We start from the raw sequence: 70639 nt of genomic DNA, 5'->3' as shown, positions 1-70639 counted from the left end.
ATTAAAGCAGGGGAAAGTGCTAAGAGATTAGCCCCGAGAAGGAAAGAAAATGAGGTGAACAACGTGAGCGTATACGATGAAAGTTATTCTAAGCCAGTCACCGTGAGCCAACTGAGGTCAGCGACTACCAGCCATCAGGGCTCCACCAGACAAGATTCCAACCCAAGGCCCAACACGAAAAGGGTCCAGTTTACGCCTATCCCAATGTCCTACATGGAATTGTATCAGAGCTTATTCGATGCCCATATGGTGTCACCTTTCTACTTGAAGCCTTTGCAACCCCTATTCCCAAAATGGTATGACACAAACGCCCAATGTGAGTACCACGCAGGAGTAACGGGGCACTCGATTGAGAACTGTACCGCGTTTAAAAAGTTAGTGGAAAAACTCATCGAAATGGGTGTCATAAAGTTTGGTGACTCACTAGGCCCCAATGTAGCAGGAAATCCGTTACCCGACCATGCTAATAAAGGGGCAAATACGATAGTCGAGAGTAGGAGCAAAAGAATCAAGGTCGACGTGGCAGAAGTAAAAACTCCATTGAGTTGGGTTTGGAAACAAATGGTCGATAGAGGATTGATTACACGACATTCAAGGGAAAAGCCCAGAGAGGTAGGAAAATATTGCCAGTTTCATGTCAATGAGGACCATGACATCCAAGAGTACAGCGAGTTCAGGTCTATAATGTAAAATCTGATGGACAATAAAGAGATGGAATTTTATGAAGAAATCAAAGAATCAGAAAAAGGAGAGGTTTACGCCTCAGAGGAAGAAATAACAGAAGGGGTCCAGAGAGTGAATCATCCTGTGGTGATAATTTCGCAATTGAGGAACAATGAAGCAAGAGTAGAAATGGCGCTAAGAGTCATAATCCAGAAGCCGGTATCCTTCCCATACAAGGATAGCAAAAAGGTCCCTTGGAATTACGACTGCAACGTGACAATCCCAAGGGAGGAAAGCTCGGCTAGTGCTTCACAGGAGAACCAAGATATAGGTTTTTATACACACAGTAGGAGATGTTATGATCCAGCGGGTACAAGAATCGAAATTGCCAAAGAAAAGACTCTAATAGTTGAGCAAAGGAAGGAGAAGACGGTCAGGTTCGAATCGCCAGTCAATGAGTCAGTAACAGAGAATGAAGCTAGGGAATTTCTAAAATTTTTAAAGCATAGTGAGTACAGTTTTGTTGAATAGCTACATAAGCAACCGGCTTGTATCTCAGTGCTAGCCTTACTTTTGATCTCGGAGACGCATCGGAACACGTTAATGAAAGTACTGAATGAGATTTATGTCGCGAATGACATCTCTGTCAACAAACTGGATCGTCTGGTCAACAACATCATCTCTGATAATTTTATTTCTTTAACGATGATGAAATACCACCGGGAGGTATGGGGTCCACAAAGGCTCTGCACATTACCACGCGTTGCAAGGGATACACATTGCCGGGGGTATTGATTGATAATGGATCGGCACTAAACGTCCTACCCCTATCCACACTGAATAGGTTGCCAGTGGATAATTCCCATATGAAGACATGCCAAAATATAGTGAGGGTGTTTGATGGCATCGAAAGGAAAGTAATGGGAAGGATCGAAATACCCCTTCTAATCGGGCCGAGCACGTACGAGGTAGATTTCCTAGTCATGGATATTAAGCCTTCGTATAATTGCCTATTGGGGAGACCATGGATACACTCAGCAGGGGCAGTCCCTTCATCACTACACCAAAAGTTGAAATTAGTAACCGAAGGTCGGTTGGTAACGATCAATGCTAAAGAGGACATCATCACAGCAGTAACCAGTGATGCCCCATATCTAGAGGAAAATGATGAAGTAATAGAATGCACTTTTCGGTCTTTAGAGTTTGTGAATGCGACATTCATTACCGAAGGAAATAGGATTCCAATGCCTAGGTTATCTGAGACTACAAGAATGGGACTACGGCTAACTGTTGGGAAAGGGGCCTTACCCGGAAGAGGACTCGGGAGATACCCTAGGGAAAGATTAATGCACCAATAATGAAAGACAAACAAAACCGTTTTGGGTTAGGATTTAAGCCATACACGAAACAAAGAAAGAAGGAACTGGAGAAGAAGTAAGAGAAAAGGAGAGCGCGATTAAGCGGAGGAGATATCAAATGGGAACCAATGATCTTTCCCCATATATCGAAGACTTTTGTGTTTGGAGGAGTCATTCACCCTGAGCCGGGGATGTCGGGAAAAGAAACCGTGGAAGGAATGTTGGAAAATTTAGACATCAATGCCACATACGAAGAAGGAACTAGAGTAGAGAATTTGTCGGGCATTCGTCCTCATGAGCCGGAAAGTGTTCTGAATAATTGGACTGCGGAAGAGATTCCTATAGTCTTTAGAACTAACACAGAGTAATGTTCAAAACACACTTATTACTCTAGGCCTAGGAGAAATAAGAGTCCCTTTTGTGAAATAGGCTTATGTTCAAAATCGTTATTTCAATGAAATGCATCCTTTTGTCTTATTCCGTGCAAATATTCTTTTATTCTTTCATTCATGATCATACCATACATATCATTGTTCTTAGATTCTCTTGTTCTTTGTATCTTCCTTCACACCTACAATAGGTCTCCAGATATCAATGATATGAGTGACGTTGCTACTAACTCAGAGTCTCCTTTTGAGCAGGATATGTGTTTAGAGGGATCTCAGGACTTTGAAGATGACAGAGACTGTAACTTATCCCCTGATTTGTTAACGATGGTAGAACAAGAAGAGAAACAGATTCTACCTCACAAAGAGTCAGTAGAAGTCGTGAACTTGGGAGATGAACTAGAAAAGAAAGAAGTAAAAATCAGAGCTTGCATTACCACAGAGACAAAGCGGGACCTTATTGAGTTACTTCAAGAGTTCAAGGATGTATTTGCATGGTCGTATCAAGATATGCCTGGGCTAAGTACTGACATTGTGGTACACAGGCTCCTCATCAAAGAAGAATGCAAGCTAGTTCAACAAAAGCTTAAAAGGATGAGGCCCGATGTTTTGTAGAGTATAAAAAGCCAAATCTAAAACCATGGTAGGATTCGATAACTTTTTCATCAATAGAAAAAAAAACAGATTCAAACACCAATAGAAGCATTCGATCATAACAAGAAATATTAAAACAAAGGAGTTAGATTCGGGTATAAGGTGTTATTTTCGATCTATTTTCATTTTTATTTACTTTTCGTAACTATTTATACATATAAAGATCCATTTATTGTTTTTACCGTCTATACATACATATATTAAAAATATATAAAAAATAAAAATATATACCTTTTTTGAATTTTCGACCACCGTGCACGGTGGCCGGCGATGGCGGCGGACGGAGCCAGAGCTTGGCTGGAGGGAGAGGGCCTTGAGAGAGAATAGAAAGTTTTTGAAGTTTTTTTTTAAAACAAATAAAGAATGAGTTTCTTTTAAAAAATTTTTGACTTATATAGCCCCCAAAAATGACGTCGTTTTGGGACTGGCCTTAAATGCCCAAAACGACGTCATTTTGACCTGGATCGAACAGACCCGACCCGCCTAGGATCCGCGTGTTTTTGAAAAAGGGGATATTTGCGCATTTAGCCCTTCCGCTTTTTTATTGTTTTGAAATTAGATTTTTTATTATTTATAATTTTACCCTGTAATTTATTTTGACCTTCAATTTGGTCCCTATTGGTGCTGCGCGTTTTGGGAGGATGGGATATTGCCCATTTTGGTCCTCCCTTGTTATCCGTGCGCCCAAATTGGTCCTTTTTCTTTGTATTTTATTCTAAATTCACTCCGAACTTTCATTTTAGACTCCATTTAGTCCCTTTTTTATTATTTTCAATATTTTAATCAAATTAATTAATTTAATATATTATTATTGCTTATTATTTTACCATTATTGTCTAATATATTATGATTATCACTATTATTATTACTTTACTATTATAATTTAATGTATTGTCGTTATTATTATTATTTTTTTATCATTATTATTATTATCTTAGTACTAAACTAATTAAGTTCATATTGTTATTATTATATTATATATTCTCTTTTTATGTTTATTTATTTATTTATTTATTATTAATTAATTTAGTATTATTAATTGTTATTTATTATTGTCCTTATTAACATGTCATCATTTTATTAATATATGATTATTACTATTGTTAATATATTATTATTCTCTACTTTGACTTGTTGTGTCATTATAATTGTTACTGTTATTATTCATGTATATTATTATTATTATTATTATTATTATTATTATTACTATTAACGCTCTTTAATTATTGTCACTATCATATCTTTTATTTAACATATTATTATTACTAACTTTTATTATCATTATTACTATCGTATTATTATTACTATCATATCTTCATCTATGTAGATTTTCTCGTTACTTACCTATTTATATTTTTATCTATTTATATTTTCATTGTTATTATATTTTAAGCATTATATCTATATCATCATTTTACTATTGTTATATTTTTCGTATTATTATTATTATCATTACTATTACTATCTTTTTTTCATAGTTTTATATAATCTTTATTTATTTACTACTAGTTCTTTTTAATTTCAAATATTTTTTTAGATTTTTTTTATTTTTTTCTTCTTTTTTATTATTTTAGGTTATTCATTTTTACTCATTTATTTTATCTTTTCCCTTATCATCATTATCGTTCACAGTCGTATTTATTTTGTTATGCTTGTCAATACCGAAATTTTTATTTGCTTATGCATTCTTTATTATCTTGTTTTATTACGAATTTATGCTTTACCTAACCCAAAATTAAATCTTTTATAAAGGCACTGTTTCGTGTTTAGAAATTTGAGAAAATCGTGCCCTAACTTACTGGGTTTCGATTTTTCTCGTTTAACCTAAATAACGACATTTTTTTCGCAACACGAGTTTTGAATAAAATACTTATTCTCGAAAATACGAGATGTTGTGTCCTAACTTACCGGATATGACATCTTGTTACCTTGAGATAAGATTTTTGCAAACAAAGGAAATATTCGATATTTGGAAGATCGAGAGATCGTGCCCTAACTTTTTGGGTTTCTATTTTCCTCGTTTACCCTAAATAATCGAATATCCTTTAAAAAAGGGTTAAAATACACAGATTTTAAATAAAAGACAAGCTCGTTCTCGAAAATTCAAGATGTTGTGTCCTAACTTACTGGATGTGACATTTATTATTTCGAGACAAGAAAGTCTTTAACATTCAAGTGTTTCTACAAAAAGAGGGATTGTATTTTAAAATCTTTCAAGTTTTCAAAATTTCTATACTAAGACACTAATTAATCAACTAGGTACCAATTTTTGGGCGTCACGAGGGTGCTAATCCTTCCTCGTACGTAACCGACTCCCGAACTCATTTTGTGATTTTCATAGACCAAAGAAAAAATTATCGTTTTAGTGAATCTTAACTTTTATTAAAATGATTAATTTAAGGTGACCCGATCACACCTCATCAAAAAGGATTGGTGACGACTCACTTGTTTTTCATTTCCAAAACTTAAGTCGATTCTCCTTTTTTTTTTAAAAATGGTTTCGACAGTGCGTTATCGAACTGGGTTACGATTTTTTTCCGTCGGACTGAATATTTGGACATCTTTTCGTAATTTTTGGCGTATGAGCTTTTGAAAGTCAAAAATCAATCGTGTTTTCAAGGGTATAAAGGATCGTGTCCAATCGTGCTAGATGTGATACTGTATACCTTTGAAACGAGAGAATTTTGATGACCAACTCGAACCACTCAAGTGTTTTAATAAGAACCATCTTCAATTTTTTTTCTAAAATCCTAGACATAAGGACAACACTTTATCAATCTGGTACCAATTTTGGGGCGTAGTGAGGGTGCTAACCCTTCCTCATACGTACCCTTTTTTTAAATTTACGTGGACCAAAGTTGATTTAAATGGAATAAAATGTTTTATTAGGTGATCCAATCACACCTAAACAAAAAGATTGGTGGCGACTCCACACGTTGTTTTAAAAGTTGATCTCTGTTTTTTCCCTAAAAAATGGTCTCGACAATAGTCACACAAGTCCAACCGCCCTTGCTAGAAAAAGAAACAACTATGTTATTCATTAATACCTTAAAGGCACCTTTTATTAACCATATGCTAAGGGGCGCAACTAAGAGCTTTTCGGACATAGTGATGTTTAGAGAGATGATAGAAAACGCGATAAGGTGTGGGAAGATAGACGTAGGGGAAAGCTCCAAAAGGTCTGCCCCAAGAAGGAAGGACAATGAGGTGAACAATGTAAGCACATACAACAAGGGTTATTCAAAACTCATTACTGTAAGCCAACCAAGGACGGTGACTACTAGCCAGCAAGGCCCTCCAAGACAAGAATCCAAGCCAAGGACAAATACAGAGAGGCTCCAGTTTACGCCTATCCCGATGTCTTATAAGGAGTTGTATCAGAGCTTATTCGATGCCCATGTGGTGTCACCTTTCTACTTGAAGCCTATATAACCTCCGTTCCCAAAATGGTACGACGCAAAAGCCCAATGTGAGTACCATGCGGGGATAACGAGGCATTCGATCGAGAACTGTACTGCGTTTAAAAAGTTGATAGAAAGATTTATCAATATGGGTATCGTAAAGTTCGATGACCCATCAGGACCCAACGTAGTAGGAAATCTGTTGCCTGATCATGCTAATAAAGGGATAAATACAATAGTCAAAAGCGGGAGCAAAAGAATCAAAGCCAATGTGGCAGAAGTAAAACCTCATTGAGTTGGGTTTGGAAACAAATGATCGATGGAGGTCTGATCACACAACATTCAGGAGAAAGTCTTAGAGAAGCGAAAAAATACTGTGAGTTTCATGCCGATGAAGGCCATGACATCCAAGGGTGTAATGAGTTTAGGTCCATAGTGTAAAATCTAATGGACAATAAAGAGATGGAATTTTATGAAGAAATCAAAGGATCAGAAGAAGGAAAGGTTTACACCTCAGAAGAGGGAACAACAGAAGGGGTCTAAAGAGTTAAGCACCCTGTGGTGATCATTTCGCGACCAATGAACAATGAAGCAAGAATACAAATGGTGCCAAGAGTCATAATTTAGAAACCCGTATCCTTTCTTTACAAGGATAGGAAAAGCGTTCCCTAGAACTATGACTACAACATGACAATCCCGAGGAAGGAGAATCCAGCTAGTGCTTCAGGGGAAATCCAAGATGTATGTTTCTATACACGCAGTGGGAGACATTATGATCCTGTAGGTATAAGAACTGAAATTGTTAAAGAAAATGCCCTAATAGTCGAGTAAATGAAGGAGAAGACAGTCAGGCTCGAATCGCCAGTTAACGAGCCAGTGACTGAAAAAGAGGCTAGAGAATTCTTGAAATTCTTAAAGCACAGTGAATACAGCGTTGTAGAACAACTACATAAGTAGTCGGCTCGTATCTCAGTACTAGCCTTACTTTTCAGCTTGGAGACACATTAGAGCGCGTTAATGAAAGTGTTAAACGAAACCTATGTCGCGGATGACATCTCTGTCAACAAGCTGGACCGTCTTATCAATAATATAAGCACCGACAATTTCATATTTTTCAACGACAACAAAATACTACCAGGGGGAATAGGATCCACCAAGGCTCTACATATCACCACTCGCTGTAAGGGATATACATTGCTGGGAGTATTGATTGATAATAGATCGGCACTAAACGTCCTACCTTTATCCACACTGAATAGGTTGCCAGTGGATAGTTCCTATATGAAGACATGCCAAAACGTAGTGAGGGCATTTGACGGCACCGAAAGGAAAGTAATGGAGAAGATTGAAATACCTCTTTTAATTGGTCCAAGCACGTACGAGGTGGATTTCTTAGTGATAGACATCAAGCCCTCTTACAATTGCTTATTGGGGAGGCCATGGATTCACTCAGCGGGGGCAGTGCTGTCATTATTACATCAAAAGCTCAAATTTATAACGGAATGTCGATTGGTAACCATAAATGCAGAAGAAGATATCATTGCATCCGTTACCAGTGATGCGCCATATGTGGGGACAGATGATGGAGCAATAGAATGTTCCTTTCAATTGTTAGAATTTGTAAATACGACCTTCATTGTCAAAGGAAATAAGGTCCTGACGCCTAGAATCTCCAAAACTACAAGGATGGGCCTACAACTGACGGTTGGGAAAAGAGCTTTGCCCGAGAGGGGGCTTGGAAGAAGCCTACAAGGAAGGATCGAGACACCCATGCTCATGGATAAACGGAACTATTTTGGCTTAGGATTCAAGCTAGATGCAAAGCAAAAGAAAAAGGAGCAAGAGAAAAAACAAGAAAGGAGAAAAGCGCGTTTAAGTGGGGAAGAGGTTAAATGGGAGCCAATAACCTTTCCTCACATATCCAGAACATTCGTGTTGGGAGGGACTATTTACTCCAAAGGAAGATCGACAAGGAAAGGGTCTACCGAAGAAATGTCAAAAAATTTAAGCATTAACGCCATATCCGAGGAAGAAACGAGAGAAGAGAATCAATTAGACATTTGCACGTACGTGCTTGGGAACATTTTGAACAATTGGACCGCGGAGGAGATCCCTGTAACTTTTAAAACTAATTCATAGTAATGTTCAAAACAATCTTATTTCTCTAAGCCTAGGGGCAATAAGAATCCTTTTTTGAAATAAGCTCTTGTCCGATATCATTATTTCAATAAAAATACATCTTTGCGTATCATCTTGAGCAAATATTCTTTTATTCTTTCTATTTCATTCCTAATCATACCACCAATAAATATTCTTAGATTCTTTTGTTCTTTGGACTTTTCTTCATCCCTATAACAGGTCTCCAGATATTAATGATATGAGTAACGCTGCTACTGACTCAGAGTCTCTTTTTGAGCAATATATGTGTACAGAGGATTCTCAGGATTTTGAAGATGACCAAAACTGTAACCTATCTCCCGATTTGTTAAGGATGGTAGGACAAGATGAGAAATAAATCCTACCTCACAAGGAGTCAGTGGAAATTATGAGTTTAAGAGAAGGAAAGAAGGTGAAGATTGGACCTTGTATCGCCGCAGAGACAAAGCGAGACCTCATTAAGTTACTACAAGAATTCAAGGATGTCTTCGCATGGTCATATCAAGACATGCTCGGGTTGAATACTGATATCGTGGTATACCGACTCCCTATAAAGGAAGATTGCAAACCTGTTTAACAGAAACTCTGAAGAATGAGACTCGATGTTTTATTGAAGATAAAAGAAGAAGTCAAGAAATAATTCGATGTCGGTCTATTACAAGTGGTCAAGTACTCAGAATGGGTAGCCAATATAGTCCTTGTTCCTAAAAAAGATGGGAAACTGCGAATGTGCGTGGACTACAGGGATTTAAACAAAGCCAGCCCGAAAGATAATTTCTCGTTGCCTCACATTGATACCTTAGTGGATAACACGACAAGTTATTCACTTTTCTCCTTCATGGACGGCTTCTCGGGGTACAACCAGATAAAGATGCATCCTGAAGACATGGAAAAGACCACGTTCATAACCATGTGAGGTACGTTTTGTTATAAGGTAATGTCATTCAGACTGAAAATGTAGGAGCAACGTATTAGAGAGCCATGGTAACTCTGTTCCATGATATGATGCACAAAGAAATCGAAGTTTATGTCGATAATATGATTGCAAAATCCAAAACAAAAGGGGAGTATGTGCAGGTCCTGAGGAAACTATTCTTAAGGTTAAGGAAGTTTTAACTAAAGCTCAATGCCACAAAATATACCTTCGGGGCTAGGTCAGGAAAGTTGTCAGGATTCGTAGTCAGTGAAAAGGGGGTTGAGACTGACTTAGATGAAGTCAAGGCCATACAAGAACTACTTCCACTACACACTCAAAAAGAAGTTCGAGGTTTCCTAGGAAGACTAAACTATATTGCCCGGTTCATTTCACAACTAACAAAGAAATGCGACACCATTTTTTGTCTCCATAGGAAACACAACCTAGGTGTATGGGATGAGAAGTGCCAGAGAACTTTTGATAAGGTCAAGCATTACTTGTCCAATGCCCCAGTGCTGATGCCACCTTGCCTAGATAAGCCACTGATACTATATTTGGCAGTGTTCAAAAACTCCATGGGATGTGAGCTAGGTCAACATGATGAGTTAGGAAGAAAAGAAAAAGCGATATACTATCTCAGTAAGAAATTCAATGAATGCGAGATAAGATATTCACCGATTGAGAAGTTGTGTTGTGCTTTGATTTGGACAACCCGAAGACTGAGATGATATGTGATATTTGTGATAGGTTTTAAATATTTATAATGAATCATTCTTGAAACTAACTATTATCACGATGAAAGCAAGTGTACCTAACGAACAGTAGTATAGCTTTAGAAGACCAAATTATCGAACCCAAAGGAACTAAAAGTACTAGTATTAACTTTCTTTTTATTATCTAGCCTAAAAAATAAAAGGGTTTTTGTATTATCTAACTAATTAATTTAACTAAGAAATTACAAAAAAGATATTTGGGGAAAATACTTTTTGGAAAATTTGATTGATTAAGACAATAGCTAAGGAAAAATCCACCTAGACTTCACTTGTTATTTGACTCTGAATCGGACGATTTATTTATTCAACTTGTTCCGTAGAGATCCCTAAGTTATATTATTATCTCTCTCGAGACTAACAACGTCTAACCCTAGATTGAATAATTGAAATCTCTTTCTAATTAATGTCCTATGGTTGCATTAACTTGATCTATGGATCCCTTTATTAGGTTTCACCCTAATCCGGCAAAATCTTGTCACCCTACCTCTAAGCGCGCAACCAACTCCGCTTAATTATGACAAATGTACTCTTAGACAGGGTTTATTCCTCCTCTGAATAAGAGCTTAACTTGAATCAATATCATGGAATATCAAAATAAGAATTAAGAACACATAATTAAGAACAAGTTAAATATTTATCATACAATTCAGATAATAATAACAAGATCTGTCTTAGGTTTCATTCCCCTTAGGTATTTAGGGGTTTTAGTTCATAACTAAAAAGGTAAACATCTCAGAAGAGTAATGAATACAAAACATAAAGGAAAACCCAAAACTCCTGAAGGGAAATTGAGGGGAGATATTCAGTCTTGATGATGAATCCGGCTTCTGAGATGGATCAATTAGCTTCCCTTGAGCAGTTTCTTGCTTCCTCCTCTGTGTCCCCCTCTTCTCCTCTTCTAGGGTGTATTTATAGGTTTTGGAATGCCTAAGAGCCCTCAAAAGTGGCCTTTTCCGAATAGGACTCTACTTGGGCTCAACAGGGACACGCCCGTGTGACACACCCGTGTACAATTACTTCAGGCTGTGGTCAAGCTTGTTAAATAGGCACGGGCGTGTGGTATACTCGTGTGAGTCGTGCTTCGATTCTGCTAAATTGACACGACCGTGTGGTCTGCCCGTGTGAGGAAGTCCAGGCCGTATTGATTTTGTACGTTGGCCCATTTTCTCTGTTTCTGACCCGTTTCTCGTTTCTTTCACTCTCCTATGCTCACCTAAGTATAAAACATGAAATTAAGGCATTAGGAGCATCGAATTCACCAAATCTAAATAAAAATCATCTATAAAATGTGCTAAGCATGGGATAGAAATATGTATAAATTACGGTTTATCAAATACCCCGACACTTAAGCATTTGCTTATCCTCAAGCAAAATCCTCAACTCACAATCAAAATAAATTCTTCTCAACTTATAATTTCTATCAATAACATCTTAAAATAATCCATAGGTAATCATACATTGAAAATTCAACTGAAAGAACATCAAAGTTTCAAACATTCCAAGTTGAGCATTTTATCATGAAAACATAGGTGTCTCCCCTCATCTAAGTAATTACCTTTGATTCAAAATATCACAAAGTTTCACATCCTCACTAAAGATTCACTCAAATCACTCGAGGTGTTTAAGGACAATAAATGAAGCAGTCAATAGTCAATAATGAAAAGTCATTACCATAGGCTTGCATGAAAATCAAATCTCCACCACTATAAATTGAAATGAACATCAATCAAAAGGTCTTTAAAGGGTTATAACGTGGCCCTAGTTAGGCGGTACGGTCACAAGCTGAAATAAAAGGTTAGAATCGAGATTGAATTGAAAAACTGTCTAACTAGAAAAAAGTAATTAAACATCAATTGCGTACAACAGAGCTTTTTCTCAGAATATGGAATTAAACTTCTTTAGCTCAGAAGATCACTACTACTAATATGTATACATGTATTTTTTTTAAGAACAAGTCAAATTACAAAATAGAATAAAAACATAGCTAAGCAACTATTCCAACTCAAATCTCGACAAAAATAGATCAAATTAATTTAGGGGATTTCAACAATAATGAGTTATGGGTTAATATTGAGGGTAAATTAATGAATGAGTTGTTAGGCTCAAGGGGGTTCACTAAGGGTTAATTGTGAAGGTAGGCTTTTATGGAGTGAGTGGGTTAAACCTAAGTGCATTTATCATTTTGACATATCAAATCAAATGGTGTGGTCTTGACATACATAATCAAGCAAATTTTAGAATAACAATTCAATATTGACGCTCTCAAAATGAAAGTGAGCATGAAAGAAATAATAGATGCTCTAAAGGCTCAAGATCTCACAAAAATTATGGCTTTTTGATGTTTAAACTTGTGAATTCCAACTCAAAATAATACCTAAACTTGGGGAAACAACCTAAAGGTTTTTAATTCTTTAAAAATCAACTTATCATGCTTGATTCCCTAATGTCTTAAAGTTTAAACAATCAATGCATAAATGCCTATGTTTTAATTCAAGATATATCAATAAACTTTATAGACTAATTGGAATTCATTCTAATAATGATATGAGAAGATCGCATGAGAGTAAAACAAAATTCAGGGATTTTTCTGATATAAATGTAAGTAACCCCCCCACACTTAAGATGTACATTGTCCTCAATGTACAAAGATAGATATATTGACCAATATAAATATAATTTCATAAGATAGGGAGAGAAGTGAAAGTTCCTAAGTTAAAAATGGATGACATTCCTGGATTAGAGAGAGCGGGTATTGGAAATAAAGCTGAAGGAAAAGCATGATTGTGAAGGATAAAAGGAGAATTGAGAGAATAATCTGATAGTAATCATAAAGATAAGCTGGGTTTAAAAACAAATGAGACTTCAAATAAATTAGTGAAAAAACAAAGGTAAAAGAAAATAAAATAAAAGAGATAATCTAATTTTAAAAATGGCACGGCCGTATGGCTGCCTGATTGTGTTGCACGACTGTATGCGATGTGGTTCGCTTCTCCCACGCTCGTGTACCCATGCGCACTCCAGTGTTATTTTGACAGTGTCGACCACGAGTGTGGGGCAGGGGTGTGTCACACGTCCGTGTTGTTTTGACAGTTTCGCCCACGGTTATGTCACATGGTTGTGGCAACTTATCCCAGCCCTGTGTTGGGAAAAAACTTTTGCCTTGTTTGCACATGGCCGTATCGCACGGTCGTGTCATTACCCATGGTATAGGCATGGCATAAGGCACGCCCGTGTGCCTGCCCGTGTGGTTTTGGAAAGCCTATGTCCAATGTTTTGGTTAGTATGTTAGATTTTAAAAACTAAAATTTAAAGAAAATAATATTGTTAGTGCTCGGGTTGCCTCCCGAGAAGCGCTTATTTATAGTCTAAGCTCAACTTACCTCTCTGGTTTGTGATCATGGTGGTTCAAGGAGTTTATACTCCTCATCCCTGCTATCAATCTCATCAACATAAAGCTTAAGTCGAGTACTGTTTACCCTGAACATGCTGAATTTGGGATGACTTACCTCGACTGTACCGTATGGAAAAATGCTAAGTACCGTAAGAGGAATTTCTTCATTTGATTCAGAAGTGGTAATGCGAGGATCTGCTGGATCTAGTAGTACCTTGTCTCCAACTTTAAGTTGATTTGGTGAGGTTTCGAGCATGTCATGGCGTGGTTTCGGTTTATCATGTTTTCTCGATTTAAATGTCAACTATTCATCTAACTTCTCGATTTGTAGCCTTCGTTCTTCATAGATAGATCCTTTGTTGTGGATTGAACATGGCTTATGTGTGTCATTCGAACTTTTTTCCTGTAAAATAGGTTGCACTGTATGATCAGTCTTAGTAGAACAATTTGTACAATCACCTTCAATTTTTGAAGTGTTGTTCGGGTTGCGAGCTTGAAGGGTGATTGTTTCGTCTCCTACACGAAGTGTGAGTTCACCTATGCCAACGTCAATAATTGTTTTAGCAGTTGCTAAAAAGGGTCTTCCCAAAATTAAGGGAAGTTACTATCCTCTTATATGTCTAAAACAACAAAATCAACTAAGAATATAAATTTGTCAATTTCAACGAGTACGTCTTCAACAATACCACTAGGAAATCTGACAGTTTTATCTGCTAATTGAATACTCATCCTAGTTTTTTTGGGTTTCCCTAGACCTAGTTGCTTAAACAATCTGTAAGGCATAACATTGATACTAGCCCCTAAATCAGCCAACGCATTATTAACATCTAAACTACCAATTAAACAAGGAATCGTAAAACTCCTTGGATCTTTTAGTTTTTTGGGTAGCTTGTTGTAACGCCCCAATTTTCGGGAATTCTGTGAATGTTGGCATAGGTTTAATTATGTTAGTGGGCCTCTAGAAGGCCCAATCTTAAGATAGAACCCGGCAATTTTAGTTAATTTTTTTGTTCCATAAGAAAAAGGGGGTGAAATTATGAAATAGGACCTATGTGAAAATGTTTGAAAATGCTATAGGCTAAATTGAAGTGGCCAAATAAATAGGAGTGCAAAATAGGAGGATTTGCATGACAAACCTCCCATTTTACATGAAGTGGCCAGCCATCATGTTGTTGTAGACAAAATGTGCACTTGATATCCATAATTTATGGTACAAATTGATATAAATTGATAATGGGTTAGGTAAATGTTCCATGATAATGGGTTAGGTAAATGTTTCATGATAATGGGTTAGGTAAATGTTCCATGATGGGAATTTCATGTCTTTTGTATTAAAGAATTAAATGGGTGAAATATGAAATTTTATTAAAAGAAAAAGGGGTGAAAAGAACAAAGTTTTGTCCATCTTTGTTCATCATAGCCTAAAGTTAGAGAAGAGAAAGGAGAGGAGAAAGCTCTTGAATGTTCGGTCACTTGGGGAAGAAAATTGAAGGTAAGTTCATGGTAGTTTGCTTCTATCCTGATGTTCATGAGTTCTTCTTGATTCTACCTTAACTCTTGAAGCATATTTTGGTTTTTGGTTGTGTTGTGAGCATTTGGTCATGAATTAAAATGAAGGAAATGGTTGTTGTTTCATGTTCTTTTGATAAAAAATGGAAGATAGGTGAAGTTGAGCCAAACAAATGAGCATGCATGTGCCTTAGATGCTAAGGGGAAAATTCGGCTAACATGTTGTGCTTTAAAATGATCAAATGGAGACTATACTTAAGTAAAATCATAGATATGTGATGATTGATTGGTGATATACATGTTTAAATAACATGCATGCAAGTTATGTGTGAAAGAGTGATTTGGTAATAAATCTGCTTGGGACAGCAGCAGTAACGTGACTTTGGAAAATCACCATAAATTGTGAGAGATGAGTTAGAAGGTGAATAAATTATGTAATTAAAGCTTAATGAGTCTAGTTTCAAATGGAATAAACGAGAACATATTTTGAATTCTGTACAATGAGAAATTTGATTCGTAATGAAGAGTGGTCAGATTAGTCAAACAGTGAAACATGGGAAACTTTGAGAAAAATCTGGTATTGATTGGCTAAACCACAAATTCTGAAAATTTTATGGATAGAAGATATATGAGTCTATTTTCAGAGAAAATTAATGGCACTTGATTTGGAGTTTTGTAGCTCTAGTTATAAATGATTTAGTGACTGTTGCTCAGGAAGACAACTTGCAGTGAAATTATGATTATGTGGTAAACATTGACAAAAATTTTTAATGAGTTGCTTATTGATTTCTTATAAGCTTACTATGATCTGTAGGTGTGGTTGGCCGAATATTGTAAGGGGTTAATACGTAGTTTGTATTTGAATAGTTAGATTAACGTGTTAGTAATCCAATTGTAGGCGGTTCGTGTGTGGATCTCGTCAGCATATCGTCGCAAACAGGTGTGTAACTAACACCCTCTTTCTTAGTCTAGATCGGCAAAAGTCGAAAAGCCGAAATGCCGAAAATCGGTATTTTGTAGATTTGCGAGTGTGCGAATGCTCGTGAGGTAAATCGATTAATATTTTTGGTAAGCTGCAATGTTTGGACTGCAAAGTGCATGATTTTTGTGCCCTCGATATTTTTGGGCTTAATGGGCCAAAATTGGAATGATGGGCCAATGGGCCCAAAGGTAAGAACCCTCGGTAGTGATTCTGTTAGTACGTGAAAGGTAGGAATATGCATGAAAAACCTTAAAATAGATAAATTACTGAAATACCTTTAAAAGTGAAAAATTTACAGTTTTACCCCTAGGAGATAAATTACCGAAATACCCATAGGGTTAAATTGACCTAAATGCATGTTTGACTGTTGTTATTTACTGCATGCCATGTTGTTATTATCTGATGCATGGGACTGGGATATTGATGGAGGAAGTACTGAAAGTGGCTTGTCCACGTACTGGAGGCTTTGCCTCAATTTACTGTTAACTGAGCAGCAACGCTGCAACTGTGGAGTGTTGGGCTGGGTGGGTTGAGCTATTCCCCACATGGAGTGTATGGCTGGTACGGGTGGAGTGTAGTGGTTGGTGGGTTGAGTAGTTTCCCCAAATGGGCTTGCATATGTTTACTGATGTTGCATGTATTTTGAAATGGGCCTATGGGCCATACTGTTATCTGAATAAGGGGCTAAGGCCCAGTTTATTGTAATCTGAAAAGGGCTCTGGCCCAGTACCACTGTTACCTGAATGGGCTTAGGCCAAATGGGCTTGAGCTGACTTGGGCTTTGAATGGGTTTTCCTTACACACTGAGTTTCCCCAAACTCACCCCTTCTTTAACCTTGCAGGTGAGTCTTGATGTGGGTGACTTGGAGCCGGAGGGGATTCAGAGTGGCCATGGTGAATACTTTTGGGTTTGAAAAAGAGACTGGTTTTCTTAAGTTATTTTTAATTGCTATTTAATTTTTGGGTTGTAATAGGGCCATTTTAACTTTATTTTCTTCTTTGATTTTTCTGGGATTATATTATTAAAAACAACTTTAAATTGATGAATGCTAATTCAAATGGGCTAGACTTAGGGTGTGATTTCAAAACGATACTTGTTTTTTTTAAAAATAACACGACGTCACGAATATTCGGTTTACCAAAGATAATCACTCAAAGAAATTTCAACTTGTTATAACCAAGTGTGGCAATGGATGTGGGCATGTCTAGAATTGGATCCAGTCGGAGAGCTTGGTACTTAAGCAGCCTTCATGGCTCACCTCCTCTATTATGGATACCTACCTGGTGCCCAGCTCCCATTCACTTGGTTAGTTTGACAAAAGTCGGCTTTTTTTTAAAACACTAAAAAGGGAACACGGGTTTTTGACTTCAAAGTGGCACGCTAGATTCGGCCTTAACGACTGGGCCGGGTTTGGGGTGTTACACTTATTCTGAAGAATGGCTGAGCAAATCGCGTTCAGCTCCACATGTGACGTTTCATCTAACTTTCGTTTATTTGCTAGAAGCTCCTTTAAAAATTTGACTGCGTTCGGTATCTGCGAAAGTGCTTCAATAAATGGTAAGTTAATATGTAATTTCTTTAAAAGTTTAAGGAATTTACCAAATTGTTCGTCTGAGCGGTCTTTCCTTGTCGCATTGGGGTATGGCACATGAGGTTTGTATTCTGTACTTACCGATTTCTGTTCGCTTTGGCCTACCTCATTCTTATCTTTGCTTACCACCGGTTCTGGCCTTGGTTTTGCAACTAACCTTTCCTCATCTTGAATGGAAATTGCGTTGAGTTGCTCCCTTGGGTTAGATTCAGTGTTGCTTGGCAGGCTACCTTGTGGTCGTTCGGAAATCAACTTGGTGAGCTATCCAATCTGAGTTTTGAGCCCCTGGATTGATGCTTGTTGATTTTTGAGTGCCGTCTCGATATTCTGAAAACGAATCTCTGACACTGAGAAGAATTTGGTTAGCATCTCCTCAAGGTTCAGTTTTTTCTCCTACTGGTACGGTGGTTGCTGAAAGCCTAGAGGGGGTGGTGGTTTCTAATTTCCTTGGCCTCTCCATGAAAAATTTGGGTGGTTCCTTTAACCTGCATTGTAAGTATTGCTATAAGGATTGTTTTGAGATCGAGGATTATTACCCATGTAATTTAACTGCTTCTCCATGTTGTGGCCATAAGGTGGGTATTCTGAATTGTTCGATCCACCTCCACTTGCTTCGCATTGCATTACTGGGTGAACCTGTGAAGAACTAAGAAAACCATTAAATTTCTTACTCAAGAGTTCTACCTGATTAGAGAGCATGGTGACCGAATCGACGTTATAAACACCGGCTATTTTCGTTGGCTATATCCTCATGACTTGCCACTGATAGTTATTTAGTGACATCTCTTCTATAAATTCATAGGCATCTTCAGGTGTTTTATTATTGATGGTTCCACCAGCAGCTGCGTTAACCATTTGTCGAGTTGAAGGATTCAGGCCATTATGAAAGGTTTGAACCTGTTGCTAGAGCGGTAACCCATGGTGAGGGCATCTTCGCAAAAGGTCTTTGTATCTTTCCCATGCATCGTAGAGTGTTTCTAAATCCATCTGCACAAAAAAAGAGATACCATTACGTAATTTAGTCATTTTAGTCAGCGAAAAATATTTTAGTAAAAACTTTTCGGTCATTTGTTCCCAAGTAGTAATTGACCCTCGTGGTAACGAGTTCAACCACTGTTTAGCTTTGTTCCTCAACGAAAAGGGAAACAACCGAAGACGTATGACATCATCAGAAACGCCATTGATTTTAAATGTATCGTAGAATTCCAGAAAATTTGCCAAATGAGCATTTGCATCCTCATCCTGCAAACCATCAAACTGAACAAATTGTTGTATCATTTGAATTGTATTAGGTTTCAATTCAAAATTATTTGCGGCAATAGTAGATCTAACTATGCTTGATTCAGTTCCTGTTAAAGAAGGTTTAGTATAATCATACATAGTGCGCGGAGCAGGATTCTGATTTACTGGATTAACAGCAATCGCAGGAGGTATCAGGTTTTCCTAATTTTCATCCATTTGCTTAGTTGTGGTTTGAATACCGTCCTCTTGCTCGTTCTCTGTGTATCTTAAGTTTCGACTTATTTCTTTTTGGTTTCTGCGAACTGTGCGATTGATCTCACTATCAAAAAGTAATGGTCCTGATGGGTTTCTTCTAGTCATAAACTATAAGAACCTGCCAGAAAAAGGGGAAAAAGAATTAGTAATAAAAATTAGAATAAAATTTAAATTGCAGTAAAAGTAAATGGCTAAAGTAATAAAAATCGAGTGTTCCTAATATCTTAGTTCCCCGGCAACAGCGCCAAAAACTTGATACGTGATATTCGTGACAGGTTTTAAATATTTATAATGAATCGTTCTTGAAACTAACTATTCTCACGATGAAGGCAAGTGTACCTATCGAATAGTAGTATAGCTTTAGCAAGACCGGATTATCGAACCCAAAGGAACTAAAAGTACTAGTATTAACTTTCTTTTTATTATCTAGCCTAAAAAATAAAAGGGTTTTTGTTTATCTAACTAATTAATTAAACTAAAAAATCACAGAAAAGAAATTTGGGGAAAATACTTTTTGGAAAATTTGATTGATTAAGACAATACCTAAGGAAAAATCCACCTAGACTTCACTTGTTATTTGACATTGAATCGGACGATTTATTCATTCAACTTGTTCCGTAGAGATCCCTAAGTTATATTATTATCTCTCTCGAGACTAACAATGTCTAACCCTAGATTGAATAATTGAAATCTCTTTCTAATTAACGCCCTAGGGTTGCATTAACTTGATCTATGGATCCCCTTATTAGGTTTCACCCTAATCCGGCAAAATCTTGTCACCTATCTCTAGGCGCGCAACCAACTCCGCTTAATTATGACAAATGTACTCTTAGACATGGTCTATTCTCCTTTGCATAAGAGCTTAACTTGAATCAATATCCTATAATATCAAAACAAGAATTAAGAACACATAATTAAGAACAAGTCAAATATTTATCATACAATTCAGATAATAATAACAAGATCTGTCTTAGGTTTCATTCCCTTTAGGTATTTAGGGGTTTTAGTTCATAACTAAAAAGGTAAACATCTCAAAAGAATAATGAATACAAAACATAAAGAAAAACCTAAAACTCCTGAAGGGAAATTGAGGGGAGATCTTTAGTCTTGATGATGAATCTGGCTTCTGAGATGGATCAATCGGCTCCCTTAAGCAGTTCCCTGATTCCTCCTCTGTGTCCCCCTCTTCTCCTCTTCTAGGGTGTATTTATAGGCTTTGGAATGCCTAAGAGCCCTCAAAAGTGACCTTTTCTGAATAAGACTCTGCTTGGGCTCGACAGGGACACGCCCGTGTGACACGCTTGTGTGCGATTACTTCAGGCTGTGGTCAAGCCTGTTAAATAGGCACGTGCGTGTGGTCTACCCATGTGAGTAGTGCTTCGATTTTGCCAAATTGACACGGTCGTGTGGTCTGCCCATGTGAGGAAGTCCAGGCCATGTTGATTTCGTATGTTGGCCCATTTTCTCTGTTTTTGGCCCGTTTCTCGTTCTTTTCATTCTCCTATGCTCACCTAAGTATGAAACATGAAATTAATGCATTAGGAGTATCGAATTCACCAAATCTAAGGAAAAATCATCCATAAAATGTGCTAAGCATGGTGTTGTAGGCCAATTTTGGCCCGTTTACAATCAAACCCGAGTGGCCCAATAACTCAATTTAACCCAAACTAAATTGAACCCAATACCCACCAAAACTAACAGCCCAAACAACAATAACCCAAACTTAAACCCTAACCCAACTAGCCCAAAAGAAAAAACACAAAACAAATCAGGAAAAAACCCTAACCGCCGCCTCTGTCCCATCATCTCTGTCAACCCCATACCAGCCTCTGCTCCACCGTTCAACCACCACCTGCATAGCAAGCAGAACACGCAACAGCAATAAAAAAAGAAAGGGAAATAGACAGTGTAACAAATGGGCTATAAAAGCCGAATGGAAACTATTGTAAAGGGGATTTTTCTTTTCTTTTATGAATACCAATAGATTAAAACATAAAACAGTAATTTCAGTGATACCAGATAGTGATTCTAGCAAAATCGTAGCATAAGAATCAAGCAACCAAAGATATCGAAGGCCTAAGGTGATCTTAGCCTTTTATTTTTATATTTTTTTTCAAGTCTATTCCTTTATACGTTCTATATACATATAGAATATAAATATAAAGAGAAAAACCTTTAAAAATATATATATAAAAGGAGAAAAAATATAAACTTTTTACCTTTTTTCGATTTCCGGCCACTGTGTACGGTGGCCGACGTAGCGGAGCCCACGGCAGACGGTGACCGGATCTTTGGCCGGAGCCCTTGCCGGCGTAGAGACCTCTGCAAAGAGGAAGAGAGGCTAGAAGTGTTTTTTTTTTAAAAGAAGAGGAGAAATGAAGTTAAAAAAAAAACTCAGCTTTTATAGAAACATAAAACAGCGTTGTTTTGGGCCTGAAGTTCAGACGCCAAAATGGCGTCGTTTCGCCTGGGATCCGCGCCTTAACCCGACCAGCTCCAAGGATCCGCGTGTTTTTTTAGTTTCTGGAATATTTATGCGCGCGGTCCTTCCATTTTTACTTTAATTTGCAATTAAATTCCTTTTAATTCCCAATTTTGGCCCAGCTGATTACTTCGGATTTCAATCTAGTCCCCTTTTTTTAACACGCGTTTTAGAGGGTGGGGGTTATTTCCCATTCTAGGCCCTCTATGTTTTTTGAGATTTTAAATCAGTCCCTTTCTTCTTTGTTTATTTGCAAATTGGCCCTGAACCTTCATTTTAATCTAATTTACTCCCTTTCGTTATTTTCAATATTATATATATTAAACTAACTAAACTAATATATTATTATTGCTATAATTATTCTACTATACCATCTAAATAAATTATTATTGTCACAGTTATTATTTATTTATTCATTATTATTATTATTATCATTGTTATTTACATGATTATTTTTTTTACCTTACCATTACTATTATTACTATCTTTACTTTTATCATTAACATTATTACTATTTATTATTATTATATACATATATATATTTTTTTACCATCGTTATTTGCATACATATATTATTATTTATATTATTATTACTATTTCTTTCATGTCTATTTTTTTATGATACTATTATTATAATCTTATTTTATTATTATCATTCTTATTAATACATTATTATTATTTTACCATATTATTATTTTATATATTCTTGCTGTTATTAACATACTATTATTATTATTATATTTATTAATAATATTATTAGTACTAGTATTGATTTTCACTTAATATTTATGTGTATATACATGTACGTATTTATGTATTGTATTAATAGTTTTTTTTTCATATTATTATCATTTCTAATATATATATCGTATATGTTTATATATATATCATGTATATTTTTTATTTTTTTATTTTTTAATATTATTAGTTATATATTTTTTATACTATTTCATGTATATATTTTTATATTATCCTTATTATTATTATTAATCTTAGTATATGTTTTATTATATATGTATATATCTTTAATATATATATAGGTATATATTTACGTAATATTGTTAATAGGTTTTTTTAACATTATTATTTCCAATATGTATATATTATGTAAATATTTTAATGTTATATTATATATGCATTTTTTATATATTACGTGTATATTCTTTTTAATATTGTATTTTTATATATCATGTATATATTTCGAATACTATATTATATTTTTACATATTATATAATGTATATATTTTTCATATATGTTATGCACATACATTTTTCAATATTTATTTATATATATATTATGTATATACTTTAACATTACTAGTTATATATATTTTTTATTTTATGTATATATTTCAAATACTATATATAGTATATTTCTAACACTATTACTATTTATATATATATTCATTGTTTTTTATTTCGTGTTTGATACTATTATTTCGTTTAATTTCGCATGCATTGTTATTGTTTTTAATATTATTGTCGTATTTATTATGTGTTTCGATGTATTTCTAACTCTTGTCTCCTGTCCATTTTATATCATTTTGTTATTCACTACTTTAAAGACTTTTTTATTCATGTTTTTTTACTAATTTCAATAAATAAGGCAATGAGCCGATTTAACATTAAGTCATTGATTTCATCACTATGTTAGGTGATATTCGTCGGCTCGCGTTAAAAATGGGACATCCTTATAAAAAATCGAAAACTAAAAAATTCTCATTTTTCAATCGGATCACGATTAAATGTCAAATTGAATTAGTATTTTTGAAATCAAGACAACACATGTTTAATAAAGGTACCAATTTTGGGCGTCGCGAGGGTGCTAATACCTTCCTCGCGTGTAACTGACTCCCGAACCCTATTTTTCATTTGCTTTTGACGTAGACCTAAACTTGGCCTTCTTTTTGTTTAAAAAATAAATTTTCTTTTAAAAAGAAAAAAAAAAGAAAAGAGGATTTGTTAGGTGTCTGATCACACCTAGGAAAAAAGATCGGTGGCGACTCCTTTTTTAATAAAATCAAAAGTCAGTTTTCAAATTTTCAATAAATCGCCTCAACTAACGACCAAAGCAAAAATCTTACGTCACTACACATGGGATAGAAATATGTATAAATTACGGTTTATCATGAGACAGTACATGCTGTACCACACAACTTGGCTTATCTCAAAACTAGACCCTTTGAAGTACATGATGGAGTCAAATGCTTTGAATGGAAGAATGGCTCGTTGGCAAATTTTACTTTCTGAGTTTGACATAGTCTATGTGAACCAGAAGGCTATAAAAGGGAGTATAATAGCAGATTTTTTGGCCAGTAGAGCTCTAGAAGATTATGAGCCTTTGAGCTTCGATTTCCCAAATGAAGATCTAATGTATGTTGCAACCACTGAAGAAGACTCTCAAGAAGGTCATCCTTGGAGACTGAATTTTGACGGAGCCTCAAATGCTGTGGGTAACGGAATCGGGGCAGTTCTAGTATCCCCAAACGGAGATCATTATCCATTTACTAGTAAATTGGATTTTGATTGTACAAATAACATGGCGGAGTACAAAGCATGTATCATGGGTATCCGTGCGACCATTGAATGCAAAATCAAGGTGCTAGAAGTATATGGTTAGTGATTTATCAGCTCAAAGACAAATGGGAGACAAGAGACCCTAAGTTGATCAATTACCGAAGGCTGGTGCTAGAGTTAATTGAGGAGTTTAACGGTATCACTTTTTCCTACCTCCAACGAGACGAAAACCAGATGGCTGATGCCTTGGCAACTTTAGCTTCTATGATCAAAGTGAATAAGCAAAAGGATGTGAAGCCTATCCAGATGAGTATCTATGAGACTCCGACTCATTGTTACAACATCGGAGAAGAAGAAGAAAATGACGATCACCCTTGGTATCAGGACATATTGCGATATGTGAGGAATTATGAATACCCAGACCAAGCAACAGAAAATGATAAAAGGACATTGAGAAGGATAGCCAATGATTATGTATTAGATGGAGAGATTCTATATAAAAGAAGGAAGGGTCAGGTGTTGCTAAGGTGTGTGGACGCTGTTGAGGTGAAGCAAATCTTGGAAGAGGTCCATGAGGGTGTTTGCGGAACATATGCTAATGGTTTCACAATAGCCAGACAAATCATGAGATTCAGATATTATTGGTCTACTATGGAAGGGGATTGCATCAGCTATGCCAAAAAGTGCTATAAATGCCAAATTTATGGAGATAAAATTCATTTACCTCCTTCACCTCTTCATGTCATGACTTCTCCATTGCCTTTCTCCATGTAGGGCATGGATGTCATTGGGCTGATCTTGCCGAAAGCATCTAATGGGCATCGATTCATCTTTGTGGTCATCGATTACTTCACTAAGTAGGTAGAGGCCACTTCTTACGCCAACGTCACAAAATTGGCAGTCAGCAAATTCTTAAAGAAAGAGATCATATGTTGATATGGGATGCCTGAGAGGATCATATCAGATAATGCATTAAACTTGAACAACAGCATGATAGCTGAGGTCTGTAGTCAATTCAAGATCGAACACCATAACTCGTCACCATATCGCCCAAAAATGAATGGTGTGGTGGAAGCGGCTAATAAGAACATCAAGAAGATCGTGGGAAAAATGATTGAGACTTATAAAGATTGGCATAACACTACAGCAAAGTTGACTTTTAGCGGCGTTTTTTTAGGCTTTTAGCGATGCTTTTAAGCGCCAATAAAATTACTCGCGGCGTTTTTGCAAGTGCCCAAAAAACGCCTTTATAGATGGCGCCGCTAAATTTTGTGGCGTTTATTTGAAAAAAACGCCGCTAAAGGTCATAAAAATTAAAAAAAATAAAATATTATAAAATATTGTAAAAGTCCTGCAAAATATAAAAAAATTAAAATTCATTATCAAAATATTGAGAAAAAGAATAATCTATGATATAAATACATCCCGCCAAACAAAATACCGCACTTATCATACTACACCAGAAATCTAACAAAATACAAATAGAACAAAATAAGGATGAATGAAAGACATTAATGATATATAAAATCATTGTTTCTAATGCATATGTAGAAATCAAGCCATGGTGTGCACCAAGGATCTGGCTCTCGTAATAGCACTAGGCCTTGATCAAAATGAAACAATGTACCATTTAGAATTATACTTTTGAATCATCTTTTGCATCAAGTGATTTATATGAATTATGATTACCACATCCACAATGTTTGGAATGGAAACGGATTCTAAACATATCAATGTTGGATAGGATTAGATGATACCTTCTCCAGAAAGCAAAGTGCAGATAGACCAGCCGTTTGATTGAAAGAGATGTCCACCGGTATGTCATTCACAGTGCATTTCACTATTTTAACCTGAAATCAAATTCCAAAATAACCGAAATGAGATCAAGATGATTTTAAGCTATATTTGCTGCTTACGTACATATACTAATATGCAATAAATACCATTTAACTGCACGGGAACAACGACAAAGATGCAACTGAAAATTTAATATCAGCATAATAGCACAAATAGAAGTTGTTGCCAAGTGTCCAACAGCATATGACTTATGTGGTTTTATTCAATATCAGTTAAGCGCCTAGTCGTTTGCTACCCTAATTTCTGTTATCTACATTACAGGAACGCCTTTTAAATTTTTACACGTGACAGAAAGTTATAAAGGGTGCTACCTTAATCAATTAGCATTGGGATGCAGTTTCGATGTTATGTCCAATAAAAGCGAAGTTAAGGAAAGAAATAAATCAGATGAAAAACACAATCCTTTAGATGTACTTGATGACAGCTGCCATTATCTAGTTCATACACATGAAACGATATCAAGCTCATAAATGGAATATACTACATAAGTTTTAGATCCAAGGCATGGGGTCATCTCTTACGTTAACTTGCTAACCTATGACGAGCAATCCTACATATCTCATTCTTAAATTTCTCATACCTCTGGGCATCTTTCAAACTTGGCAGCAACTAAACAGCCATGGGACAGAAAAGAAAAATGATAAGTGCCAAATTCAAGAAAGATGCAAAGTAACAAAGTGGAAGTTAACTATATCTTTAATTGAATCACAAGGTATCACAAAAAAAAAAAAAGAATAGAATCAATCAGAAAGAGTTATACCTGTGCACGAATATATTGAACATCCTGTACTAGAACCTCAGAGTTCTGCTGGTTATCTTGTAAGATATTGCAGATATATCTTGCCAAATTTTCCTCCATATTTTGATGACTAAGAGCACTGAGCATTTATATACTTTTAACACAATGGAAGGGAAGCAATTAGTGAGAGAGAGCAGTATCTGATACACTGTACTTGGTGAACCGACAAGTTTTAGGAATCCAAAAACAATGCAATAAAAAGAAAATATTCTCTTGAAAAAACAAACAAATGATAAATAAGTAAAATTTAAAACAACATAATTGTGATTGATGCACATCAAATCAGAAAAAAAAAAGAAAAAAGGGCGATAGATTTCGGAGTTAAAGTAAATTCATAATGGCCTGTGAAGTATGAAGAGACAAACATATATGTAGAAAGCTTAACCAGAGAGAGAAAGAGAAAGGTTTAACTTACAAAGAAGTAGTTGGGGTCCAAGAATGGGTGCTTGAAACTCCATAACAAGGTGAGATAGGTAAAGAAGAAGAAGAAGAAGAAGAAGAAGAAGAAGAAGACCTAATAAGCTGGTGACACCCACATATACACACCACCTCCTTTGCTTTTATCTAAGCAACTTTTCTCAGTTTTTTTTTCCTCTTTACTATTTCAAGTTTCCATCTTTAAAAGAAATAAAGAAAGAGAGAGAGAGGAACTTCAACAATCCCCCACCCTCTCTCTTGACTTTAATTATTTATTCTTCTTTTCATCCAAACTTTTTTTGCAGCTATCCCTCAATACAAGATTTTGCTTAAAAGAAACTCACTCCCCCTCACTTTTATTTATATATATATAAATAAAGCTTTATTGCACTCACTGCAATTACAGGCAGATGATTAATACTTCCTCAAAGCCATGATTAAGATCCCTGCCTTCAATCCCAAGACTTTCAGCAAAGGTCTGAGGAGAGAAATGATAACACCATGCTCTTTTAGCTGCCTCTCATCTCCACATGTTCAAAGCCCCTTTATATATATATCTATTGCTCCTATTGTTATCTTCTATTTATAAATTCAGCATTAATACAGTGTCCCAAAATATTATAATTTTCTACAAACATTTCCACTGGAATATATCATATATGCTTTCAAATCAATATCTCCATCAAGGTTTCACAAGCAGAGTATATAAATGCTCAGTGCTCCTGCATATGAAAACCCAGCAGAGTATATAAAAAGGAAAGTTACAAAGTATTGCAGATAGCAGCAGAGAAATGCATTCATTCATATTTCTATCAATCAACACTAAACAAATTTCAAAATTATCAATAGAAATTTAATAGCATTAGCTCTCTACCACAAAGCAATTGCATACCTTCACATAGATAAATTAAAAACCAACCCTCCAAAAATTATCATTGAACAGCTTCAGCAAGAACACCATGTATAAAACCTGCATGAGTAGGGATATAACAGGCCATCCAGACCATCGAAGGCAAAAAAGAAAAATGGAACCTATGATCAAGTTCATCAAAGAAAGGACAATAGTTGTAGAACATAAAGACTGCTAGAAGGCAGAGGTGGCTGTAAGAAAATGAGAATCAGTAACCAAAAAGGCAGAACAAAGAGGCCTACAGTAAGATCTAGCTTCCAACCCTAAATCTATGAACAATGGAAAAAAAAAAGAACATTACTTTCTTTCCTGAAAAATTAAAATCAGAGATCATGAGAAACTAAAATTAAGAAGAAAAAAGACCATAAAATATTCTTAGTCAGACAGCTTAGAATTAAATATATTAAATAGATATTGATCTTCCTTGTTTCTTTCAAATTCTTTTCTCTCATCCCTTAAACATACTCATCAATTATCCCAAAATTAAACGATAGAAAAAACCTAAAGCAGGAACCCTTAAGTTCCCGATCATGTAATGGAGCCTTCTTTCAGTGGACGGTTGCTTAAATTTCAAAAGAGATTCAAGCATCATTATAGACCAAAACAAGAACATTGACGAAGCAAACAAATAAATTTAAAAAAGAAGAAGAAATACTAACCTCAAGCGCTTTCGGACGGTGGAGCAAGAGCAATAGAGCAAGAGTTTTATTTTGGGGGAAAACTTGGGAAAAGGGCAAGCCACTGACTTTACGTATAGAAACACTTATGAATCTTAAGAAAATCTCATATAGAAACAGCTTAAAGGAATGAAATAGCAGAAATAACGTAACATAAATTCCTACAATGGAAATTGACAAACAGAAAAGAATGAAAAATAAAAGAAAAAGGAAAACATTTTGAATCGTTGTGTAGAGTTGGAGGAATGTCAAATTTTGGGAGATTAGAGGCGGGATCTGTAAAATCAATTGAAACGGTGCGTGGTGGGAACAATTGAAACGGTGAGTTTTGAATTAGTAATTCATCAACAGTTTATGTATTTTAGTTTCGAAAACTTTGAAAGGCCATAACTTTTCGCTCGGTTGTCTAATTGAGATAATTTTTTTTTTGATTTCGAATAAATTTTCGAGACCTACGCGTTGACAAACAGCCGAAGGCGGTTTGCCGCACTTTTTGTTGAAAAAGATTCTTTTTTGCCTCTAAATTTTGATATTTTCGGTTTAAAATTCAATTTTAAAACATTCAAATCATTATTTTCCTTATTTGAAGTAAACACCAGATTTTTTTTACAGAATTATTGTATTATTTTTTTAATTTGACACGTGTATGGAATAGGTCTAATAAATCATTAGAGCGTAACGTAATATAATTAAGATAATAATAATACTCCTATAATATAGCAATGAGTTAATTTAGCTTAGTTGGTTAAGTTTGCTTACTCTTTATCTTAGTACTTGGGTTCAAATCTCGTTATTAGCAATTTTGAATCTTTTTTGTACCCCTCCATACCTTGCTCTTTTTTGTACTTGCATTTATTATTTTTAATCAATTAACTCTTCAATATTACATTAATATATATTATTAGTACAATAATATAGACGGATTGACAATTTGAGCTACATATTACAGTAATACATTAACATTAATATACAGGCACATAATGCATTAATATATATTATTAGTACAATAGTATAGAAGAATTCACAATTGATATACGGGCACATACATAATTTGAGCTACAATATTATGAATATTAAATCGCTAAAGCTAAAATTTTAGAATTGTTGTATAAATTTTTAAAATTTAATAAGTGTAAAGGATAGGTGCAATAAATTATACATAATACAAGATTTGTGTTTTTAAGATATTATTAGAATAAAAAAAATATATCTTATACAAAAATAATGACGGTCCTAAAATATACAAAAATATTGCACACAATTCATTCCTTGTTTCACTGTAATAATCTTACAATGGTATTTCTATATATTCATTTTTTTTTTTTGCACTTCAATTTTGTTTTCCTCTATTGTTTCATGTTCACTTGAATGTGTACATTTGTCCACTTCTCAATTGTTTTGTACACTGAAAGTTTATCTATTATCTCTTAAATAATTTAAACTATAATCATAAGTTTAATATATTCAAATTAAGATTATCTCTTTTACAATTATATAAGAAATCATTTAATATATAAATTAAAAAATATTAATTAATCTAAAACCTAAACCTCTTAACCTCTATCCCATAAACACTAAACTCTAAACCCTTAACCTTAACCCCAAACCCTTGCACATTAAACTCCAACCCTAACCCCTAAACACTAAATCATAATCCCTAAACCCATAATTCATCATAAACCTTCAAATACTAGTTAACTCCTAAACCTTAAACCCTAAACCATATATCTTAAACCATAGTTAACTCATAAACCTTAAACCCTAAACCATATATCTTAAACCATAAACCATAAACTATAATAATAATTAATTCGATATTTTAAATTCAATACCATCTCTTTTACGATTATATAAGAAAATATTTAATATATTGTATAACCATAAATTTTAATAATTATTATTTTAGGGGTTATAGATTAGTATTTATGATTTTTTTGGGTTTAGGGGTTATATGACTTTTAGCGGCGTTTTTCCAAAAGCCCCGCTAATGCTCTGGTTTTTAGCGGCGTTTTTTACTAAAACGCCACTATTGCTCTGTTTTTAGTGGCGTTTTTGGTAAAATGCCGCTATTGCTCTATTTTTAGTGGCGTTTTTGGTAAAACGCCGCTATTGCTCTGTTTTTAGTGGCGTTTTTGGTAAAACGCCGCTATTGCTATGTGTTTTACAATTTTTGCGGCGTTTTTTGATAAAACGCCGCTAAAGCCCTATTTTCCTATAGTGTAAGAAATTACCATTCGCCCTCTACGCCTACCGAACGTCAGTTAAAACCTCTACCGGGGCAACACTTTTCTATTTGGTTTATGGAATGGAGGCGATTCTGCCTATTGAGGTTGAAATTCCCTCTCTATGAGTACTGTCAAAACTAAAGTTAGATGAAGCAGAATGGATCTAGTCTCGATACGATCAGCTAAACTTAATTGAAGAAAAGAGGTTGAAAGCTATTTGCCATGGTCAAATGTACCAAAAGCGAATGATGCGGGCTTATAACAAGAAGGTTCGACTTAGAGAATTCAATGAAGGAGACCTTGTTTTGAAAAAGATCTTCCCCATACAAAAAGACTTCAGACGAAAATGGATGCTAAATTGGGAGGGGCCTTATGTGGTGAAGAAGGCCTTCTCTGGAGGAGATCTGATCTTGACCGAAATGAATGGCAAAAGCCTACCTAATCCTGTGAATTCAGATTCGGTCAAGAGGTATTTTACCTAAAAAAAAAGGGAGAGGCCAAGGCGAAAACCCGCAAAAGCGCGCTTTGAGACCAAAGAGGTTTTGAGTTGAAAACCCAGGAATAGGCAATTCAAATTTTGACCAAAGATGGGGTATGCGGTAGTCTTGTCTTCTTTGAATTAACAAGAAGGAGGGACGTTACATCTTGGGGCATCGACAAAATACTTCTAGATCTTCTAGACACATAGCAAGTTTAAAAGGTTCTCGAGAGGTTTTGTGCAGAGAAGCTCATGCTGTGATATCTGGGGCACCTATTTTTATCTTATTCATTTTTTATTTTCGCTAAATGCGTTATCTTGATTAATTTATCATCATTTTGTACCTTAACAAATTTGCTATCATTTTGAGCTTTGCTCTTAATAAAATTTCGTCTTATCCATTGTCATAATCTTTTTCAAGCATTTTTCATTGAAATAACGATTAATGGACTAGTAATATTCAAACAAAAGGATTTTTGAATATTACTCTGAAAAGTTTTTTAAAATAGTACGGGGACCTAAAGTGGGACCGTTGGTGAAAACTATCCGAAGTCAAGGATTGGGATTATTTGAGAAAAGAATAGTTTAAATTGTGACTATTTCTTTAGGTTCTCTATCAAGAATACTAGCCGAACAAGAAAACAGGGTATTACGTCAGCGATGCAATCTTGATGAACAACAAACAACGACAACCCAAATATTAAAAAAGGGGATCATTCTCATGACATTCTGCATTCATGCAAATATCATATATACACATCTAGTTAGGAGCATTTGATTCGTTCTGATCGTGACATCCTAATCATTTGGCATAAACATCGGCCCATGAAATCAATTCTAAATGTCATGTTCCCCAGAGGACAGTAACAAGATCGATGAATCCATAAATCCCATACTCCTAAAGTTGCAGTGGGATGGCTTGAAGTGGTAATGATGAATCTTATCTCCTTGAAGTTGTAGTGGAGCAGATTGAATCCACTAAACCTTATCTCTCTGAAGTAGTAGTGGAGCATATTGAAGTTGAAGATCTTGTCTCCTTAAAGTTGCAGTGGAGTAGATCAAATATGACAAGTCTTATCTCCTTGAAGTTGCAATGGAGCAGACTGAAGATAGCAGATCTTATTTCACTGAAGTTGTAGGGGGAACAGATTGAAGCTATAATAACATATCTTATCTCTCTGAAGTTGCAGTAGAGTAGATCATAGCAAACTTTATCTCCCTGAAGTTGCAGTGGGGCCGACTGAAGATAACAAATCTTATTTCCCTGAAGTTGCAGTGGAATAGATTGAAGCTATAAATTACAGATCTTATCTCTATGAAGTTACAGTAGAGCAGATCATAGCAAACCTTATCTTCCTGAAGTAGTAGTGAAATAGACTGAAGATAGTGGATCTTATTTCCCTGAAGTTGCAGTGGAACAGGTCAAAGCTACAAGTTACAAGTCCTATACCTCTGAAGTTGTAGTAGGTCAGATCAAATATTGCAAATCTTATCTCACTGAAGTTACAGTGGGTTAGAATGAGGCTATTTGGAGAAAAATGAGCACCAAGAAGTCGAAACTCAGCAGGTTCAGGCAAAATTAGCTCTTTTATGGTCTTTTCTCTATTCCCGTTGCACGACAATGAGCAAATAGAGGCAGCTGTAATGGGCCTATTTTTCCCGAGGCTAAACCAATAACCCAAAAATAAAAATAAAACCATAACAAGTTAAGAGTTTGAGTCCAATTACAAAAAAAGCCCGAATGTAAAACATATCAGACCCAAATTTACAACCCAAATATAAAGCCCATATTTTGTAGGCCTAAAACTAAAAAAGCTTTCCCCAAAGAATAGCTCGAAACCTAAACTCATTCAATCAAAAGAAACCCTAGGAGCCGTTTCCCCCTTTCGTGCGCCTCGAGTGCACCGTACCCCCTCCATGTGCCCCCTCGGTGCATACATCGCCCGAGGGTCATTTCCTTTATCAACCTTACACCAAAGTGTCATGTTTTCGCCCTCGTTGACCTCCTCCCTGACCTGTAAACACGCAAAATAGATAATGTATTTGTAATATTCTCGGCTATAAAATAGCAAAAAACCAAAAATGTATTAGCCACACGATTTGAAGCAATCAAAAGCAGAAAGGTTGATATCGATTTTTTTTCTTCATTTTTCGTTTCATTTTTTTAGTTTATTTTTATTATTATGTTTTATTTACAAATCTATTTTAAAAGTGGGAACAACTAAACAAAAGAAAAGAGAAGAGGATCTCACCGGAATCATCCGTGGCTATGTCGCCGGAGGTCTCCTCTCCGTCGTCGGGATCGGATCGAATGGGGAAGGGAGAGACTCTTTTCTTTCGCGCTTTTTGGGTTGAGAAGGCATGGCTTTCGTGAGTGTCCTAAACAAGGGCTAGAAAGCCCGTCTCGCACCTCCCCAACCACCGCCCATGGTGGCGCCGTGATGACAGTGGCGATGATAGGTTTCAAAACCCTAGCCGAAAAGAGAAATGGGGAAAAGAGGGTGTTCTGATTTTTTTAAAAGAAAAGAAAAGGAAGCAGATGAAAAAAATAAAATTTTTAACTTAAAATAGTAAGGCAAAACGGTGTCGTTTTGCACCTAGGACATTAACGCTGAAACGGCGTCGTTTCTGGTACACCCGCGCGCGACCCGACCCGCTCCAAGGGGGATCTGCGTGTTTTTCCCTTTTGGGATATTTATCCCTTTGGTCCCTCTACCTTCACAGTGCGCTGCAATTCTCCCAGTACTTACCTTTTTTGTTTTTTTTTTAATTTCGGCCACATATCTGTGTACTGTAATGACCCAAAATTCACGGGCACTGGAAAAGTGAGTTATAGGGCTTCCGTGTTAGCGAAATAAGTTCGAAAATAATTATTAGAAATATCTATGAGTTTAGTAGCGTGTCTAATTAGGTTTTAATTAAGTGAATTTAGCTTAATTTATAGTAATTAGTAAAAAGAACTAAATTGAATAAGGGGTAAAAGTTTAATTCTAAAGTAATAGAAAATAAAAAGGATTAAAATGGTAATTAAACCATTTACAAAACATGAGGCGGTGTTAAAAAAATCTAAGATTTTATTATTATTATTATTAATTATTAGTATGGTTTTATATTAAATTATTATTATTAGTATTTTTAAATTAAGTTAAAGATATTTATTAATTAAATAATTAATTTATGAGATTTTTGTTTGACAAACAAATTGAATAATGACAATTGTAATAAAAATATTGGTACATTTGTAATAAATAGATATATGTACACTTGTAATAAAATAATTAATTTACTTAATATTAAAGTAAAAGATATTTGTTAATTAAATTATTAAATTTTTGTGCAAAAAATAATAAAATAAAATAAATGGTGACAAATGTATGGTATTGATGGTGTACACTTGTGCGTATATAATTAAATACTTAATAGATATTTAACATAAATATATTATAATATATGTTAATTAAATAAACAAAGTAAATAAAAGAATAAAAGAATGAAATAAAAAGAAACAAAGAAAAGAAAGAACAAAGACATTCGAAACAGAGCAGGAAGAAAAGGGGAAAGAAAAGAAAAAGGAAAAATTAAAAGTTTAAGGTTTAAAGCTTTGATTGGTAAGTCATTTAAGTCCTTTCTATTTAATTTTGATGTTTTAGAAGCTTTAAAACAAGATTTTGATGAAATTAAGTTGATTGTTCAAGAGTTCATGTGTTTTCAAGTAGGGTTCATGTTGGACAAATTATGGAATTAGGATTTTAATTGAATGAATTTTAAGCTAGAATTGATTAAAGGATTAAATTGTAAACAAGACTATAAGTTTTGTGTTGTAGGGAATAAATTGAAAGAAGTTTTAAATTAGGGTTTTGTTATGAACATTAGATAGTTAAGTAGAATATGGAAGGAAATTGAATAGAAATAAAATATGAATTGAGTTAGAAAAGTAAATGAGTTATTTAGGATTTAATTGGAATTATGGTATAAATTTGATAGAAATTCAGTTATTATTTTTAATTAATGCTGTAATTAATAGTGTAAATTATTATTATTTTTGTAGCTAGTAAAGAACCCGAGACATTAGCACAAAAAGGAAAGGAGAAAGTTATCGAGGAGTAATCGCGAAATTCGGGTTTGTATTACTATAATTCAAGTTATTTATTATTAAGTATTAATTTTAAATTTATTTATTTTATAGTAAGAAAATATTGAGGTAAGTAATTTTATTGAATTGAATTTAGAAAATTGAATTGAATGAGAAATACGTGTTAGTATTACTTTAATTTGAATTTAATTAATATTAGTATTAAATTGTATGAAATTAAATTGAATTGAGATTTATATGAGAATCGAATACCCTATTAACTAGTCGGGCTGAGTCGGATATAGTTGGCATGCCATAGGATTAGAAGTGTTCAGGGATGCTTCGACCTCGAGTAGATGAGACACTGGGTGTCACTATATTTCTTCGGATAGATTTGATGAGGTACTGGGTACCAACTTTACTTCGGCTAAGCCGATGAGACACTGGGTGTCAACTATTACTTCGAATTATTTGATAAGGCACTGGGTGCCATATTAGTGTGTTTGGCTGGATCCTTGTATCCGCCAAAGTCCGAGTTACGTTAATAGAATGAAAAATTGAAATGTGAATTCAAGGCATTGAAATGAGAAAAAGAAATTGAATTATGAATAGAAATTGGAATTGTGATAGAAAGAGAAAAGTATGAGCTAAATGTTCATAAGTGGTTTAAATTCAAGTTTGTGAAAAATACATTGATTGCCGAATAATTAAATTGAATTGTTATTATGAAATGATGAAAATAAAAATAAAAATAAAGTATGAATTAGTATTTAAGAAATTAATTGTTATGTATTTTAATATTTATGTTTTATTATTGATGATATATTTTGAATTATGGTAATACCACTGAGTATATCCATACTCAGCATACGGTTGTTTCCGTGCGTAGGTTAGTAGAAGTTAATTGTCTTGGCTCAGCATCCAGAACATTCCTAACTCCAACACAAACTTGGTGATGTATTTTTCTTTTGGAAAAAGGTGGCATGTACATAGGTGTTGTGTGATCATTAGAATATATATATTATTTTGGTTGTGAATGATGAATTATAAGGTTTAGATGCTTAAATGAAATGGTAAGAAAGGTATATGATATTTTGACACATGAACATTAAGTTGTTAAATGAATGAAGTTTTCAATCAATTTTGAATGATGCTATGATAGTTATTTAAGTTCAAATTATGTTAATAATATAAATATTAGTTAAGTGAATTTGAAAGAAATTGGTATTGGTTGTTTTTCTTTTGTTTGAAATTGCAGGGGATTTTAGGTAAAAATAAGCAGAAATATTGTCGAAATTTTTATAAAAAAAATTAAAATTAAAATTCAAAAAATTCAAAAAATTTTCCAGAATACTCGAACAAGTCCCGTTCTACTTTTAATACGTGTTTTGGGATTCGAGAGTCCAATATAGGAACTTAATTATTAAATTATACTATGAAAGGTACATTAATTGTAAATTATTCGTAAGTTGTCTAATATGTCCGGTAATACCTCGTAACCCCGTTTCGGCGACAGTTTGGAGTTAGGGGGTGTTACATGTACAATTCAATTTAGTCCTAGGCACGCTGAGCCCACAGGGAAAGGAAGCGTGTCCAAATGTTGGGCTATTTTCCAAATTGGTCCCCATTAATTTAAGCGTGCTTTATTTTGACCTTTGTAGCTTCTTTATTTATTTACGATTCATGTCTTCAAATTTTTATTCAATTTCAACCTAGTCCTAGCCCATTTAATTAATTTATTTATTTATTATCTCAACTTTTTAGGAACTGTTTCCTTATTATTTATTTTAAGTTTGTTTATCTTACATTATTTATATTGAACCATTTTATTATTAGCTATTTTAATCCTTTTTACGTCTTATGTACTTTAAGATATTACAGATTTTAAATATTTTACATATATTATTCATTTTAACTATTATACATATTACTTATTTTAAAATATTTTTATACGTTATTCATTTTAAACTATTATATATGTATTATCCATTTTAAATTTCTTTTCATACGTTATCTAGTTACACTATTTTATATGTAAACTTTTTAAAATTCTTTTATTATTTATCGGGAACCTTTTGTTATTATTAATTTTAAAATTTCATAAGCCATTTATTTTAAACTTTTATATGTATATTATTTATTTTGGATTTTTTTTATTTAAATTGTTTTTGTACATTATTTGTTTTAAATTTCTCTTTTACACATAGTTTATTTTAAGCTCTTATATATTCTGCTAAAGGGTCCTTTTTATTTTATTTTGTATATTATTTATTTTAATTTATTTAACATATTATTTATTTGAAATTTACTTTATATATTATTTTATTTCAAATTGTTTATATTTTGTTTATGTTAAATCTTTTTCACATGTCATTCATTTTGAACCATTCTTTGGTATTATGTATTTTGAATCTTAATTATTTCATTTGATATCTATTTTGAACTTTTATCCTATGTGCTTCAAGTCTCTTTTATATTATTTTACTTCATTTGTCTTTGATTATTGATTGGTATGAAAAATAATATACATTGTGAATACTGCTATTACATGTACTTGAACTTATTTATTGGCATTTTCATATTGTGACATTCATTAACATTGCAACTAATTTGTGTTGCGTCATTACATGCTCTATGTTATATTTTTTGTTTTATCTAGTTCAAATCATACCGTATATCACGCTCCAACGTATTTGCCTTGCTCGAAACAAAATGAACATTCATCATCAAGTGCTATACTTATTATCATTCAAAAAATAAAATTTCAAGACGAGGCAATATTTCGCACTTTGGGGATTCAAGAAATCGTACCCTAACTTATGGGGTTTCGATTTTCTTGTTAAACCTAAAAAGCCAAATATCCTTTTAGATTTCAAAATACACAAATTTTCGATAAAGATTAAAGGCGAGCTTGTTCACGAAGATTTAAACGTCGCATCCTAACTTACGGGATGTGGCACTATATTATCTCAGAACCAGTAAGCCTTTGATTCTCGTTTCAACGTAATTCAAGCGTTTTACAATTAGCATTCATAAAGAGGGATCGTATTTTAAAATTTATTTTAAAATCTTTTCAACTTTCGACATTAAGACGTTAATTAATCGATTAGGTACCAATTTTGGGCGTGACGAGGGTGCTAACCCTTCCTCGCACATAACCGACTCCCAAACTCGTCTTCTCAATTTTCGTAGACCAAAATAATTTGTTTTAATAAATCGAAATATTTTATTTAAAACGAGCAAATTTCTAGGTGATCCGATCACACCCAAATAAAAAGGATTGGTGGCGACTCCATTTTCGTTTTTTTTAAATAATAATCGACCCAATTTTTAAAAAAAAAATGGTTTCAAAAGTTGACTACGCCATTTATTTTAATTAAAATAGCCTTTGCAAGCCTTATATATTGGTGGAAAATGGGGACCAACTAACATTCTATGTTATTCTGTGTATCCAAGTCTGATATATGTTTAGTATATGTTTGGAATTTTGCTTTTTTATTAAACATATAGAAAACATATTCGTAAAAATAGTAATTAATATGAAAAATCAATTGTTTTCTTTTCTATGCTAGGTTGCTAGATTTTTTTTTATTTAGAAAAAGTCATATTGAAAAATAAAAATAAGAATAAAAAAGAGAGCACGTAAACTAAAGTCATTAGACTTACCCAATACTCCTAATCCTAACTCCCCACTTTATCTTCCAAAACAGGTAATTTCTCAGCATTAACAATATTAGCAATAACAAAAGAATAGACAGTACAATCCGTGTAATTTGCTCTCAACAAAGTTTTCCTTATCAAGACATAAACAATTTTATTAACGTTTCTACGAATCCAACATAACATAAAAGATTGAAAATCTGAGGCAATAGAAACATAGTCATTTATTAATGTTACAGGCCAATTTTAGCCTACCATTATACAAGGGGCCGTTTACAACAAAAACCCACCAGACCCATTACACTAAACCCACACATTAGAACCCAAACCCCATTTACATTAAATCAAACCCAAATACAACTAACCCTACCCAAACCTTAGCCCAACTACCCAAGACCCAACACAGCAGACCCAATCCCAGAAGCCCAAATCCCACCAAACCCTAGCCACCTATCCCCTTCCCACTTGCGACGAACTTACCCACCTACCCTCTGCGCCCCCTTGCCCCTGATTAACCGGCTACTTACCCTCTGACAGCACCACTCCCTGCACCACCGATCACCTCCACTGTTTGTGCCCATCTCCTGCAAATAGAATACAATAGAAGTAGTAATATTAAAAAATAAAGGTAGAAGGGTTATAAATACCCGAATGAAAAAATTGTAAGGGGTTCGGATTTTAAAATCAGAAAAAGAAGCATTCGACGGTTTCAAAAACACAAAAGAAATAAGAAAAATCATCAAAATCCAGAATCAAAATAGCAGTCCATTGAGCATTTAGATTCAATAACAACGTTCAAAGCAAACGAAATATCAAAGATCAACAAATCAGAAGCTAAAAAGACCAAAAGGTGATTTTTTTTTATATTTCTATTTCGTTTTAAAACCTATTTTAATCACCTATACATATTAAAATACAATAAAATAATAAGATAAACAAGCGAAAAAAAAATAAAAAATTTGAAATTTTACCTTTCTGGCCACCGTGTACGGTGGCCGGCGCCGGAGCCGGCGAAGGTCCGGTGACGGACCGGTGACTGGCCCCCTGGCCGGATTCCCTCCCTTCTTTCTCCCCTCTCTTTTTTTCTTTTTTTTTTCTCTTCTGCTGTAACAAATGATTTTTTTTAAAAAAATTAACTTTTATAGGGGACCAAAACGGTGCGTTTTGGTCCCCCCCATTAAATAAAAACGGCACCGTTTATGTCATTTATTTATCTTTATTTTATGTCAATTTGCTTTACGTTTAAACGAAAATCTTTTTCTAATTAATTTTCAATAAGCGAGGCAACGTACCGATTTAACATTTAAGTCATCGATTTCATCGCTATGTTGGGTGAATATCAATTGACTCGTGTTAAAACGGTATATCCTTCTCAAAAATCAAAAAATTGAAAATTCTCGTGTTTCAATCGGATCACGATTAAATCTTACATTGAACTCGTATTTTTGAAAATCAAGACAATACGTGTTTATAAGATACCAATTTTGGGCGTCGCGAGGGTGCTAATACCTTTCTCGCGCTTAACCGACTCCCGAACCCTAATTCTTCTCTGACTTTTAACGTAGACCTAAACTCGGCCTTCTTTTTGTTTTAAAAAAGGAATCTAATAGGTGTCCGATCACACCTAAGAAAAAGGATCGGTGGCGACTCCCTGTTTATTTTAAAATCAAATTTCAGTTTTCAAGTTTTCAATAGATCACCACAACTAGCGACCAAGCTAAAAATTTTTACATCGTTACAGCTGGCGACTCCGCTAGGGAACCGCATTTTTTAGAGTCGAGTCGAATTAAACGTGTGTTGTCAAAATTTTCAAAATTCCTTGTTCAAATTAATATTTAGTCGTGATCCTAAAATTGTGTTTTTGAAAAATCATGCATTTGCATCGTGTTGTATATATTCTTCTAACTTGTTTTGTCCGGTTGTTTTAAAGCTTTAAATTCTTATTGTTTTAGTTTTGGTTTAGTTTTTAAATAAAATGTAAAGATTTGTGAGTTTCTCCCCACACACCGTGCACGTGCATTCTTGCATAACATGAGCTCTATACCCGGGCTCCGTTCATTTAAGTGAAAGTAAACGCTATGCTTTCGTGAGTTAACTCGTCCCTCCGCACAGGCTAGTGACTACTTTCGGGTTACATATGACTTGTGCTTTCGTGAGTTAACTTGTCCCTCCGCATAGGCATAAGTAAATGTAATCCCTCGAATTGAACTCGTGAGCCTGTGATAGGCTATGACCGAGGTTTCGTACTAATCTTAGTAGATGACAGTATGGACAATTCGAGTACCTATCTAGAACCGAAACTGCATATAGTGAACCGTACGAGCCACCTAACTAGAGCCATGCCGAACCTCCGTCCATTAATGGTCACCAAAATAAGTACACGGGAGAAATGCCTCTTGTCTTTCATTTTCTTTACATTTACACTGTTTATGCAAAGAAACGGAATCGGGTAGCTTACTTTGTTTCTCAATTTATAATTGTTGTGGTTACTAACCAAGTTTGTTTGTTTTTATTCTTATTTTACATCATGCATTATAGGCATCATATTAGGAAGGTGTTGACTAGAGATATGGTTGCCAAAAAATGGGTTTCTAATGGAAGAGTTAATTATACAAACAACCGAGAAGAATGTCGTGGTTCGGGACTGGTCTCTAAAAACTCAGAAGGAAAAAGGGGAAAGTCTAGTGGAGGGATGTATTGCCAATCTGCCCGAGCACGTAACTGTGAATGTTCTCCAAAATAACCTTAAAAATTTGGTTCGGGTTTGGAATTAGTGGGACTCGGACACTAGGGGTATCTTCACCGAGAGATATGGAGACATAGCCAATTTGATTGCTGTCAACGTAGACGAACGATTGATCCAAGCCATGGTCAGATTTTGGGATCCGGCTTACCAATGTTTTACCTTTAATCGAGAAGATATGACTCCGACTATAGAAGAGTACGTTGCTTTGCTTCGTGTTGAAAATGCACAATTCTATAAAGTATATGTGAAGGAGCCTAAGCCGATGACCTTCAAAAAAAATTTAATGAGATTGACAGACATGACTGACGCATGGGCCAAAAAACAGATAAAGAAGAAGAATGAAACCATTTGCATCCTATGGTCTTCCCTACGAGATTTGGTTCTGAACCATCCCGACATGTTGAAAAGAGTAAATCTATTTGCTTTGGCCATTTACGGTTTGATCATCTTCCCAAAAGTCCTCAGACACATATAAGTTGCGGTGGTGGATTTCTTTGAAAAATTAAAATAAGGAATCAACCCTATCCCGACTATCCTAGCCGAGACCTTCAGACCCTTAAACAGTTGTAGGAAAATAGGGAAATGACGCTTTATCGGATGAGCACAGTTACTAAATGTTTGGATTTTGAGCCATTTCTGGAAAGTAGAGCGCACACCGTACCACATGTTTTCAAAAACTTTCACTCCATTGGAAGCCTATATTGAGAGAGAATGGCCAAAGGATGTCACTGAAGAACATTGGGTTTCAGTTTTTCAGAACCTTTGAGCTGAGGATATAACGTGGAGAGCACCGTGGATACGCCCTTCGGTTCTGCTATACAAGGTTGGAGATCAAGATTGGGTACCACTACTCGGGTTATGGGGAGGAGTTGGATATGCCCCGCTATTAGTCCAAAGGCAATTTTCTTCGCGACAATTCATACCCGCCAATGGAGGATTGGCACAATCAGAGTTCGCTTTCGCGGGTGAAGGGTATATGAAGAGGGTCCGAGACACTGCAAAGTCTTGGAAGAAAGTTCATCTCATGGAATTAGCCCTATATGCTGATTCCCTCACCCAAGATTACGGCATATGGAGAAAATAATAGTTGAATAGTCAGTAAATCTCGCCAACGAACTACACCTTCCAGAATCCTTTCTCGGAGGAAATGTCGTCTGAGCTAGAAATGACAAGACAAGAATTTGAACGAGAAAAGGCCAAGATGTCTCGGGACCTTAGTGCTCTTCAAGAGGAAAACTACCAATTGAAGATCGACGTTCAGATTGAAAGATCCAGAACTGAGGAAGTGCAAAAAGAAGTTGAAGTCGTGAGAAATGACTTAAGGGACCTCCATCTGGAAAATAAAAAGTTAAGAGGCACAATAAAAAAATAGTCGGCTGGGCAAGTCGTCGGTAGAATGGAAAGAAGAAATAAGCAACATTAAAGGCGGGATGGAATTTTGGAAAGGAAAAGCGAAGAAATAGGAGGAAAAGGCTGCGTGGGCTATGATAGAACTGAGGAAGAAGAACACCGAATATGAAGCTGTGTCTGCTGAAGTAATGACTAGTCGATCTAAACATCAAGAACTAAAAGAAAGGATAAGAGAGTTAGAAGATATGCTACAAGATCGTCAATAAGAGCTAGATACTCTCTTGAAGGCTTTGGAAGAAAAAGATAGTCAGTATGATAGAGACGCTCGTGCTTACGAAGAGGGCCTCTAAGAAAAAGAAATGCAACTTAGCTATTTGATCAATGAAGTTCGTGGGGTAGCCATACACGTGGTACAATTATCGGAATAAGCTGAAATTCTCATTTGCCAATTCCCTCCAAGTTGAAGATCAAACATATCAGAGTTCTTAGCACAAGTAAAGAAATATGGCGATATAGCTAGAAAGTTTGTGTAATAGCTGAATCGAAAATGGCAAAATGTTTTGTCATGAACTCTTTTGATGAATGAAATACCTAAATAGGGGCTATCTTGAAATCAACACCAATTTCTTGCATTTCTTTCATGACTAACATTCATTTGACATTTATGCATTCATTCATTCATTGCATATCCCATAATAGTTCGCTGAGGTTAAAACATACAATTCGCAGTTGTAATACCATGAGACTGGAACCACGTCATTCGTATAGAACGCGTCGACAAGCTAGGGCAATGGAGGCTGAATTCAATGAAAGAATTGAAAGGATGGAAAGAGTTCAGAGGGAATTACAAGAGCAGTTGGCCAAGTCGCAGCAAGACACAAGAGACTTAATGGTGAGATCTCGAGAAGAGTCGCTCGAACAAAGGGACCAAATGGCCAAGATGATGGAAATGATGTCAGCTTTAGTAAAAGGACAGGGATCTATGAACCCTGACATTGTGGAACCATAGTCAAGGGTTAATCACGATCAAGATCCACTCTATCCCTTAGGATTCACTCCACCTTACGCACATGTAATGCAAAGAGAACACCCTCAAGGAGAACCTACAAGCCTGGAGCAGTGACCTGTACCATCTGCTAATCTGGGGTAGAGAGTGTTCGTATCAAACCCGGGGGCTAGTCCTGCTGATCCACTCGTTCCAGATTTGGACGATCTAGCAGACATAGCCAAGTTGAAAACCGGTGATCACGAGGCTCAAGAGAAGTATAGGAGCTTAGAGGAAATACTTAAAGCAAAAGAGGGTACTGAAGCCTTCTCTGCATTGAGTGCCAAAGAGCTCAGTTTGGTGCCCGATCTGGTTTGGCCTTCGAAGTTCAAAGTGCCTGATTTTGAAAAGTATGATGGGACAAGATCTCCAAAAGCGCATCTTGTAATGTTTTGCCGGAAAATGACCGGTTATGTGAACGAAGATAAGCTACTCATACATTATTTTCAAGATAGTCTAGTAGGACCGGCTCTTCGGTGGTACAACCAGCTTAGTAGGGAAAATATCCGATCTTGGAAGGATTGGCATCAGCATTCTGTGAGCAATACAAGCATGTATCGGATATGGTGCCAGACTGGATGACTTTGCAAATGATGGAGAAAAAGCCGTCAGAAACTTTTAGACAATATGCGCAGAGATGGAGGGACGTCTCGGCCCAAGTGGAACCCCCACTAACAAAAACAGAGATAACCATTCTCTTCATCAACACTTTGAAAGTACCGTTTTATGACAAACTAGTGGGAAGTGCCACGAAGGACTTTGCGGATATTGTAATATCCGGTAAGCTTAAAAAGAATGCCGTCAAGAGCGGTAGAATGGAAGGTCAAGAAAGTTTAAGAAGGGTAGCGCCCATGAAGAAGAAAGAACCAGAAGCCTATATGGTGGGAATAGGAAGCCGTTATACCCCTAATCCATATCCAAACCAACCCCGACCTCGAAATTATCCTCCTCCAAATTTCTATTATCCTCCTCAAACCCCTTACTACCAAGTACCACCTTCTTCCTACCCTGTATACGTCATGAACAACCAAAGGCCCATCACTACATTCCCACAAAACACTCTACCCGCTCAAAACCAACCCAGAAATGAACCAAGACCAACAAGACCCAATCTCGAGAGACCGCAATTCACCTCTATTCCTGTGCCGTATGGGGAACTTTACCCAAAACTCTTGGAGAAGCAATTAATATCTCTCCATTACATGGCACCCCTAAAACCTCCATACCCGAAATGGTACGATCCAAATGCTAGTTGTGCATACCATGCCGGGAACCAGGGGCACTCTACGGAAAACTATCTGGCCTTCAAAAGGAGAGTTCAAAGACTCATCGATACGGGTATTCTGCGATTTGATGGCACTGGCGGTACGTCCGAGAACCCATTCCCAAACCACGCCGAAGGGAATGTGAGCACAGTGGAAGAGGAGGACAAACGACAAAGTAGAAGATGAGTTTCTGAAATAAGAACACCTCTGCAGAAAATCTGGGAGGTGCTAGTTGAAAAGAAGCTGCTCTGTCATCTTAATAGAGTATTCGAGGGAAGAAATACAAAAGATCAAAGTTTTTACGAATTCCATGGTATTGAGGGGCACGACATTCAATCCTGTAAAGAGTTCAGGAGATTACAGCAAAATATGATGTATAATAAGGAGATTCGGATTTTTTATAAAGGCGAAGAGGCCGACAGAGGAGAAATATGCGCCTCTGACCATCAATCGTTAGGTTTCCCGTATAGAGCCGACCGACCGTTAATAATTTATTATGACGCGAAGAAGGAGTCGGTGAAACCAAAAGTGATAATCGAGGTACCATCTCCTTTCCCCTACCAGGACAATAAAGCAGTACCATGGAAATATGACGTCAATATCGTTACACCTGAAGATGAAAAACCCAAAGCCATGACTGGAAGTGTTGGGGAAGTAGGTCATTTCACTCGTAGTGGGAGATGTTATTCGAAAGAGATTGAGCCGGCAAAGAAGAATAGCGACTTGAAACAGAAAGGAAAAGCACCAATGTATGTGACCAAAGATGAGCATGAAACTGTGCCTGAGCAAGAAGCTAAAAAGCTTGTGGACGAGGAGGAAGCACAAGAATTCTTAAAATTTATCAAACACAGTGAGTACAACGTGGTGGAATAATTGAGTAAGCAGCCATCACGAATCTCGGTATTATCTCTACTGATAAATTCAGAACCACACCGGAACACCTTATTAAAGGTGTTGAATTAGGCTTACGTGGCAAATAATATATCCGTTGAGAAGCTTGACAGATGGGTAAATAACCTAAACGCGGATAATTTCATTTCTTTTAGTAATGATGAAATACCACCCAATAGTAGGGGCTCCGTGAAAGCATTGCATATCACAACCCGCTGCAAGGGTTATATAATACCGAACGTACTCGTCGATAATGGATCGGCACTCAACGTCATGCCTTTGGCCACACTTTCCAAGATTCCAATGGATTTGTCCTATCTAAGGCCTTGCCATTCTACAGTAAGGGCATTCTATGGAACAAGACGAGAAGTTATGGGAAAAATCGAGATCCCTCTAGAGGTGGGTCCCTAGATATACGATGTTGAATTTCAAGTCATGGACATTACACCATCATACAATTGTCTCTTGGGAAGACCTTGGATCCATTCTGCTGGAGCAGTCCTATCATCCCTCCATCAAAAGGTGAAATTTATCATGGATGGCTGTTTGGTCACTGTCCAGGGAGAAGAAGACATTGTAGCATCTATTTCTGCCGACGTAATATACATTAAAGTGAGTAAAGATGCTATGGAATGTTCTTTCCGATCTCTTGAATTTGTCAATGCCACATTCGTCGCTGAGGGAAACAGAATTCCCGAGCCAAAACTATCGAGAAATACCAGGATGGGTGTCAAGTTGACTGTAGGAAAGGGAGCCCGAGCAAGGAAAGGTTTGGGAAGGTACCTGTAAAGAACAGCCAGGGCTCTAAAGCCAGTGCACCACAAGGCCCGATACAGTTTGGGGTTCCAGCTGGACATGCGTCAAAGAAGAAAACAATAGAAGAAGGATCAAGAAAGAAGGATCGCAAGAACCTTAGGCCGAGAATTGGAATGGGAGCCAATAACGTACCCTTCTTTGTCAAAAACATTTACATCTGCAGGGATGATATACCCCGGACAGGATAATACACAAAGCACACTGTTATTAATTGAAAGGGGGCTTCAGAATGTCAGTATAAATGTCATTGACAAAGGAAATGAGGCAAGTAAAGATGTTTCAACGATAAGCCTTTGTCCTCCTGGTTTCATGTTGAAACAATTGGACTGCCGATGACCTTCTTGTAGTTTATAAATCTTCAGAGTAATGCTCAAACATTAAACCCCTATTGTGTCCTTAGATATAATAGAATTATTTTGTAAGAGCTTGCATTCGCTCTTTATCATTTAAATGAATATTAATGAAGATGCATTTTGTCACGATCTTTCGCATGATCACTAATTTCATAATCATTTTCTCATTTCATAGCCTATCTGTACATTTGCCTCATACCATGCCATAACATTTCGTTTGTTGGTTCCAATACTGGGATGCCCCTCTATAGTTTCTTTTTCCATTCAACTTTCAGGTGCTCAGATATCAACAGCATGAACAAACCCGTTACGAGTCCTGAAATCGATTTTGAGAAGGCTATTTGTTTAGGAGAATTTGAAGTCGAAAAAAATGCCGAAGACTATGTCTCGTCTCCTGACTTGCTAAGATTGGTGGAGCAAGACGATAAATAGATTTTGCCTCATCAAGAATCTGTTGAAACAATAAATTTGGGAACTGAAGAAAAAAAGCAAGAAGTGAAAATTGGGACCTCTATTTCAGAGGACACTAGGCATAATTTGATTGCTTTGCTCCGCGAGTACAAAGATGTATTCGCATGGTCATATCAAGACATGCCAGGATTGGATGAAGATGTAGCAGTCCATAAACTCCTATTAAAGTCAGAATGCAAACCTATTCAACAAAAGCTAAGACGGATGAAACCTGAGATGTTGTTGAAAATAAACAATTTGATGCTGGCTTCCTACAAGCCTCCAAATATCCAGAATGGGTGGCTAACATAGTCCCGATACCAAAGAAAGATGGCAAAGTACGAATGTGCATGGATTATCGTGACCTGAACTGAGCAAGTCCTAAAGATAATTTTCCCTTGCCACACATTGACACGTTGGTGGATAACACAGCAAAACATTCATTGTTTTCTTTCATGGATAGATTCTCGGGGTATAATAAGATCAAGATGGCCCCTGAAGATATGGAGAAAACTACCTTCATAACAATATGGGGAACATTCTGCTACAAGGTAATGTCTTTCGGATTGAAGAATGCTGGGCAACATATCAGAGGGCTATGGTAACATTATTCCATGACATGATGCATAAAGAAATAGAGGTCTACGTCGACGATATGATTGCTAAGTCCCGAGGGGAAGAAGAGCATGTAGTGAACCTGAAGAAGTTGTTCGACAGACTGAGAAAGTTCCAGCTAAAGCTCAATTCAGCCAAATGTACGTTTGGGGTTACCTCGGGAAAGTTGCTAGGCTTCATTGTTAGTGAAAGAGGTATCGAGGTTGATCCAGATAAAATAAAAGCCATTCAAGAGTTACCACCCCCGCGCACGTAAAAGAAAGTCAGAGGATTTTTAGGGAGATTAAATTACATCGCCCGATTTATCGCTCAACTTACCAACCAATGCGACCCAATCTTTCGACTCATTTGAAAACATAATCCCGGAGAATAGAACGAGGAGTGCCAAGTGGCTTTTGACAAGATAAAACAATATTTGTCTAGTCCTCCAGTGCTAGTACCGCCAACTCCGGGAAGACCATTTATATTGTATTTGATGTGTTCGAAAATTCAATAGGTTGCGTACTGGGGCAACACGACTAGTCAGGAAAGAAAGAAAAGGAGATCTACTACCTTAGCAAAAAGTTCACTGAATATGAGGCAAAGTATTCGTCTATTGAAAAATACTGTTGCGCTCTGGTTCGGGTAGCTCAGAGACTCAGGTAATATATGTTGTATCACACGACATGGTTAATTTCAAAGCTGGACCCAATAAAGTACATGATGGAATCGCTTGCACTCTCAGAAAGAATGGCACGATGACAGATCTTACTATCGGAGTACGACATCGTCTATGTGAATCAAAAGTTGATAAAAGGAAGCGCAATAGCTGACTTCTTAGCAACTCGAACAATGGATGAATACGAGCCATTGAGATTTGATTTCCCTGATGAAGACTTGATGTGCATCATAGAAAAGGAACCCGAATCATAAAAAAAGAGAAGCTATGGAAGATGAGTTTTGATTGTGCATCGAACGCATTGGGGCATGGGATTGGAGCAGTCTTAGTATCGCCAGAAGGGAACCATTATCCACTCACTGCTAGGCTGAACTTCTTCTGTACCAATAACATAGTGGAATACGAGGCCTGCATCATGGGACTTCGTGCAGCTATTGAACGAAACGTCAAAACTTTAGAGGTATACGGAGACTCAGCGTTGGTGATATACCAAATCCGTAGAGATTGGGAAGTGAGAGATTTGAAACTGGTTAAATACAGTGATCTAGTGGCAGAGTTGATTAAAGAATTCAAAGAAATAACTTTTAATTACCTCTCACGAGAAGAAAACCAATTGGCTGATGCCCCGGCCACTTTGGCTTCAATGTTTAAAGCAAACAAAGAAACATAAATAATGCCTCTTCAAATGAGCATATACGAAGTCCCTGCACATTGTTTCAGCATTGAAAAAGAGCCAGATGGACGGTCATGGTTCCATGATGTCTTAGAATATATCAAGAATCAAAAGTATCCCGAACAAGTAAATGAGAACGACGAAAGAACAATCAGAAGAATGGCAGTGGGATTCATTCTTGATGGGGACATCCTGTACAAAAGAGGAAAGGATCAGGTGTTCTTAAGATGTATGGATGCTGTTGAAGCTAGAAAAATACTTGAAGATATCCATGAGGGAATTTGTGAGACACATGCCAATGGTTTCACTATGGCCAGGAAGATTATGAGACTCGATTACTACTGGCTGACGATGGAAAGTGACTACATTAGTTTAGCAAGAAAATGCCACAAATGCCAAATTTATGGTGATAAAATTCATGTAGCCCCTTTGCCCCTTCACGTCATGACTTCTCCGTGGCCTTTTTCTATGTGGGGCATGGATGTTATAGGGCTAATTTCCCCAAAAGCTTCTAATGGACACCGATTCATTTTTATGGTTATTGATTACTTCACAAAATGGATAGAAGCCGCTTCGTTTGCCAATGTGACAAAGACCGCAGTTTGTAGGTTTTTGAAAAAGGAAATCATTTGTCGATATGGTTTGCATGAAAGAATCATTTCAGATAACGCCATGAATCTGAACAACAAGATGATGAAGGAAATGTGTGAGCAATTTCAAATAAAGCATCATAACTCAGCACCCTATCGCCCGAAAATGAACGGAGCTGTTGAAGCGGCCAACAAGAATATTAAGAAGATTATTGGGAAAATGACCGAGACATATAAAGATTGACACGAAAAGCTACCATTTGCTTTGTATGCATATCGCATATCTATGCGAACATCTACGGGAGCAACTCCTTTCTCTCTGGTCTATGGAATGGAAGCTGTGCTACCTATCGAAGTCGAGATCCCCTCTCTATGAGTCTTAATGGAATCGAAAATAGAGGAAGCAGAATGGGTTCAAGCTCGATATGATCAGTTGAACCTCATCGAAGAAAAACGCTTAAAGGCAATCTGTCATGGACAGATGTACCAAAAGAGAATGATCGCGGCCCATGACAAGAAGGTACGTCCAAGAGAATTCCATGAAGGAGAACTCGTGCTTAGAAAGATTCTCCCAGTACAAAAAGACCTGGGAGGAAAATGGGCACCAAATTGGGAAGGACCATAGTCGTAAAGAAAGCATTCTCGGGCGGAGCTTTAATTCTCACTGAGATGGATGGGAAGGAGTTACCAAATCCAGTAAACTCAGATGCTGTGAAGAAATATTATGCTTGAGAAAAGAAAATCAAGATGAAAACCCGAAAAGGGCATCTAAAAAAATAAAAATAAATAAAAAAAAGATAATCAAGGTGAAAACCCGAAAAGGGCATCTTGATTAACACAAAAGATTAGGATGAAAACCCGAAAGGGCATTCTAATAAAGCAAGCATTGGCTTAAAAAGCAAGGCTTTTTTTTGAACGGTGGGTCACATAGCGAGACTACGACATTTGAAGTATTTCTGAAAGCTCGAAATCTTCTATATAAGAAGCCATGCTCGAAAAGATTCTTGATTGAGGAACGTGGAAGAGTTCATGTGTTGAATATCTAGAGTATTTGTATTTGTTGAAATGCGACCCCTTCTCTCTTTATGACACTTTTTACTATTCGTGGTTAACTTTCTTTGTTTGTTACCGTTGAAATAAATGAATGTGAGGTATCATTTTTGTCCCTACCTGACTATTTTCATGCATCTCATTATGTGGTTCATTTACATGATAAATAGTGAAATGACATACTCTAAACAAAAGAAATGTTAAGCATTACCCGGATGAAAATTTGATAAGTACAAGAGCCTTAGAGCAAGGACAAAGTTCAACCAGGGACAAAAAAGTGATATCTGAGAAACGTCGATTACTCGTGAAGCTCGAAGACGGGTACAAAGCCTGAAGAGAAAGTCAAGAGCTGAAGTCATAAATATAGATCATTACGAAAAATTGCGACGAAAAGGACATACGACAAACATGCTTAAGGCGCATTGCATAATCATGTAGGCATAAAGGCATTTAAGACAAACATGTGCATATCATGATAACATCATGCATGACATGTACAGGTACTTCAATAGAACAAGAGGATGTAATGATAGCTGTACTGAATCAAAGGAAAAGACACCTGAGTTCTACCAAATGACAGGTTTTGGTATTTTGATGTTGTTATTTCTGTTTGTCAAAAACCAACTCATATTGCGAGAGGTGAGTTGAGCCTCAGGGCACGCTGAGGTATTTTCAATTCCTGTTTCTTTAATTCTATTTTTCAAAAATCAACTCATATTGCGAGAGGTGAGTTGAGCCTCGGCTCATATACTAAGGTATTTTCAATTACTGTTTGTCAAAAACCAACTCATATTGCGAGAGGTGAGTTGAGCCTCAGGGCACGCTGAGGTATTTTCAATTCCTGTTTCTTTAATTCATGCTTTCAAAAATCAACTCATATTGCGAGAGGTGAGTTGAGTCTTGGGTCACATGCCGAGTTATTTTCAAAAATCTATTTTTTTCAAATTCTGTTTTTAATTTCTAGTTTTCAAAAGTCAACTCATATTGCGAGAGGTGAGTTGAGCCTCGGTTCGTATACTGAGGTATTTCCAATTTCTGTTCTTTCAATTTATATTTTCAACTCATATTGCGAGAGATGAGTTGAGCCTCAGGGCATGCTGAGGAAATTTCAATTTCTGTTTAATTTATACTTTTCATAAATCAACTCATATTGCAAGAGGTGAGTTGGGTCTCAGGACGTTGAGGTAATTTCAATTTCTATTTTTCAATTTATATTCTTCAAAAATCAACTCATATTGCGAGAGGTGAGTTGAGCCTCGGGTCACGTGACTAGGTATTTTCAAAATTTGCTTTTAAGTTCCAAAAACCAACTCATATTGCGAGAGGTGAGTTGCGCCTTGGCTTACGTGCTGAGCTATTTTCGTTTTGTTTTAATATCTGTTTTAAAGAGTCAATTCAGATTACAAGAAATGAGTTGAGCTCAGGATCACATGCTGAGTAAAGAATAAAGATTGGAGCTGATGAAAGACACCAAATTTGGCCTCCCTGAAGTTGCAATAGAGCAAGTCAAAATTGCAAGTTTTGTCTCCCCGAAGTTGCGGTGGAGCTGATCAAGGATATCAGATCTTGCCTTTTTGAAGTGGCAGAAGAGAAGACCAAAACCTTATCTCACTAAAGTAAGTGAAGCAGATCGAAGCTACAAGGCGTATATCAGAAGATGCAATGCATTGAACCAAAGCCACAAGATACGGTGGACTGAAAGGAGACTATCTGAACAAGAAGAGCACCAATGAAGACAAGACTCAGTAAGACTGGCCAAAATTGGCCTTTCTTTTTGTCTTTGCTCTATTCCCGTTACACGACAATGAGCAAAGAGGGGCAGCTGTTACAGGCCAATTTTAGCCTACCATTACAAAAGGGGCCGTTTACAACGAAAACCCACCAGACCCATTACATTAAACCCACACATTAGAACCCAAACCCCATTTACATTAAACCAAACCCAAATACAACTAACCCTACCCAAATCTTAGCCCAACTACCCAAGACCCAACACAGCAGACCCAATCCCAGAAGCCCAAATCCCACCAAACCCTAGCCACCTATCCCCTTCCCACTTGCGCCGAACCTACCCACCTACCCTCTGCTCCCCTTTGCCCCTGATTAACCGACCACTTACCCTCTGACAGCACCACTCCCTGCACCACCGGTCACCTCCACCGTTTGTGCCCATCTCCTGCAAACATAATACAATAGAAGTAGTAATATTAAAAAATAAATGTAGAAGGGTTATAAATACCCGGATGAAAAAATTGTAAGGGGTTCGGATTTTAAAATCAAAAAAAGAAGCATTCGACAGTTTCAAAAACACAAAAGAAATAAGAAAAATCATCAAAATCCAGAATCAAAATAGCAGTCCATTGAGCATTTAGATTCAATAACAACATTTAAAGCAAACGAAATATCAAAGATCAACAAATCAGAAGCTAAAAAGACCAAAAGGTGATTTTTTTTTATATTTCTATTTCGTTTTAAAACCTATTTTAATCACCTATACATATTAAAATACAATAAAATAATAAGATAAACAAGCGAAAAAAAAGAAAAAATTTGAAATTTTACCTTTCTGGCCATCGTGTACGGTGGCCGGCGCCGAAGCTGGCGAAGGTCCGGTGACGGACCGGTGACTGGCCCCCTGGCCGGATTCCCTCCCTTCTTTCTCCCCTCTCTTTTTTCTTTTTTTTCTCTTCTGCTGTAACAAATGATTTTTTTTTTAAAAATTAACTTTTATAGGGGACCCCCATTAAATAAAAACGGTGCCGTTTTGGTCCCTGGGTCGGGTCGACCCGACCCGCTCCAGGTCAAGATCCGCGTGTTTTTTAGCGGAAGGGAAATTTGCGCATTTGGCCCTTCCGCTTTTCTGAGAGTTCGCAATTAAGTTCCTATGATTTTGCAATTTGGCCACCTAATTCTCTGAGATTTTCAATTTAGCCCCGTACCAAGCGTTGCATTTTAATGACTGGGGATATTACTGTTTTGGTCCTCCCATGTTGCGTGCATATTGCAATCTGGTCCTCTCCTTCTTATTTTCTTTTCAAATCGGCCCCACAACTTTGTTTTTAGTTTAATTTTAATCCTTTTTTCGTTTATTTTCATTTTTTATTAAATATCCTTGTTATTTTTATATTATTGATATTATTATTATTATATATGTTAGTATGTACTCTTGTTATATGCGTATACATATATGTATTTGTATTTAGTTTTTTTATTTATTTTATTTTAATATTTTTAATGCTATACTTGCTTTTATATTTCAATATTATTATTATCGTTATTGTTACCAATATTTATATATGTTTTGTTATATACGTATATATTTTATATATTATGTATATTATTATTTTTATTATACATATTATGTATATATTAAATATCGTATTATTCATGTATTATATCATATATGCATATATCTTTAATATATATATATAAGTATATCTTTATGTAATATTAATATTATTATTAATATTAATATTAATATGTTTTTTAACATTGTAATTATATGTGTATATATTATGTAAATGTTTTAATATTATATTATATATACATTTTATATATATTATGAACATGTATTTTCAATATTATTAGTTAAATTTTTGTATATTTTACCCTATGTACATATTTCCATATTATCCCATGTATATATATTTTAAAAATTCTATTATATGTATATGTTTATTTTTTATCATATTGTATATATATTATTATTACATTTGTTTTATTCCTACTACATTTATCATTAATATTTGCACATATATTTTATGTAACTTCCCCCTACCCGAGACCGTCGCCGGAGTCGAGCAGGAGACATTACAAAACTTATCTTAGCACTTAAATAGTTTTCGTAGTAAACTATCGATCTACGTCACGGTCGCTAAAAAAATCATATCTCGAGTTACGAGACTCGAAATCTAATTCCGTAAATTTCCCCTGAAACTAGACTCATATATCTACTTACTAATTTTTTCCTAGAATTTTTGGTCAGGCCAATTAGTACAGTTTGTTAGAAAAAGTCTCCCCTATTTCAGGGTTCGGCTACTCTGACCCTTGTGCACTACGAATCAAATTTCTTCCTATACAGAAATCCAATGACTATTCCATTTGTTTCAATTAAAAATAGACTCAATAAGGAATCCATACAAATAAAGTTTGAGTCCTAATTCTTAATACACAATTTATGGTGAATTTCTAAATTCAAAACAGGGAATCCAGAAATTGTTCTAACCCTGTTTCACCAAAACGTAAATATCTCATAAAATACAACTCTTTTACCTATTTTATTTCTTCCATATAAAAATAGATTCATTAAGCTTCAACTATAAATTTTATTCACTATCTAATTCACTTTATACTATTTTTGGTATATTTTCAAAGTTGGACTACCGCTACTGTCCAAATCTGTTTTAGTATAAAATGTTGATAACTAAGTTTATAACATCTTCATTTCTTCTCTCTACAATATTTACCAACACTTCCTCTTATTACTCTTCACTAACATATCAAAACATACCATACTTAAGGTTTTGGTAACATTTACAAAACATACCAAAATATCACTTAACAACTTAGATACTTTCAAAATGACCAAAAGACATCCTAGGTACAATGCCATTTTCCAAAAAGATAGAAACTTCACCAATTTGAGTTTGGGGATCGGCTTGTATGCTGAGTCCTTATACTTTCGTACCTAGCCTGCGCACGGAAACAAACCGTACGCTGAGAATACTCTCAGTGGCATTTCTATAAACAATAGCTTAATCAACTTTAAAACATGGTAATTCAAACACATTGTAGCGACGTAAAAATTGGTTTCGGGGTCGCTAATTGTGGCGATCTAATGAAAAAGTTTGGAAACTGAAGTTCGATTTTGAAATAAAAGGGGAGTCGCCACCGATCCTTTTTATAGGTGTGATCGGACACCTTATAAATTTATTTTTGAAATGGAAAGAAATGAATTTAAGTCCACGTTAAAATCCAGAGAAAAAATAGGGTTCGGGAGTCAGTTACGCGCGAGGAAGGTATTAGCACCCTCGCGACGCCCAAAATTGGTATCTCATAAACACGTGATGTCTTGATTTTTAAAAATACGAGTTCAATATTAAAATTTAGTCGTGATCCAATTAAAAGAAGACGAGAGATTTTAGTTTATTCCGGTTTTTTGAGAAGGGTATATCGCTTTAACACGAGTCAATTGACGTTCATCCAACATAGCGATGAACTCGATGACTTAATGTTAAGTCGGTATATTGCCTAGATTGTTGAAATTAATTAGAAGGACATGGATAAGATTCTTGAAGTAATGCAAAGCAAAATTGAGATGAAATAAAAATAAATAAATGGAAAAATTAAAAATATGCTGAAGTAAATAACATATAGGGCAATAATGCAAAAATATTGAAAATATATAATATATATAACACGTAGATGATATATGCATATACATTAGAAATAACAACAATATAAAAGTGGACCTACTAACATACTACGTAGACATATACATTCATAGATATAAATAATAAGGATATTAGAAATACTAAGTATATAATGCTGGACTAAATACATAATATAAAAATTTGTAGAATGTAGTATTAAAATATGTGCACGATATATATACTTATTTAAAAATAATAATAAAACTGTTGATAATATTTCTCAAATATATATATATACTAAAAATATACGTAACGATATATAAAGTACAATATATTAAAAACGTATGTAAAGCATATAAAACGAAAATACATATGTTAAATAATATTAAAATATTTACATAATGCATACATATAGGGAACAAACAGCTAATAATACATGGATATGTACATAGGCATGTTAAATATATACATATAATCGATATAGAAATATTAGAATAAAGTAATTAAAAAGTAATGCTATGCACAAATAGATATATACATATATAACAAAATATATACTATGGTTAATGATAATAACAATGACGATATAAAGATGTATACATACAACAACACATTCACTACATTAACAATCATAATAGTAATGGCATTAAAATACGAAGAACAACAATGTAACACAAAAATACTATATATATAAATCTATACACATAAATAAAAATATACACTATTGTAATAAAGATAATAATAATATATTATTAAAATATATAAAAGCAAGCATAACATTTAAATGTTAAAATAAAGTAGCTAAAATACTAAACATAAATACATATATGTATATGCATATAATAAAAATATATAATAATATATAATAATAATAATAATAATAATAATAATAATAATATGAAAATACAAGAAAATTTAGATAAGAATTAAAGATAAATGAAAAAAGGACCAAAATTGGATTAAAATCGAAGTTTTGGGGTCAAATCTAAAATAAAAATAGCCACGGGGTCGTATTGCAACACGCGCGAAACATGGGGGACGGAATCAGTAATATTTCCATTCTATCAAAGCGCAACGCATCAACAGGGAGTAGATTGCAAGTCAGATTAAATTTTAGGGCCAGATTATAAACGAAAATAAACCTGATTTAAAACACTGAAAATGCGGAAGGATCTAATGCGCAAATATACCTTGAATTAAAAAACACGCGGATCTGACCTGGTGCCCGACCCGCGTCCAAAACGGCGTCGTTTTTAGTCTAAACAGAGGGGGTCCAAAACGGTGCGTTTTGGACCCCTATATAAGTCAAAAATTTTCTAAAAAAAATTCATTTTGTACCGTGGAGAGAAAAAAAAAGGAGAGAAGGGGAGAGGGAAGAAAGAAGAGAGGGGAGAAGAGGGAGCTCCGGCCACGGGCCGGTCACCGGTCCGGTCACCGGAGTCTCGTCGGCGCCGGCGCCGGCCACCGTGCACGGTGGCCGGAAATTCGAAAAGGTCAATTTTTTTCTTTTTTTTATTGTTTGTATTATATTATTATTTTTATATATTTTAGTATATATATATGGGAAAATAGAACAGAAGACAAAATAAGAATAGATTCACAATCACCTTAGGTTTCCGGTTCTGATTTTTGACTTGTTGATTCACTGATTTTGGGTGTTCGAATCTCTGCCTTTTGATGTTAAGATCGTAGTATTTCGGATATCAATTGTTTGCTTTTTTGTTAAGAAATCGAAAGAGAGAAGAAAAAAAAGGGTCCCATTTCAGTTTTTTTTCGGCTTTTATAGCCTATTTTGTTACATACTTTGTTATTATTTTTTCTATTCTTGCTTCTGCTTTGCTTGTCTGTTGTTTTTGCAGGGCATGGCCGGTGTTGGTGGTGGGAGTGTCAGACGGTATGGGCAGTGCCAGGTCTCGGGCAGAGGAGGAAGTGGTCTGGCAGCTCGCGTGAGGGCTGAGTGATCGCGCACATGGGGCAACGGCGAGTGGTTCGGCTGATTAGGGTTTTGGGGTTTTGGGCTATGAATGTAATGTATCTGGGTTTAATTTGTAATGGGTTCAGGTTAGTTGGGCTGACGGGTTATTGGGTTGTTTGGTTTAGTGGGTTGTTTGGTTTAGGGCCCAAAATTGGCCTGTACACACATTATTGCTATTATTCAATAGCAATCAGTACTTTAATAACCTTTACTTTATTTACCCTTATTAACATAACTCAGACACTGACGGATACACGGATCCAACCCACACTCCGGGATAAGCACATAGTGCTTCATCGGAATAAATCCGGAACTTTAACATTATAGTACACAAAGTACTTCATCGGAACAAATCCAAAACTTTAACAGTAGTCAACACATAGTGTCTCATCGACTCAATGTCGGAATATCCCAATACTTCCAATTCCTATGACATGTCAACTATATCCGACTAGCCCGACACTGTTAATAGGGTATTCAAAATCACATTCATTTCAATATGGTAAAAATACTTACCTCATTCACATTTTCATACAATATATATATCAAATATAGCAATAACGATTAAGCTCGGTTTATAGAAATACAAACCACTATTTATCGAATTTAATCGATATCTTTATTCACTTTCTCTTTTCCCTTCTTTGATGACGTATCCGGTGCTACGTTTGCTACTAACAATCATACAATTAAAAATCATCAATATATTAATTCATAAAACACATTTTCACTTTCTACCAAACTTTTACAAAAATTCCAATTTCGTCATTTTTCCATTACTAATCTTTTTTTCTTTATCTTAAGCTTCATATTCTCTTTTAATCAACTCATTAACAATTTCTAACTCATAAAATTCATTATAAAACATAAATTTTGAGCTCTATTCAACTTAGTCCCTATTTAAACCTAACTTAGAAATTCCTTTAACTAATCACTTCTAACTTCAATTTCTATCAATTTAACCTATAAAACCTCAATTTATTCAACTAAATCAATATCTAAAAATTCTCTATTTTTCTTCATTTTAACCTCATACATGTAGAACTTTGAATTAGACATCCATAAACATAAAAATCATAAGAAAATGAGCTAAAACAACTTACCAATCAAACTTTAGGGCCTTAATCCTCAAATTTCCCTTTTTTATTTCTTTCTTTCTTTCTTCTTTCTTTCACGTTTGCTCTCTGTTAGTCTTTCAATCTTCTTTTTCTATTTTATCAATTTTACTTATTATACTATTATTAACCTATAATAAATATAAAACTAACATGTGTAATAGCTATAACATAAAATATCTTATAGCTATTACACATATATACCAACTATTACACACGTTATTCAATATTAACACACACATGGCACTTAGGGTCTAATTACTAGATTAGTCCCTTTTACTTCTTTAATCTATAATTAAACTTTTATTCCTTATGCAATTTAGCCCTTTAAACTAAATTCAAGCTACTTCTCTTAATTCAACACTAAATAACCATTCAACTATAATTCATAAATATTTCTAATAAATATTCATGAATAAACTTCACGGAAACAGTACTCAAGACTCAATTTCCGATACCGTAACTTTCGGTTCATTACATTTTATTCTTGTACACATATTCTATATATATAGTTTTATTTTCATAAATCATTATATTCATTATTATACTTAATATCTCCACTTACTATTTTATTTCAATATTATTATATGTTATTTGGTATACATATATCTTTTATTGTTACTATTTTTGCTATTATTATTAGCATAGGTCTGTTATATATGTGTATTGTATATGTTCATTTTAAATATGTTATGTATGTATATATATATTATGTACCCATATTATTCCTATTTTATGTACATATTCTTAATGTCATTATTACGTATATACATTCATTGTTTCCATCTCATATTTAATTTTAGTATTATATTATATCTTTATTGTTTATAATATTATTGTCACACTTATATTTGTTTCAATGCACTTCTAGATCTGTCATTTATTTATCTTTATTTCATGTCAATTTGCTTTACGTTTAAACGAAAATATTTTTCTAATTATGTCGAAACCATTCTTTTAAAAACGGGGATCGACTTTGTTTGAAAGTGAAAATTAAAACGGGAGTCGCCACCAATCTTTTATCAGGTGTGATCGGATCACCTTTGTTTTAATAAATCAATTTTAGTTTACTAAAACAGGGCCTTTTGTCTACGAAACTTGAGATAATGAGTTCGGGAGTCGGTTATGTGCGAGGAAGGATTAGCACCCTCAACACGCCCAAAAAATTGGTACTGAATTGATTAGTTAGTGTCTTATGTCGAAAATTAAAAATCGGGAAGGGACTTGAAATACGATCTTTTCTATTAATACTGATTTTAAAATTCTTGAATTAGCTTAAATCGATTTGTTTAAAGATTTCCTTATCTCGAGATATCGGAGTATCACATCCCGTAAGTTAGGACACAGTACCATGAATTCCCGAGCACAAGGTCGTCTTTTAATTTAAATTGGAAATCCGTGCATTTCAAAACTCAAAAGGATATTTAGCTATTTAGAACCAACGAGAGAACCGAAACCCCGTAAGTTAGGGCACAATTCTTCGATGTTCCAAAATGCGAAACATTGCCTTATTTATTGAAATTAGTAAAAACATGAATAAAAATCTTTAAGTTAATGAACAACAGAATGATATAAAATAGGCGGGAGACAAAATAAACGAGTTGGAAATACATTGAAACAAATAATAAATATGACAACAATATTAAAACAATAACAATGCATGCGATATATTAAACGTAATAATAGTATCCAATGTGAAATAAAAACAACGAATATATACATAATAAATATATTAAGTGTATGTACGTAAAATATATATATATTTATAAATAGTAATAGTGTTAGAAATATACTATATATAGTGTTTGAAGTATATACATAAAACAGTGAAAATATAACTAGTAATGTTAAGATATATATAATATATACATATGTATAAAATAGATATAAAAAAAATATGTACATAATATAGTGTAAAAAATACATACATAATATAATTAAAATATATACATAAGATAACATGTAGAAAATATATATATAAATAATATAGTATTAAAGATATATACATAAAATAGTATAATATATACGTAATATAAAATTTAGAATATACCTAATATATTAAAAGAATATATATAATATAATATTAAGAAATATAATAATAACAAAAAAAGAGAGGGAGAGAGTGGGTGATTTCCGGCCACAAGGCCGGCCACTATCCGGTCACCGGACCGCCGCCGGCTACCGTCGGTGCCACCGTACACGGCAGCCGGATCTCAAAAAAAACTATTTTCGGTAAAAATGGGAAAGCTTCCTCCTTTTATTTTTACTTTCGTATAAAAGAAACAAAATAAAACTGAAAGGAAAATAAAACTGAAAGGAAAACAATAAGCAAACAAAGAACTTAAAACAAGAATAGACCAAGAAACCTCTTTTGCTTTGATATTTGATTAATCTCCAAAAAAAAAACTAGCCTCTCTAAAAACTAGCCTTTACAATAACTCTTCTCCTTGATTACTCTCAAAAAACCTCTCAAAAATCCTTTACAATAACTTTCTCCCCCAAAACTTCTTCCTCCCCTAAATACAAAATATGAGAAGGCTTATATAGCCATTTACCAAATATTTTTTATTGTTTATGTCTTCATTTGTAGGTACAAGTGGTGGTAGAGCAAGTGTGGCTAATGGAGTAGGTGGTGGAGCAAGTGTGGCTAGTGGAGTAGGTGGTGGAGCAAGTGTGGCTAGTGGAGTTGGTGGTGGAGCAAGTGTGGCTAGTGGAGTTGTGGTGGCAAAGGCTAGGATTTAGTTGAGAAAAGTTTAGGTTGTGGGCTAGGGTTTTTTTAATTTTGATTTGGGCTTAGGGTTTGGGCCATTGGGGTTTTGATGTAAATTGGGCTTTGGGTAGTTAAGATTTTGGGTTTTGGGTTTAATTTTGGTGGGTTAGGTAAGGTTAAATTGGGTTTTGATGTAAATGGGTTAAAATTGGCCTACAACAACTGCCCTTCTTTGCTTATTATCGTGTAACGGGAATAAAGCAAAGACACAAAGAAAGGCCAATTTTCCCCGGTCTTACTAAGTATGGACTTCTTTGGTGCTCTTCTCATCCAGGTAGTCTCTTTCCAAACCACTGTATCTTGTTGTCTTGATCAAATCCACTGCATCTTCTGATATATGCCTTGTAGCTTCGATTTACTCCAAGGTGACTTCAAAAAGATAAGATCTATAGCTTCAATCTGCTCTTCCATCGCTTTAGTCAGATAAAATTTGTGGTCTTCTCTTCCGCAACTTTTAGAAAGGTAAGATCTGATATCATCGATCAGCTCCACTGCAACTTCAATTAGCTTCACTGTAACTTCAGGGATATAAAATCTGTGTCTTCGATTAATTCCAGTCTTTATTCTTTACTCGGCATGTGATCCTGAGCTTAACTCATTTCTCGCAATATGAATTGACTCTTTAAAACTAAACATTAAAAACAGAAATTGAAAATAGCTCAGAACGTGAGCCAAGGCTCAACTCACTTCTCGCAATATGAGTTGATTTTTAAAACAAAATTTGTAAAACAGATTTTGAAAATACCTCGGTATGTGACCCGAGGCTCAACTCACCTCTCGTAATATGAGTTGATTTTTGCAAAGCATAAATTGAAAAAAAAATAAAAATAAAAATCAATTGAAAATACATCAGCGTGTGATCTGAGGCTCAACTCACCTCTCACAATATGAGTTGATTTTTTTTGACAAACATAAATTGAAAAAAAAAAAGAAATTGAAAATATCTCAGCGTGTTCTGAGGCTGAACTCACCTCTCGCAATATGAGTTGATTTTTTGGAAAAACAAAATTTGAAAAACAGAATTTGAAAATACCTCAGCGTGTGAGTCAAGGCTCAACTCACCACTCGCAATATGAGCTGATTTTTTTGAAACACAGAAATTGAAGAACAGAAATGGAAAATACCTTAGCGTCTTGAGGTTCAACTCACTTCTCGCAATATGAGCTGATTTTTTTTGAAAGACAGAAATTGAAAATACCTCAACGTGTCTTGAGGCTCAACTCACCTCTCGCAATATGAGTTGATTTTTGACAAACAAAAATTGAAATTACCTCAGCGTCTTGAGGTTCAACTCACCTATTGCAATATGAGTTGATTTTTTTGAAAAACAGAAATTGAAAATATCTCAACGTGTCTTGAGGTTCAACTCACCTCTCGCAATATGAGCTGATTTTTTTTAAAGACAAAAATTGAAAATACCTCAACATATCTTGAGGCTCAACTCACCTCTCGTAATATGAGTTGATTTTTGACAAACAAAAATTGAAATTACCTCAGCGTGTCCTGAGGCTCAACTCACCTATCGCAATATGAGTTGATTTTTTTGAAAAAGAGAAATTGAAAATACCTCAACGTGTCTTGAGGCTCAACTCACATCTTGCAATATAAGTTGAGTTTTGACAAACAAAAACTGAAATTACCTCAGCGTGTCCTGAGGCTCAACTCACTTCTCGCAATATGAGTTGATTTTTTTAGAAACATAAATTAAAAAAAACGAAAATTGAAAATACCTCAGCGTGTCCTGAGGATCAACTCACCTCTCGCAATATGAGTTGATTTGAAAAGCAGAATTTGTAAGGCAAAAATTGAAAAACAGAAATTAAAAATACCTCAGCGTGCCCTGAGGCTCAACTCACCTCTCGCAATATGAGTTGATTTTTGAAAAATAGAAATTAAAAGCAGAAATTGAAAAACAGAAATTAAAAATACCTCGGCGTGCCCCGAGGCTCAGCTCACCTCTCGCAATATGAGTTGATTTTTGAAAAGCATAAATTGAAAAAACGGAAATTGAAAATACCTCAGCGTGTGACCTGAGGCCCAACTCACCTCTCGCAATATGAGTTGATTTTTTTGAAAGATGGAAATAAAAACATCAAAATACCAAAAGATGTCATCTGGTGGAACTCAGGTGTCCTTTCCTTTGATTCAGTACACCTATCATCGAAATCTCTTGTTCTGCTGAAATACATGTATATGTCATGCGTGATGTTATCATGATATGCACATGTTTGCCTTAAATGCCTTTATGCCTACATGATCATGCTATGTGCCTTAGGCTTGCTTGTCTATGTCCCTTTCTGTCATGATTTTTGATGATCTGCGTTCATTGCTTTGACTCTTGACTTTCTCTTCAGGCCCTGTACCCATCCTCTAGCTTCACGACTAATCTGCATTTCTCAGATATCGCTCTTTTGCCCCTGGTTGAACTTTGTCCTTGCTTTGAGGCTCTTGTACTTATCAAATTCTTGTCCGGGTAATGCTTAACACTTCTTTTGTTTAGAGTATGTCATTTCACTATTTATCATGTAAATGAACCACATAATGAGATGCATGAAAATGGTCAGGTAGGGACAAAAGGATACCTCACATTTATTCATTTCAAATGTAGCAAACAAAGAAAGTTAATCAATGATAGTAAAAAAGTGTCATAAAGAGAAAGGGGATCGCATTTCAACAAATACAAATGCTCTAGATATTCAATGCATGAACTCTTCCACATTCCTCAATCAAGAATCTTTTCGAGCATTGCTTTCTTGCGTAAGAGATTTCGAGTTTTCAGAAATGCTTCAAATACTGTAGTCTCTCTGTTTGACCCACCGTTCAAAACGCCTTTCTTTTTAAGCCAGTGCTTGCTTCATTAGAACGCTCTTTAGGGTTTTCATCCTAATCTTTTGTGTTAATCAAGACGTCCTTTTCAGGTTTTCACCTTGATCCCTCTCTCATTTTCTTTTTTCTTTTATTTTCTCTTTTTTTTAAGATGCCCTTTTTCGGGTTTTCATCTTGATTTTCCTTTTTTAAGCATAATATTTCTCCACAGCATTTGAATTCACTGGATTCGGTAACTCTTTCCCATCCATCTCAGTGAGAATCAAAGCTCCGCCCGAGAATGCCTTCTTTACGACATATGGTCCTTCACAATTTGGTGCCCATTTTCCTTGTAAGTCCTTCTATATTGGAAGAATCTTTCTCAGCACGAGTTCTCCTTCGTGGAATTCTCTTGGCCATATTTTCTTGTCATGGGCTGCGATCATTCTCTTCTGGTACATCTGTCCGTGACAAATTGCCTTTAAACATTTTTCTTTGATGAGGTTTAACTGGTCATATTGCGCTTGAACCCATTCTGCCTCTTCTAGTTTCGAATCCATTAAGACTCGTAAAGAGGGGATCTCAACTTCGATAGGTAGCACAGCTTCTATTCCATAGACCAGAGAGAAAGGAGTTGCCCCCGTAGATGTCCGTACAGATGTGCAATATGCATACAAAGCAAATGGTAGCTTCTCGTGCCAATCTTTATATGTCTCAGTCATTTTCCCAATAATCTTCTTAATATTCTTGTTGGCTGCTTCAACAGCTCCGTTCATTTTCGGGCGATAGGGTGACGAGTTATGATGCTTTATTTGAAACTGCTCACACACTTCCTTTATCATTTTGTTGTTTAGATTCAAGGCGTTATCTGAAATGATTCTCTCAGGCAAACCATATCGACAAATGATTTCCTTTTTCAAAAATCTGCAAACTGCAGTCTTTGTCACATTGGCAAACAAAGCAGCTTCTATCCATTTTGTGAAGTAATCAATAACCACAAAAATGAACCGGTGTCCATTAGAAGCTTTTGAGGAAATTGGCCCTATAACATCCATGCCCCACATAGAAAAGGGCCACGGAGAAATCATGACATGAAGGGGCAAAGGGGCTACATGAATCTTATCGCCATAAATTTGACATTTGTGGCATTTTCTTGCAAAACTAATACAGTCGCTTTCCATCGTCAGCCAGTAGTAACCGAGTCTCATAATCTTCCTGGCCATAGTGAAACCATTGGCATGTGTCCCACAAATTCCCTCGTGGACATCTTCAAGTATTTTTTTGGCTTCAACAGCATCTACGCATCTCAAGAGCACTTGATCTTTTCCTCTTTTATACAGGATGTACCCATCAAGAACAAATCTCGCTGCAATTCTTCTGATTGTTTGTTTGTCATACTCATTTGCTTGTTCGGGATACTTTTGGTTCTTGACATATTCTAAGATATCATGGAACCATGGCCGTTCATCTGGCTCTTTTTCAATGCTGAAACAATGTGCAGGGACTTCATATATGCTCATTTGAAGAGGCATTATTTCTGTTTCTCTGTTTGCTTTGAACATTGAAGCCAAAGTGGCCAGGGCATCAGCCAATTGGTTTTCTTCTTGTGGGAGGCAATTAAAAGTTATTTCTTCGAATTCTTTAATCAGCTCTGCCACTAGATCACTGTGTTTGACCAGTTTCGAATCTCTCACTTCCCAATCTCCACAGATTTGGTATATCACCAAGGCTAAGTCTCCGTATACCTCCAAAGTTTTGATGTTTCGTCCAATTGCTGCACGAAGTCCCATGATACAAGCCTCATATTCTGCTATGTTATTGGTACAAAAGTTCAGTCTGGCAGTGAGTGGGTAATGGTTTCCTTCTGGTGATACTAAGACTGCTCCAATCCCATGCCCCAATGCATTCGATGCACCATCAAAGCTCATCTTCGATGACTTTTCTTTTGATGACTCATATTCTTTTTTTGTAATGCACATCAAGTCTTCATCTGGGAAATCAAATCTCAATGGCTCGTATTCCTCCGTTGTTCGAGTTGCTAAGAAGTCAGCTATTGCGCTCCCTTTTTATCGACTTTTGGCTCACATAGACGATATCATATTCTAATAGTAAGATCTGCCATTGTGCCATTCTTCCTGAGAGTGCAGGTGATTCCATCATGTACTTTATTGGGTCCAACTTTGAAATTAGCCATGTCGTATGATACAACATATATTGCCTGAGTCTTCGAGCTACCCAAACCAGAGTGCAACAATATTTTTCTATGGACAAATACTTTGCCTCATATTCAGTGAACTTTTTGCTGAGGTAGTAGATCGTCTTTTCTTTCTTTCCGGACTAGTCATGTTGCCCTAGGACGCAACCCATTGAATTCTCGAACACAGTCAAATACAATATCAATGGTTTTCCCGGCATTGGTGGTACTAGCACTGGAGGACTAGACAATTACTGTTTTATCTTGTTAAAAGCCACTTGGCACTCCTCATTCCATTCTCCAGGATTATGTTTTCGAAGGAGTCGAAAGATTGGGTCGCATTGGTTGGTAAGTTGAGCGATAAATCGGGCGATGTAGTTTAATCTCCCTAAAAATCCTCTGACTTCTTTTTGCGTGTGCGAAGGTGGTAACTCTTGAATGGCTTTTATTTTATCTGGATCAACTTTAATGCCTCTCTCGCTGACAATGAAGCCAAGCAATTTTCCTGAGGTAGCCCCAAACGTACATTTGGCCGGATTGAGCTTTAGCTGGAACTTTCTCAGTCTGTCGAACAACTTCTTCAGGTTCACTATATGCTCTTCTTCCCCTCGGGATTTAGCAATCATATCGTCGACATAAACCTCTATTTCATTATGCATCATGTCATGGAATAACGTCACCATAGCCCTCTGATATGTTGCCCCAGCATTCTTTAACCCAAATGGCATCACCTTGTAGCAAAATGTTCCCCACATTGTTACGAAGGTAGTTTTCTCCATATCCTCAAGGGCCATCTTGATCTGATTATACCCCGAGAATCCATCCATGAAAGCGAACAATGAATGTTTTGCTGTGTTATCTACCAACGTATCAATGTGTGGTAAGGGAAAATTATCTTTGGGACTTGCTCGATTCAGGTCACGATAATCACGCACATTCGTACTTTTCCGTCTTTCTTTGGTACCGAAACTATGTTGGCCACCCACTCTGGATATTTGGAGGTTTGTAGGAAGCCAGCATCAAATTGCTTCTTGACTTCCTCTTTTATTTTCAACAACATCTCAGGTCTCATCCGTCTTAGCTTTTGTTGAATGGGTTTGCATTCTGGCTTCAATGGGAGCTTATGGACCACTACATCTTCATCCAATCCTGGCATATCCTAATATGACCATGCGAATACATCTTTGTACTCACGGAGCAAAGCAATCAAATTATGCCTAGTGCCCCATGAAATAGAGGTCCCAATCTTCACTTATTGCTTCCTTTCTTCAGCTCCCAAGTTTATTGTTTCAACAAATTCTTGATGAGGCAAAATCTGTTTATCTTCTTGTTCCACTATTCTTAGCAAGTCAGGAGACGAGACATAGTCTTCAGCATTTTCTTCGGCTTTGAATTCTCCTAAACAAATAGCCTTCTCAAAATCGATTTCAGGACTCGTAACGGGTTTGTTCATGCAATTGATATATGAGCACCTGAAAGTTGAATAGAAAAGGAAACTATAGAGGGGCATCGAAGTATTGAAACCAACAAACTGAATGTTATGGTATGGCATGAGGCAAATGTAAAGATAGGCTATGAAATGATTATGGAATTAGTGATAATGCGAAAAATCGTGACAAAATGCATCTTCATTAATATTCATTTAAATGATAAAGAGTGAATGCAAGCTCTTACAAAAGAATTCTATTATATCTAAGGACATAACAGAATGTTAACGTTTGAGCATTACTCTGAAGACTTATAAACTACAAGAAGATCCTCGGCAGTCCAATTGTTTAATGAAACCCGGGGGACAAGGGCGTATCTTTGAGACGTCTTTATTCGCGTCAGCTCCTTTGTTAATAACATTTATACTGATATTCTGAAAACCCTCTTCGATCATTAACATTGTGCTTTGTGCACTATACTGCCCTGGGTATATCATTCCCGCAGACGTAAATGTTCTTGACAAATGAGGGAATTTCATGGGCTCCCATTCTGGTTCTCGGCCTAATGTTCTCGCGATCCTTCTTCCTGATCTTTCTTCCACTCTTTCTTTTTGACGCATGTCCGGATGGAACCCTAAATCGTATCGAGCCTTGTGGTGTACTGGCTTTAGAGCCCTGACTATTCCTTGCAGATATCTCCCTAAACCTCTTCTCGCTCGAGCTCCCCTTCCTATAGTCAACTTGACACCCATTCTGGTATTTCTCGACAGTTTTGGCACCGAAATTCTATTTCCCTCAGCGACAAAAGTGGCATTGACAAATTCAAGGGATCAGAAGGAACATTCCACTACGTCTTTGCTTACTTCAAGATATGACGCATCAGCAGAGATAGATGCGATAATGTCTTCTTTCCCTGACAGTGACCAAACAACCATCCATGATGAATTTACTTTTGATGGAGAGAGGATGAAACTGTTCCAACAGAATGGATCCAGGGCCTTCCCAGAAGGCAGTTATACGAGGGTGTGATGTCCATGACTTGGAACTCGACATTGTAAATGTAAGGGCCCACTTCTAAAGGGATATCAATCTTTCCCATAACTTCA

At 35.6% G+C, this 70639-nt stretch overlaps 1 protein-coding gene and 1 non-coding gene across 7 annotated transcripts; one reads left to right on the top strand and one right to left on the bottom strand.

Annotated features, from left to right (window-relative positions):
- The first annotated feature begins 18695 nt into the window (after positions 1 to 18695).
- On the top strand, positions 18696 to 18802 carry LOC121212786 (small nucleolar RNA R71). Its single transcript, XR_005908160.1, has one exon. It is a non-coding gene; the product is annotated as a small nucleolar RNA R71 (small nucleolar RNA).
- A 1929-nt stretch (positions 18803 to 20731) lies between these two features.
- On the bottom strand, positions 20732 to 29183 carry LOC121212528 (uncharacterized). 6 transcript variants are annotated; one of them, XR_005907795.1, is made up of 7 exons: positions 28921 to 29172; positions 28244 to 28321; positions 26896 to 28073; positions 26036 to 26128; positions 21499 to 21601; positions 21066 to 21131; positions 20732 to 20790 (listed from the first exon to the last, which is right to left on the bottom strand). XR_005907795.1 is itself a non-coding variant. In XM_041085452.1 (7 exons), the coding sequence occupies exons 4-7, from the start codon at positions 27019 to 27021 to the stop codon at positions 21121 to 21123; spliced, it is 333 nt and encodes a 110-aa protein (XP_040941386.1). In that variant the 5' UTR covers positions 27022 to 27028; positions 27350 to 28073; positions 28244 to 28321; positions 28921 to 29172; the 3' UTR covers positions 20832 to 21120. The 6 variants fall into 6 exon arrangements, 2 of the variants coding, with proteins under 2 accessions (XP_040941386.1, XP_040941387.1); XR_005907797.1 differs by lacking the exon at positions 20732 to 20790 and adding an exon at positions 25003 to 25224 and having other exon boundaries at positions 20832 to 21131; positions 28921 to 29180; XM_041085452.1 differs by lacking the exon at positions 20732 to 20790 and having other exon boundaries at positions 20832 to 21131; positions 26896 to 27028; positions 27350 to 28073.
- Between the last annotated feature and the right edge of the window lie 41456 nt (positions 29184 to 70639).

The sequence above is a fragment of the Gossypium hirsutum genome, chromosome A13 (assembly GCF_007990345.1).
Source record: "Gossypium hirsutum isolate 1008001.06 chromosome A13, Gossypium_hirsutum_v2.1, whole genome shotgun sequence".
NCBI lineage: Eukaryota > Viridiplantae > Streptophyta > Magnoliopsida > Malvales > Malvaceae > Gossypium > Gossypium hirsutum.
The sequence above is the reverse complement of the archived record's forward strand: the minus strand, read 5'-3'. Positions and strand labels throughout refer to the sequence as shown.

Bases quoted from the DNA above. Each gene is read 5' to 3' on its own strand.
- LOC121212528 (XM_041085452.1), bottom strand. From the start codon at position 27,021: ATGCTCAGTGCTCTTAGTCATCAAAATATGGAGGAAAATTTGGCAAGA. The intron at 26,129-26,895 runs GTATAACTCTTT...ATTTGATTTCAG, and splicing joins TTCAATATATTCGTGCACAG to GTTAAAATAGTGAAATGCAC. The intron at 21,602-26,035 runs GTATCATCTAAT...TCCTCTTTGCAG, and splicing joins CACTTTGCTTTCTGGAGAAG to AGGTCTCTACGCCGGCAAGG.